Source organism: Orcinus orca, chromosome 16 (genome assembly GCF_937001465.1).
Source record: "Orcinus orca chromosome 16, mOrcOrc1.1, whole genome shotgun sequence".
Taxonomy (NCBI): domain Eukaryota; kingdom Metazoa; phylum Chordata; class Mammalia; order Artiodactyla; family Delphinidae; genus Orcinus; species Orcinus orca.
This window is the reverse complement of record NC_064574.1, coordinates 71601800-71663263: the sequence shown is the minus strand read 5'-3', so window position 1 is coordinate 71663263 and position 61464 is coordinate 71601800. Positions and strand designations below refer to the sequence as shown.

The window sequence follows — 61464 nt, the reverse complement described above, 5'->3', positions numbered from 1 at the left end:
AAATCTTAGTTCCGTTACTCATTAGCCAGAAGAATTTGTGCTAGTGATTTAACTCCTCTGAGCCTCAGGCTACTTATCTATAAAATAGGGACAAGAGCAGTGCCTCTACATAGGACTGTGGGATGACTGAATGAGATGTATGTGAACACAGTTCCTATGTGGCACATTGTAAGTATTCATTGTGACAGTCATTAATAGTTCTTGTTGTTCTATTTTTTATTTTTTTTAAATATTTATTTATTTATTTGTCTGCCCTGGGTCTTAGTTGCAGCTCATGGGATCTTCATTGTGGCATGTGGGTTCTTTAGCTGCAGCATGCAGGATCTTTAGCTGCAGTATGCAAACTCTTAGTTGTGGCATATGGCATCTAGTTCCCTGACCAGGGATCAAACCCGGACCCCCTGCATTGGGAGAGTGGAGTCAGCCACTGGACCACCAGGGACGTCCCATGTTGTTCTATTTTTTAATGACCCCCGTTCTGTGCCAGCAGCTCTGCATACATTTCCTCTAATCATCACAACGAGCCCTGCCAGTCTCTTATGTAATCCCTACTTTCCAGGTGAAGACTGAGGGTCAGGGAGGTCAACTGACTTGCCCAAGGTCACACAGACACATGGTGGCAGAACTAGAATTCAAACCTAGATCTTGCCTGGTTCTAAAATTCCTTCTCAACTAGGTCCTAATTCATTTCTATCTGTAAAGTGAAAATGATGGCTTCTGCCACTGAGGTCTACTGTTAGGATGAAATAAGATAAAGTCTGTGCACTGATGAAAGAAATTAAAGATGATACAAACAAATGGAGAGATATACCATGTTCTTGGATTGGAAGAGTCAACATTGTGAAAATGACTATACTACCCAAAGCAATCTACAGATTCAATGCAATCCTTATCAAACTACCAATGGCATTTTTCACAGAGCTAGAACAAAAAAATTCACAATTTGTATGGAAACACAAAAGACCCCAAATAGCCAAAGCAATCTTGAGAAAGAAAAACGGAGCCGGAGGAATCAGGCTCCCTGACTTCAGACTATACTACAAAGCTACAGTAATCAAGACAGTATGGCACTGGCACAAAAACAGAAATATAGATCAATGGAACAAGATAGAAAGCCCAGAGATAAAGCCATGCACATATGGTCACCTTATCTTTGATAAGGAGGCAAGAATATACAATAGAGAAAAGACAGCCTTTTCAGTAAGTGGTGCTGGGAAAACTGGACAGCTACATGTAAAAGAAGGAAACTAGAACACTCCCTAACACCATACACAAAAATAAACTCAAAATGGATTAAAGACCTAAATGTAAGGCCAGACACTATAAAACCCTTAGAGGAAAACATAGGCAGAACACTCTATGACATAAATCACAGCTAGGCCCTTTTTTGACCCACCTCCTAGAGAAATGGAAATAAAAGCAAAAATAAATGGGACCTAATGAAACTTAAAAGCTTTTGCACAGCAAAGGAAACCATAAGACGAAAAGACAACCCTCAGAATGGGAGAAAATATTTGCAAATGAAGCAACTGACAAAGGATTAATCTCCAAAATATACAAGCAGCTCATGCAGCTCAATATCAAAAAAACAAACTACCCAATCTAAAAATGGGCAGAAGACCTAAATAGACATTGCTCCAAAGAAGATATACAGATTGCCAACAAACACATGAAAGGATGCTCAACATCACTAATCATTAGAGAAATGCAAATCAAAACTACAATGAGGCATCACCTCACACTGGTCAGAATGGCTATCATCAAAAAATCTACAAGCCATAAATGCTGGAGAGGGTGTGGAGAAAAGGGAACCCTCTTACCCTGTTGGTGAGAATGTAAATTGATCCAGCCACTATGGAGAACAGTATGGAGGTTCCTTAAAAAACTAAAAATAGAACTACCATACGACCCAGCAATCCCACTACTGGGCATGTACCCTGAGAAAACCATAACTCAAAAAGAGTCATGTACCACAATGTTCATTGCAGCACTATTTACAATAGCCAGGAAAAGGAAGCAACCTAAGTGTCCATCGACAGATGAATGGATAAAGAAGATGTGGCACATATATACAACGGACTATTACTCAGTCATAAAAGGAAACGAAATTGAGTTATTTGTAGTGAAGTAGATGGACCTAGAGTCTGTCATACAGAGTGAAGTAAGTCAGAAAGAGAAAAACAAATACCGTATGCTAACACATATATATGGAATCCAAAAAAAAAAAAAAAGTTCTGAAGAACCTAGGGGCAGGACAGGAATAAAGATGCAGATGTAGAGAATGGACTTGAGGACACAGCGAGGGGGAAGGGGAAGCTGGGACGAAGTGAGAGAGTGGCATGGACATATACACACTACCAAATGTAAAATAGCTAGCTAGTGGGAAGCAGCTGCATGGCACAGGGAGATCAGCTCGGTGCTTTGTGACCAACTAGAGGGGTGGGATAGGGAGGGTAAGAGGGAGACGCAAGTGGGAGGAGATATGGGGATATATGTATATGTATAGCTGATTCACTTTGTTATAAAGCAAAAGCTAACACAACATTGTAGAGCAATTATAGTCCAATAAAGATGTTTTAAAAAAAAAAAGATAAAGTCTGTGAAGAGGCTTCTACTGATGCTCAGCTCAGCTCAGCTTCTTACTCCCCTGGGGATAAGGAGTAATTATCTAAGCCTAGGCCTTTCATTTTCATAATAAGGAGGCTGGTGAACCCCTCATTGTCTCTGGGAGGCAATATTATCTGATGTCCATAGGAGGGGGTTGAAAGTATCAGATCAAAATCAGAACTGCCAGGTTGCCTTCCCATATGCAAGCCCAGGTCTGCAGAGGTGTCTTTCATCTTCTTGGTTTTCTCTGCGTCTCAGGCCTCCCACCCACCCCATGACGATTAGGACATCATCTTTTACTCTCTGTCCCAGGGGCAGTGTAAAACTACAGGTGAGAATATCTAACATCGCCGGCTTTGAACTTTAGAAAAAGGGAGATCTTATGGCTATTCAGCTATTGTGAAGTCAGTTTCTCCCTGCCTCCAACAATTGGTGCGATGTGGGTAGAAGTGGGGCCCTGGCAAAGTGGGGCGCATACATCACCCCTCCTACTGGCTTGCCTTGCAGTGAGCAGACCTGGTGCCCTGTCCACCCTCCTGCATAATGTATGCACCCGTGGCAGGAACAGAATACCACCCGTGGTGAGTCTGGCCACTGCAGGCCCTGGACGTGTCCAGAGGTCTTGCCAAAGCTGATGTCTCTCCGTTGGCAGGAGCTGAAGAGAGGGAGGGGCCATGTGTCACTTGAAGCCTTTCCTGGGGCTGAGGTGGGAACTGGTTTCATCTTGGGTCTCAGCATTCTGCGAAGATAGGGGCAGACAACAGGACAGCCCTAAGCACGCAGTCTGACCCAGACTTCGACTCAACAGAGGTGTCACTGGGGACAGCTAGACTCCTGTTTTCTGGGCTTGAATCCCCCTCTGAGAGGGCTGGGGTGGCAGAGAAGGTGCCTGGGACCCTCTCAGTGTGGCTGAAGGGGAGAGGAGAGATTTGGGAACCAGGAACACAGACCTTGGCAATTTCTGTGGCTGCCTCGTGGTGCAGAAAATCCCTGGGGCAGCAGCTGTGGCGAGGTACATTGGGGTGGAGAATGTGGACAGAAGCAGGTGCACAGTGCTGCTTTCAGGGGAACATGCCAGAATGCAGAAATCATGGATGAAGTCTGAGGCCTCTGTGGGGGAGGTGTGCTTACCTGAGTGTGCGTGTGCGCGCGCGCGCATGTGCGCGATCTTGTGTACAAGCGTGGGTGTGGAGAACCACACAGGTCAGGAATGAAAGTGGGAGGTAGGAGTGCCGTAAGAGCCAAGGGAACCAGGGGATCTAGATAACATTACTGCATTGGTTGGATTCTATTCATTCACAGAATCAGTAAGTACTTAGTGGAGGCCCCCTCAAGGCCAGGCTAATTGCTAGGGCTTGGGATATGGAGACGATTTAGACGCAGGCACTTGTGGTCTAATTGAGGAGCCAGGCAGTGAAATGGAGAATTTAACTACCTTGTGAGAAGTGCTAGAGCAGCTGTACGTATATGATGACCAAAGCAGTCACCTCTGCCTAAGGCAGGCAGGTGACTGAGCAAAACTAAGCAGTGGCTCAAAGGACGAGGAAGGTGTTGGTTGGGGTGGAGGCAGTGGGGAGAGATAGGGGAAGGGTGTTCTACGCAGAGGGAACAGCAGTTGTGAAACCCTATGCACTGGTTCAGGAACCTTGAACAGATCCTACGGTGGAAACTTGAATGAGTTGATGGGGCACAAAACGATCTTATCTGTATACATATTATCGGATCCTCTTCCCCCAGTGGAATATAAGCAACACGAGGGCAGGAAATTTGTCTGCCTTAGTCTCTGCTAGAGTCCCAGAGCCTAGAGCAGTGCTTGACACGCTGTGGGATACATTGTGAATGAATAAACCGAAGATAGGCCCAGGGTGGATGGTGTGGACAGTCAACTAAAGCATTTGGGCTTTATCCTGGAGTCAGTGGCGAGCCCTTTGGCGTGGGGGTGAAAAATTGAAAGAGCACAAGATCTGGGCTTCCCTGGTGGCGCAGTAGTTAAGAATCCGCCTGCCCATCCTTCTCAAACTCGTCCAAAAAATTGCAGAGGAAGGGGCTTCCCTGGTGGCACAGTGATTGAGAGTCCGCCTGCCGATGCAGGGGACACGGGTTCGTGCCCCGGTCCGGGAGGATCCCACATGCTGCGGAGCGGCTGGGCCCCTGAGCCATGGCCGCTGAGCCTGCGTGTCCGGAGGCTGTGCTCCGCAATGGGAGAGGCCGCGACAGTGAGAGGCCCGCGTACCGCAAGAAAAAGAAAAAAATAATTGCAGAGGAAGAAACACTCCCAAACTCATTCTATGTGAGGCCACCATCACCCCGATACCAAAACCAGACAAAGATACTACAAAAAAAGAAAATTACAGACCAATATCACTGATGAATATAGATGCAAAAATCCTCAACAAAATACTAGCAGACAGAATCCAACAACACAGTAAAAGGATCATACAACATGATCAAGTGGGATTTATCCCAGGGATGCAAGCATTCTTCAATATACGCAAATCAATCAATGTGATACACCATGTTAACAAACTGAAGAATAAAAACCATATGATCATCTCAATAGATGCAGGAAAAGCTTTTGACAAAATTCAACACCCATTTATGATAAAAACTCTCCAGAAAGTGGGCATAGAGGGAACCTACCTCAACATAATAAAGGCCAAATACGACAAACCCACAGCAAACATCATTCTCAATGGTGAAAAACTGAAAGCATTTCCTCTAAGATCAGGAACAAGACAAGGATGTCCACTCTCACCACTATTATTCAACATAGTTTTGGAAGTCCTAGCCACGGCAATCAGAGAAGAAAAAGAAATAAAAGAGTACAAATTGGAAAAGAAGAAGTAAAACTGTCACTCTTTGCAGATGACATGATACTATACATAGAGAATCCTAAAAATGCCACCAGAAAACTACTAGAGCTAATCAATGAATTTGGTAAAGTTGCAGGATACAAAATTAATGCACAGAAATCTCTTGCATTCCTACCTATACACTAACAACAAAAGATCAGAAAGAGAAATAAAGGAAACACTCCCATTTACCATTGCAACAAAAAGAATAAAATACCTAGGAATAAACCTACCTAGGGAGACAAAACAACTGTATGCAGAAAACTATAAGACACTGATGAAAGAAATTAAAGATGATACCAACAGATGGAGAGATATACCATGTTCTTGGATTGGAAGAATCAATATTGTGAAAATGACTATACTACCCAAAGCAATCCACAGATTCAATGCAATCCCTATCAAATTACCAATGGCACTTTTTACAGAACTAGAACAAGAAATTTTAAATTTTGTATGGAGACACAAAAGACCCCGAATAGCCAAAGCAGTCTTGAAGGAAAAAAACGGAGCTGGAGGAATCAGACTCCCTGACTTCAGACTATACTACAAAGCTACAGTAATCAAGACAATATGGTACTGGCACAAAAACAGAAACATAGATCAATGGAACAAGATAGAAAGCCCAGAGATAAACCCACACACCTATGGTCAACTAATCTATGACAAAGGAGGCAAGGATATACAATGGAGAAAAGACAGTCTCTTCAATAAGTGGTGCTGGGAAAACTGGACAGCTACATGTAAAAGAAGGAAATCAGAACACTCCCTAACACCATACATAAAGATAAACTCAAAATGGATTGGAGACCTAGATGTAAGACTGGACACTATAAAACTTTTAGAGGAAAACATAGGAAGAACACTCTTTGACATAAATTGCAGCAAGATCTTTTTTGATCCACCTCCTAGAGTAATGGAAATAAGACCAAAAATAAATAAATGGGACCTAATGAAACTTAAAAGCTTTTGCACAGCAAAGGAAGCCATAAACAAGACGAAAAGACAACCCTCAGAATGGGAGAAAATATTTGCAAACGAATCAACGGACAAAGGATTAATCTCCAAAATATATAAACAATTCACGCAGCTCAATAGTAAAGAAAGAAACAACCCAATCCAAATATGGGCAGAAGACCTAAATAGACATTTCTCCAAAGAAGACATACAGATGGCCAAAAAGCACATGAAAAGCTGCTCAACATCACTATTAGAGAAATGCAAATCAAAACTACAGTGAGGTATCACCTCACACCAGTTAGAATGGGCATCATCAGAAAATCTGCAAACAACAAGGGTGTGGAGAAAAGGGAACCCTCTTGCACTCTTGGTGGGAATGTAAATTGATACAGCCACTATGGAGAACAGTATGGAGGTTCCTTAAAAAACTAAAAATAGAATTACCACATGACTCAGCAATCCCACTACTGGGCATATACCCAGAGAAAACCATAATTCAAAAAGACACACGCACCCCAATGTTCATGGCAGCACTATTTACAATAGCCAGGCCATGGAAGCAGTCTAAATGCCCATCGACAGATGAATGGATAAAGAAGATGTGGTACATGTATACAATGGAATATTACTCAGCCATAAAAAGGAATGAAATTGAGTCATTTGTTGAGACGTGGATGGATCTAGAGACTGTCATACGGAGTGAAGTAAGTCAGAAAGAGAAAAACAAATATCGTATATTAACGCATGTATGTGGAACCTAGAAAAATGGTACAGATGAACCGGTTTGCAGGGCAGAAGTTGAGACACAGATGTAGAGAACAAACGTATGGACACCAAGGCGGGAAAGCCACGGCGGGGGGTGGGGGTGGGGATGATGGTGTGCTGAATTGGGCGATTGGGATTGACATGTATACACTGATGTGTATAAAATTGATGACTGATAAGAACCTGCTGTATAAAAAAATAAATAAAATTAAATTAAAAAAAAAAAAGAATCCGCCTGCCAATGCATGGGACACGGGTTTGAGCCCTGGTCCGGGAAGAACCCACATGCCGCGGAGCAACTAAGCCCGTGAACCACAACTACTGAGCCTGCGCTCTAGAGCCCGCGAGCCACAACTACTGACCCTGGGTGCCACAACTACTGAAGCCTGCGTGTCTAGAGCCCATGCTCCGCAACAAGAGAAGCCACCGCAGTGAGAAGCCCGCGCACCGCAACGAAGAGTAGCCCCCGCTCACTCCAACCAGAGGAAACCCACGCGCATCAACGAAGACCCAATGCAGCCAAAAATAAATAAATTAATAAATTTATTTTTTAAAAAAGAAAAAAGGCACAAGATCTGACGTGGGTGGGAGGAAATCACTTTGATAATGATGTGAAGGTTGAAGAGACCAGATGATGGCTCTTAAATTTGGGTACTGTCAATAAAAATGAGTGGGGGGGTCAGGTTGAAAAATTATTGAGGATAATTCTATACAATTAAGAAGTGTCTCTGAGTTTTACAATATCCCTGGGAGGCAGGCGTTTCCCCGTTTTACAGAGGGGAAAATGGACTCAGTGAGGCGCAGTGATTTGGCCGAAGTCACACAGCCAGTGGGCGGTGTAGCCCGGGGGTTCAGGCTTGCTTTTGCAGCGCCGCAGGACCCAGCACACGATGAGGATCCGAGCCAGGCGGGTAGCGGCGGGAACTCTCGCCATTTCTACTCGGTAACTGCCGCAAAGCCCAGCGGACATCGACTAGAAAGAAGAGCGGGCGTCCACAGACTGGAAAAGGGAAACGAGGGGCGCGTAGAAGGAATTTTGGGTCTGAGCGGCCACCGTAGTAGCGGCGCTCTGATCCCCATGACAACAGGGAGAAGCAGCGGGAGGCTTCTGGGCGGTGCAGTAGCTGCGGCCGATTGGAGCAAACAAGGAGCGGAATCCGTGAACTGCCCGCGGCCCCGAGGGCGCAGGTGATGGGGATAGTCGATGGAGGGAGCCCGGGGTTTGGGGACAACGGTAGGATGTGGCCAGGGTCGGGCTGGGGCCTTCGAAGGAGGCGCTGCCCCGAGTCCCCATCATCGCTGTCCGGACCAGGGACCGTCGTTGGGCCTCAGTTTCCCCAAACGGGAAATGGGAGGAGGAGAATGGGCATCCCAGGCTAATGGCCCCTCTCAGTGTCTGAGGCCCAGGACTTTCTCTCCTCTGCAGCTCCTGGACTGACTGGCGCTGTCCTGCCCAATGGACGTGAGTCCTACCCCTCTCTGGAGCGGCCCCCTCAGCGCCCTCCACTCACCCTGACTTTGCCTGCCTTGGAGCCTGGACTGGAGAGGGGGCTCTTTACCCAACATAGACCCTTCCAGCTCAGGACAAGAGCTGTGAGACAGAAAGAGAGTTGCAGGGACAGCCTTCCCATGGAAGGGCACATCCCACTTTGGCAAGATGAGGAGCTAGCCAAGCAACAGAGAAGAAAAGGCATCCCAGGCAGAAGGAACAGCATGGGCAGAGAGGTGGGCGTGAGAGAGAGGCCAGGGCATTTGGGGAACTGCTAGGACTTCAGTATGGCTGGAGTGTAATGGGGGAGAGGGAGAGGTAGGCAGGGCCAGATTGAGGCCTTTGTCGCTGAGATAAGAAGTTTGGACTGAGTCGGTGGGAGCCATTGATGGACCGCAAGGGAGGGAGGGATACGCAGGACAGCTGGTGTGGAAAGGGTCACAACTGCAGGTTGCAAGACAGTTAGAGGCCAGTACTGTGGGCTGAGGGATGGTAAAGTAGTGCAGTGGAAGCAGAGACAATAGATCTGTTTGGAGAGGCATTCTGAAAGGAAAGGCAATAAATCTTGGAAAAGTCTAGAATGACCAACAGGTCCTCGATGGTGCTGAAATGGGGATGACAAGAGAAAAGGCAGGTTTGGGGACAAGACAGTGTAGTCCTATTCACTCTCTTCCCACCACCTGGTGGCTCTTCCTCCCCTTTTCCCAGCCACCTCCCGTGTCCCTCCTGGTATTTCTGTGTCCCTGCAGCCCCTCCGCATCTCCTCATCACCCCTTCCTCCTGTGCTGTCCAGGCCTCCTCTAGCCCGTGGAATCCAACCCCGGCTCCCGTCAGCAGCCCCTCCCTGCTGCTCCCCATCCCTGCCATTGTCGTCCTCGCTGTGGGCATCTATTTGTTGCTGCTGGGCCTAGTGCTGCTGACTAGGCATTGCCTGCTGGTGAGGGGCCTGGTGAGGGCTGAAGGGTGGGCCTGGGGGAGGAGGAACCTGGTCAATTTTTCCCCTCATTTGTAGGCCCTTACCCTGAGACACCTTTGCCATTTAGTCCCCGCATCTGTCCCTTTCGTGGGACCAGGAGATCCTCTTCTCGTCCTCAGCTGAACCTTCTGCTGCCCCTCTCCCCAAAACTGAGTCTTGGCTGTACCTCCCTACCTGCCGCCTGGCCCAGAGCTTGAGCCCTGCCTTCTCTTAGGCCCAGGGCTGCTGCACAGACTGCAGCTCCCCCTGCAGGAAGCAAGGCGCCTCCAGGCCCCAAGACTGTTGCTGGACCTGCGCAGAAGCCTGTGACTTTCCTCTGCCCAGCCCAGCCCACTACCTGGATGCCTGCTGCCCCCAGCCCGCCGAATCTGTGAGTTCTCGTTCTGGCCCGTGAGTCCTGATCTTGGTACTCTCTGTGCATTCTTTTTTTTTTTTTCGGTACGCGGGCCTCTCACTGCCGTGGCTTCTACTATTGCGGAGCACAGGCTCCGCACGCGCAGGCTTAGCCGCCATGGCTCACGGGCCCAGCCGCTCCGCGGCATGCGGGATCCTCCGGACCGGTGCACGAACCCGCGTCCCCTGCATCGGCAGGCGGACTCTCAATCACTGCACCACCAGGAAAGCCCTGCATTCATTTTTTGGTTCAACAAAATTTATTACTGAGTACCTATTCTAGGCCAGGCACAGTTCCAGGTACTGGGTCAGGTGGAGACAGCCAAAAACAACATATCAGATATTTTCTGGTAATGAAAGCTACTTGGAGAAAGGAAAATAGGGCAGCATCTGGAGAAAGGTAATGTATGTAACATGTAGGGCACATTTCTACTTCTGAAAATGGTAGTTAAAAGAAAAGACAGCCCCTCACAGAGCTCCTTCTGTTTGCAGAGTAAACACGATGTTCTAGATACTGTGCTACCTGATTAACAACCCCGAGAGCTGGATATTTTTAAAAACCTATCTATATGTATTTTTTTAATTACAAAGTGTGCATGTAGAAATACATAGAAAGTACAAGTCACTTTATAAACTAGCTCTCTAACCAAGGTTGCTACATTTGGTGTACGTCCCTCATATACTAATACACATACAGTACTATCACTGTTGTATTTTACTATTGGTAAAAATGTAGTCATACCACATATACCACACAGACTATTTCCTCACATCTGCCACTTGCCCTTTTTAACGTGGCATCACACCTTGGTTACCTATCCATGTTTTTATCCTCCTTTTGCAGGGGAATAAATTGGCTCAGGGAAATTTAGTCACTTTTCCAGCATTCCACAGTAGAGTCTTGCACAGCAAATTGCTCCTTCATGTGTTGAAACAGAACCCTCAGGGAGAAGCCTGGCTCACAGAGGACAGGCCAATTTTGCATTTGTGGCTTTAAAGCCACATGTTAAGTGTAATTGACCACCTTCCTAGGCTCTGATGATTTTGGGCTCAGAGATGTAGACAGCAAAGCTCCTGCCCTTGAAGTGGGGACCTTCCCCAGGGAGGGAAGAGTAAAGGGAAAAGACCAAGCAAATTCATAACTCGGGCAGACTGCAGTTGCAAATCCCTGCAAGATGTTTTGAGTTTCAAAATAAATTATGGGGCAAGGAGTTCTCCTCTTTCAGGTAATCTGCGTCTGGTTTCCCAGGGATAGCCTGGAGATGGGGCCCAGGGCTGGGGCTAGGGGGACAAAGGGGAAAAAGGAGAAGACCCTGGGTCCTCAAACCTCCTATTCTATAAGAAATGCTCAATTGCACAATGATTTCTGGCCCCCTCTCCTGGGGACACCACTCCCTTCACCTTCTGTCCGCGGGGAGGGAAGAGTCAGAGGCCTCTCTTCCTCCTTGAAAGTGAGGTGCGCTGTCAGGAGGGACTGGCTCCTCCCCACTGCCGCCTCCAGGGCTGCAGGGCGTCCAAGCTGGAGACCTCAGGTCCTGATCCTACCCGGCTTCTGCCAGAGCCAGGAAGGATTCTAGAATGACAAATGGTCATTCTTTCCTTGAGCTGTCTTTCCACAAGGCACAGTAAGGCCTCTGTGCTCTTCAGTTTCCTTATGGTAACAATAGCCGCCACAGATATTCCAAAGCTCTTGCTTCTTCACAGCTGTAGAAACTGAGGCTTACAGAGGCCTAAAGCCTGGGTGGAGCCACACCCAGGCTTCTCTTTCTCTCAGGGAGAGACCTGCCTATGTTACTTCTTTCACAGGTATGTCATGAGGACCTAATTCATTCATTCATTTATTTATTCACTTATGGAAGATTTATGGAGTCACTGTTGAGGCACTGTGCTGAGCCTCGGGGGCGCAGTGGGAACAAGGCAGACACGGCCACCACGGGGCTTACATTCCCGCAAAGGACAGAGAAATAAGTAGGCAATGTGAGAAATTGCCTCACATTCTGAATCGAGGGTAAGAAATGATGCAATCCAGGGCAGTGGTTGGTTCTCAGCCCCTTGTGTGATCAGAAGCTGGAACGAGGCTTAAATGGGAAGCCAGGCATCCAGGCCCCATGCCCAGCAGATCTGGAATGGGATCGGAATTTGCGAATCTTTAACAAGTTCTTACACGACTGACACATACCACCAGGGTTAAGAGCTATTGCTGAGGGAAAAGCGCTGTGACAGAGGAGCTCCCTTTTGCTGAGAGCTCCCTCCCTACCAGGCACCGTGCTTTGTGCCTTCCACTGATTCCCCACAGTGACCCTGTGAAGTAGGTGTTATATTTAAAATATATTTCAGAGATGAGGAAACTGAGGCACAAATCATGAATTAGCCACACCTGGGCCTGAACTAGATTCAAACCCTGAGCTCCAAACAGTAACGATGGCTGGCCTTCACAACCTCAAAGTGAAAGAAATCAGAGTGAAAAACTACAGGCCTAGAGAAACACAGGGCTTAACAGTCATGTGGAGCCCTTGTTTAATGTACTTAAAAAGCAGATTCCTTCCAGAAGCCACAAGGCTGCCTGTGAGAATCGAGATATCCATTAGCTAGTTATTAACAACTAGAGCCAAACCCTTCCAGGGGGCAGAGCCAAAAAATGCTTTTAATACCCTCTTCTCTGAAGCGAGAGCAGTGGGACCTCTCTCAGCCCCCAATTCTGCGCACAGAATGACGCTGCAAGTCCTCCAAAAACCCACAGAGTTGACTTCAGCCCAGACTGGGACTCCCCAGAGACACCCCAAACCACACCCCCATCAAACACAAGGAAGCCACCTCGCTCTCTCCCCTCCACCATGATATACTTCTACCTCTTTCTAGAGAGACAATTCTTTTAGCAGGAGCAGATGCCCTCCCCTCACCGGAGCCCCTGGTGATATCTGATCTCACCAGTCATCGGACACTGCACCCCGAAACCTCAGCTCTTCTAAAGGTCATTCCCCTATTCCTGGCTTGGCCCGGTGTCTGATTGAGCTGTGCAACTGTGACTGTCACTAACTCTGCCTTAGGCCTCAAGGAGCCAGCCTTGTCACACATCCTGGGTGGGTCCTATTCCAGCCACTTGGCCTGACTCCAGTCCCTGCCTGCAGCGGTGACAGATCATCTGTGTCCCAGGGCAGAAGAGGAGTGGGTCGGAGTGGACCGGTTCTCCCTTCCTAAGGGCTTGCTGTTCCTATTCCCCAAGAGGCAGACCTTCTGTCTCCCCTGGGAGATGAGAAGCCCTCTTCTTCCTTCTTTGCCTAAAGAGGGAAAAATGATATGCTTTGATTGATCCATTCATTCAACATTCATCTGTATCTCAGACACCTGCTGAGCGTGAGTCCCCTGGTAGCTCAGTGGAGATGGGAGATGAACTGTCCCTGCCTTAGCAGACCCTGAAAGAAGCTGCTATTCATGCCCCTGGGAAGCAGTTGGTCAGGGGGCATCTCAGGACTGGGAGCAGGCAGGCCCAGACCCATCCCAGCCCCACTCCTTCGTTGTATTCCTTTGCACGATCACTCCCCTCTCTGAACCTCCGTTTCCTCTTTTGTAAAGAGGCCCTCTACTCAAGGTTCTGATAAATAAAAGAGATGTAACTCCTTTTAAACATTAAAAAATTAAATCTGCAAATTACCATTTTTAAGGAAAACTAGATTTTAAAAATCATTCATGAACATAGTCTGTGCCTGGCACAGAGTAGGTGCTCAGAAATAGAGGATGAATGAGATCCAGCTTCGTCTCAGGCCAAGGAAGAAATCCACAAAACCAACAAGTTGTTTTCATCATAGACAGTGTGTGTGTGCTTTCCCAGTCTAACGACTTTGAATTGCGTGTTACAAGAGAAACATCTCTGAGCTGAACATTGTGACCTAAGCGTGGGTCCAGGGCCAGCTGTCCTCTGGTCCTCAGTCTCCTAATCCATAAGATGGGAAGAAAGAAAGGACCCCGCACCGCCCACCGAATGATTTCTTCCAGCTCCTGAACCCAGCTGTTAGGAACATTGCCTCCTTGCTGATTTCTCAACAGCAGAAAGAATTGATTTGTTCCCAAGAATGGTGAATGGCACCCTCTGATCCACTGGGCAAATGGGACTTTGCAGGCCACTCTGTTCCCTTCTCCCCTGAGAAGGAAACAGCTTCAGGCTCTGGTCCCCCTTCCTCCTGCCCAACTCCCTCACCCCGTTCTCCTCTCCCTCAGGATTGGGCCCCTCGCTGCCCTCGCTGCTGCCCGCTCTGTGACTGTGCCTGTGCGTGCCAGCTTCCTGACTGCCAGAGCCTCAACTGTCTCTGCTTTGAGATCAAGCTCCGATGACAAGACGCAGGGTCCCTGCCCTTTGGGGAGCGGCCAGCTCCCAGGGCCCACAGGCCCTGTACCCTGAGGGGCCTCAGGACACTTTTCTCCAGGCTATTGGAACCACAAATGGACTACCCAGCTCACCAGCCTGGCAACCAGCAGTGGAGAGCCTGCCTCCCTGCAGAGTGGGACTCAAGGAGCCCTCCGCCAGCTGCATGGCGGCCCCTTTGGAGGGCCAGAAGAGAGAGTGGCTGGTGCTCTGCCAGGTGCCCCTGCCCTCCTCTCCCCCTCCCCAAGTAAATGATCGTATTTGAAGGTGAGGGTGGGGGACACTGCTCACCACAGTGAGCATTATGGGGCAAACTTGGGCCTTGAATATCAGGGTGTAGGGGTACCCCAGGCACACCCTGTCCATGGACTCTTGGTTATTCTGAGGTGTGAGTGTAGTGCCTGCATCTGCTCTCCCTCTAAAGAAACAGGCTCCGGAGAATCACAGCAGCCAGCGAGAGGCCCGGAGTCAGGGGAGCAGAGGAGACAGGGAAGGCCACGGATCTGAGTCCCCTACCCTCCTTTCCTCCGCGCAGATCCCTGTCCAAAGATTTCTCCTGACAACCTTTTGAGGGCATCAGTCTGGATTTCCAAGGAAGAAATTTCCTCTGAAGTACTGGTGAGTGGACAGGGGACCCTCCCCCCACCCCCAAAGAGGCAGGCCCACAGCTTCCTCCCCATCCTTCACTTTAGGCCCCCAGCTGGCATGAATATCAGGAGCTTCAGGTTTCCCTAAATATAGATCCCCTGCCAGGGGATCTGTGGTGAGGAAAGGGCAAGGGTCACCGGAGAAGGTCGGGGACATTGGTTGGGGGTAGGGCAGGAGCTGCCTTATAACCCAGCCCGGGTGTGGCCTGACTCACTCGCTGCTGACCAGGCTCTGCCCGCTCCTTCGGCCTCCTCCTCGCAGGTGGGCGCCAGCAGGACGGAGCGGGGGTGGGGCTGGGCTGAAGGCGTCGGGATTAAGAGGGGAGACCTGGCGGGTAAGATAGGGAGGCTAGAAAAATATCTGGGAGGCTGACAGCGGGCGGACGGATTTTATTTTGGAGAAGGAAGTCAGTGCCAGGGAGAAGTTTCGCAGGGACTCTGGCCCCGCCTCCCCAGACTTGCTTGGGCAGAGCGGTAGCCGGCGGGTTTCCGCTGGGTCTGGCTTTCGGGGGGCGGCCCGGGCGGCGGGAGCCAGACCCGCCGGAATGGGGCGCAGATGTCTCCCCGCGGGACACCCGGAACCGCTGCCGCCTCGCCTCCGCCCCTTGCCAACCCCTGCCGTCTCCTCGCGCTCCCCGTGCGTGCCCTCGCCGCCCTCTCTTCCGCCGGGGCTCGCAGTCGCTTGACCTCTGGATTCGGTTACAACGCGACGCACGCTGCCTCAGCGCAGCCGGAAGCTGGGGCTGCCCCGGGCCGCTGGACTGGGCCCCTGGCGGGGGAAGCTGAGCCTCAGTCTTTTCGGGCTGTGCCACCCGCTTTTCTCCGACCCGACCCCCACCGCATCCCCATCTCTGCCGGTGCCCCAAATCGGCTGAGTCACAGGGCCCCAAAGCACGCCAAGCGGGGGGGGAGTGGGGGGAGGAGAAGGGAGAGGGAGGGGAGGGCCCCCGCGACCCGCGGGATGTGGCCCGAATCACGTCCGAGGGGGACGGGGTGGGGGAAGGGATCGTGTTCTCGCCGCACTGTCCTCGCCCAAGCGCCGCCTCCGGGCTTCGCCTTTCGGGGGGCGGTCTCTCGCACAGTCCCTCGCCTGCAATTGGACGCCGGGGCGCCTCCGGACCCCTGCAAAGGGAAAATCTCCGCGGAGGGTGGAGCGGTGCCTTTATAAGGCGCGGCACCACCTCCTTCCCGCCCGCCCCCGCGCGCCCCCCCCCTCGGGAGCTGAGTAGGCTGCGTTCCCCTTGGAACGCGCCTCAGAACCAGAGTCCCGGTGACGACTGCCGTGTTCGCTCCCTCAGTCCACTCGCCAGCCCGCGGCTCTCCACCGCTGCACCCCACCAGTCCGCCCCTCTCCTGTGCCAGGTGAGCGCCCCTCGCCACGTGCGAAGGTCAGGGAGAGGGTCGTGGGGAAGGATCCGGGATGTAGTGGCGGGTCGGGCGTCCGCGCGGAGCCCCCCCACCCGGGCCCAGCATCTCCCCTCTCCACCACCACCCACACCTGTGCTCCTAGCCCAGACTCCCCAACTCTTCCAGCTTGAGCTCCCGCGGTTTGCTGCGCAGTCCAAGGGCCGCTCCGCGCTGAGTCACGGCAGGGAGGAAGGAAGCAGGGCGAGATGAAGTACCATTTCCCCCTCCCCTTTTCTTGTTAGGACTCTTGGTGCAAGTATTATGGCCCCTTTGCCTCTGCAGGGATCCTAGGAGGCCCCGAGGGGTGGGGGCCAGCTCATATACTGCCTCAGGGTTCCCGAAAGCGGGTGGTTGGTCCCTGTCCTGGGAGACGGGTGCCCCCGCCGAGCAGGGGAAACCCCTCGGCAGCTTCTGATGCCCCATGAACACTTTTCCCTATTTTTCCTTATCGGGTGACCTTGATTCTGAGCCTGGAACAGCTGCAGCCGCAGAGCAGACATGAGCATTTTTCAGGGGAGGGGGTGGGCGCTTGCCTTTCCTCCACATTCTCTCACCCTGTATGACCAGTGAGAGCGACAAACCACCCCTTTCCTCCACCTCGGGCTAGGCTTCCTCTGCGGCCCTTTTCTGGGCTTCTGATGACCCTCCTGCCTTTTTCCTAACACCCTTTTTCTAACAACCTCCCCCCACGGTGGGGGGAGAAGCCTGACCTTGGGGTGTCCTTGAGGCCATGGAGCCTGAGCCAGCCCTGGGATCTCTGCAAGGAACACTCCTGTAACAGTCAGAAGATCTGGGTGCTACGCTCACATCTGGCTCTAGGGTTGCTGTGTGGCTTGAAACACAGACCTTTTCCCTTTTCAGGCTCCTTTCAGATGAGGAGGTTGGGCCTTCTGCCTTCTGCACAACCTCTAATTCTAAAATACTCTGGTTCGGTTTTGCTTCCAGGCAAGGTGACCCCATGGCAGAGCGCAAGCCAGGAGGGTCCGGCTTCCACGTGACTTGCCTGTCCATGGCTCTGGCCTATTCCCTTTACCCCAGATGCCAGTATACAGCCCCACCCTCAGCTGGGCAACACCCAGCAACAGAGTTAGGAAAGGTACAGGAGGCAGGCCTAGTATAGGGAAGTCAGGTGTAGGGGAGAGCTGGGGACAGCAAGTGCCCCAAGTGCTGCCAGTTGTGGGGCAGGGGAGGTAGGGAACCTTTGCCCTGACCTCCAGGCAAGGGGCCTTGCTTGTTGGGAGACCACGGGAAGACCCTGCTAACTAGCCCTCCCTGGTCTGTCTCCTGCCCAGGAACCGACAGGCACCATGCCCCACCAATACCCAGCACTGACCCCGGAGCAGAAGAAGGAGCTCTCTGACATTGCTCACCGGATTGTGGCTCCGGGCAAGGGCATCCTGGCTGCAGATGAGTCCACCGGTGCGGGCAGGACACAGTGGGAGGAGGGCCCCAGGTTGGGGGTGATAGGCTGATCCCCTTATTCCCATGTGATGCTTCCCTCCAGGGAGCATTGCCAAGCGACTGCAGTCCATTGGCACCGAGAACACCGAGGAGAACCGGCGCTTCTACCGCCAACTGCTGCTGACTGCCGACGACCGCGTGAATCCCTGCATTGGGGGCGTCATCCTCTTTCATGAGACACTCTACCAGAAGACAGATGATGGGCGTCCCTTCCCCCAAGTTATCAAAGCCAAGGGCGGTGTTGTGGGCATCAAGGTGAGGGGGCTAGGCCTCAGGGTGTGAGATGTAAGATGGATCTGGGGGAAAGAAATCCAGAGTAGCAGGCTGGGGGATGAACTTCGGGTCGGAAGCCTGGAGACTTGGGTGGAGTCTGCCCCAGATCACCTCCAAATCGCGTGTAAAAAAGCTAGAAACATATGGGACCTGCTTGGCATTTTTAATCCTTGCAATTGTGAGAGGCAGGTGTTACACTTATTATACAATTGAAAAACTAGACGCTCAAGGCCATGAAGCGTTTTGCTCATAGGGTTAGTAAGTGGTAGGAGCCCCGGCTCTCTGTGTGTGTCCTGCTCTATAGGATCAGATAACGTGACTATGTGAAACATTTGCAAATCAGGAAAGATACTTGAGAGAGGAAGTAAAGCTGGGACAGGGCGGGGCTACAGAGGAGAAAAGGGCACTAGAGATCACTTCCCTGTCCTGTGTTGTTGCCCCACTCCAACAGGTAGACAAGGGTGTGGTACCCCTGGCAGGAACAAACGGCGAGACAACCACCCAAGGTGAGAACCGTTTAGCTCCCAGCCCTACCCACCAGCCCACCCAGCTCGGTACCCCTCTGGGTGCCCAGGGTGTGTGGGAGCCACGTGCCCCCTCCTCTGCCATGCTTTGATTCCTCCGTCCCCTCTACAGGGCTGGATGGGCTGTCGGAGCGCTGTGCCCAGTACAAGAAGGACGGAGCTGACTTTGCCAAGTGGCGTTGTGTGCTGAAGATAGGGGAACACACCCCCTCCACCCTCGCCATCATGGAAAACGCCAATGTCCTGGCCCGTTATGCCAGCATCTGCCAGCAGGTGGGCCTGTAGGTCCCCAAGAGGCCACTTCCCACCTCTTTCCATTCCAGCATGTCAGCTAGCCTGCCACCCATGTGCCAGGCTACCTACCTTCCCCAAGGCAACTGCCCCGGATCCTCACCAAGCACGAGGCTTGGGCCCGTGGAGGGCTCTGCAAGCAGAAGAGCAGAATAGGGGTTGTGCAGGTGGATCTGGGGAGATGGCTGATCTCCTGCAATCGGCCAAGGGCTGTGAAGCCAGGGGTCTCTGTCGTCATGGAGATAAGATCTTGGTCAGTGGCTGTGGAGAGCCGTAGGTGGGGCTCTGGGTTAGGAGGCCTGAAGGCTGCCCTGTCCCTCACCCCACAGAATGGCATTGTGCCCATCGTGGAGCCTGAGATCCTCCCTGATGGGGACCATGACTTGAAACGCTGTCAGTATGTAACCGAGAAGGTAGGTTGCCTGCCTGGGCAGTGAGGTGGGCTAGAGAGCTGGGCTGGGGGCCCTGGGGCTGACCCCCGTACCCCTCCCTGCTTCACCCCACCCTACTTTGGTCCCGCCCTGCCGTAGGTGCTGGCTGCTGTCTACAAGGCTCTGAGTGACCACCACATCTACCTGGAAGGCACCTTGCTGAAGCCCAATATGGTAACCCCAGGCCACGCCTGCACCCATAAATATTCTCACGAGGAGATTGCCATGGCAACTGTCACAGCGCTGCGTCGCACAGTGCCCCCCGCTGTCCCTGGTGAGACCCACACCCTCATCTTGACCTCTGGGAGGTAGACAGACTGTACCCATAAACCTTGTGCCCATGTGCTCTAATTTCCAGGTCAGCTTCTAGGGCCTCCTACCAGTCCCCCGGGTCTCTGACTACAGCCCCTACCCCCATTTCACCCCCTTCTTCTACAGGGATCACCTTCCTATCTGGAGGCCAGAGTGAAGAGGAGGCATCCATCAATCTCAGCGCCATCAACAAGTGTCCCCTGCTGAAGCCGTGGGCGCTGACCTTCTCTTACGGCCGAGCCCTGCAGGCCTCTGCCCTGAAGACTTGGGGTGGAAAGAAGGAGAACCTGAAGGCTGCCCAGGAAGAATACGTCAAGCGAGCCCTGGTGAGGATGGGGCAGGAGGTGGGCAGGGTGCTGGGGTGGATGGGATCTGAGAAGGAACCTTCTCACTCTGGCTCCTCTCCCCTTTTAGGCCAACAGCCTTGCCTGCCAAGGAAAGTACACCCCAAGTGGTAAGGCGGGGGCTGCAGCCAGTGAGTCCCTCTTCATCTCTAACCATGCCTACTAAGCGGAGGTGTTCTAAGGCTGCCCCCTCAACACTCCAGGCTCTGCCCCCTCCCACACTCACTCTTGAAGAGAGGGGGCCTCAACCGGGGCTCCAGGCTGCTCTTGCCCGTCACTCTTGCCTCCCTCGTGACATTGATGCCTGGTGTTGTCTGTGTACGCTAACTCCGCCATTTCCAGCCTACTGCCAATAAACAACTATTTAAGGGGGAGTCTGTTGTCCATGTCTGTGGTGTCTAGGGCAGGGGAGGGCTGGGGGAGGTGGCAGAGCCCAGAGGAGAAAGCGCCCTTGCATTATGTTCTTCCTTCTTGAGCAGAAAAATAGGTGAAGGAGGTGGACTAGTTTAATACTTTGTTTAATACTTGCCCAGGGCTTCAAGAGAAGAGCTTGTGAATTTTCTTCCAACCACCCAGTGCTCTGTTCCTTCTACCAGCAGCATCTGATAAGGCTTACAGTGGGGAAGCGCATGTGTAACTGCCGGTCTTAGGAGGCTGCAGCCTCAGCCTCAGTTTTAGGCCCAGAACACACAGGTGTAGAAGGCCCCTGTCAAAAAAAACAGCCACTGACAGAAACTAAGATTTCCTGAATCTATAGACCGTACAACATGATAAGTATTCTACAGGAGTAGGTACTGTTATTCCCAATTTGTCCTTAAGGCGATCTTGCCTCACTGTTTCTTGGTTGAAACAAGATTATTAATGCATGTCTTCTTAATCTGCACTGTTAAGCTTGTTTGTTTTCCCATCTTAAAAGGAGATGGGATTAGAGCTGACTTCTTAGACTCTGGGCTGTGGAACCCCTTGAAGAACCTGGAATCCTCTCTGACATCCACTTCAACAACACAGACACACACACACACAGAACTGTGGAGCTCAGGTTCCAGGTTAAGAACTGAACCTCTGTGGCTTCTGCATTCCATGAAGCCAGAATGAGGGCCCTGCACTTCCCTATACCGTGCTTTGAACCCTTCTCCGTTCACCCAGGCTGGGGTGTAATAGTAACTATATCAGATCTTTTTGGGTATTAAAGATCTTAGTCATAACCAACGACATAGTCCTGCCACTTCCCAAATTTCATGATGTGGACCATTTCCTGTCTGAGCTCTCCTCTAGAGGGGAAAAAAAAACTTCACCTTTCTGATCTCTGGACCTACTGAATCCCTATAGTCACTGCATAGAAACTTAGTACCTTGTAGGAATTTCAGAACTTAGTCCTTTACCTTTCTCTGCACATTTGCATCTGTTGCCTACATCCAAAACAGAACTGGTGTCTAGTGCCCCTTAAAACTGTGGCCTCACTTCTGTGCCTAGCCTCACTCAGCTCTCTGTGAAACAGTCTGAAGTAAAGCAACTAGAAATTGAGGGTCCATAGAAGATAGCAAAAAGGACATTCCAAAAGGGCTCTGACACCAGGAAGTTTGTTTAAAGACCAATCACTTCCTCTGCGTGCAGCAAGAGACTAGGGAAGCAGAGGACATCAAATGTCAGTTTGGGATGTTTTATAAAGTTTCTAATGACAAAGCGCCAGAAAGAGTAAGTGACAGAAGAAGAAACTAGAACTGAGAACACAGCTTTCCTGGGTTCAGATTTCAACTTTGGGGACTTCCCTGGTGGTGCAGTGGTTAAGAATCCACCTGCCAATGCAGGGGACACGGGTTCGAGCCCTGGACCGGGATGATCCCACATGCCACGGAGCAACTAAGCCCGTGCACCACAACTGCTGAGCCTGCATGCACCCTAGAGCCCACGAGCCACAACTACTGAAGCCGGCGTGCTGTGCTCCACAAGAGAAGCCAGCGCAATAAGTCCGCGCACTGCAATGAAGAGTAGCCCCTGCTCACTGCAACTAGAGAAAGCCTGCAGGCAGCAACGAAGACCCAACACAGCCAAACAAACAAAAACTTCAACTTCGATTCAAACCCAAAGTTCTTAGCTATGCAACCATGAACAAGTTACTTAACCTTTTTAAGCCAGTTTCCTCCTCTAAAAAAAAAGTAAAACTGCAGACAATAAGCAGCTGAGGGGTTTCAAAGGGACCATTCTGGAATCGGGGAGGTCATGTTAACTGAGGTATAGACTTGGTGTGGGGAAGGTGGACTCCTCCACTTCTAATTTCGGAGGTCCTCCACAGCAGAGACTTCTCTGGGGCCCTGGAAAGAGATCCGGACTGGAATTCCTTCACCATTGAACGAATACTTCTGTATGCCAACTGTTCCAGGCCTTGTTCAAAGTAAGCACTGGGGCTGCAAGTGTTAACAGGGCAAAGTTCCATCCCTCAGGGATTGTAATGGGGGAGGCCTGCTAAAACAGGTAAACAAAAACGTGTAACTTAAAGTTACAGGGTGGAGTCCCGGCTCAGCTCCAGTTTCCCTCACTGAGATGGGGGGACAGGACTGAGGCTCCCCAACATCCCTCGCAGCGCCAATCGGCTTAGCCCACAATCACTTCCGTCCGCTTGTTGCCGACATCCGGTTCCTTGGGCTCATTTCCATTCCCAGGCTTGAGGGGGTGGGGTAAGGGCGCGGCGTGGGAGGGGGAGTGTGTGTATGACGCCACGTCCGGCACGCGGCGGAACTAGTCTTCCTCTGCTTCCGCGGCGGGGCCGGAAGTGGAAGAGGTGGTGGCGGCGGCCCAAAGCGGAGGGAAGGGGGAAGACAGGGAACCCCGGGAGCCGGAGCCGGAGTTGCCGCGGCGGTAATAGTCTGAGACCCCTCTAGGCCACCGTCCCCCGCGCGGGCCCTTTGGGCTCGACGGGAGTTAGCGGGGGTGCTGCCCGGCCTGTGGGACGCTGGGGGCCCGGGAGCCGATGTGAGGAGAGGCGGGAGTGGGGAGGCCGGGCCAGCTCCAGAATCGAGTTGCCCCCGACCCCGACCCGGCGCCCCCTAGGGACACTCTGATCCGCGGGCTTGTCTTCGCCTTTCCCAGGAGACCCCTGTGCGGTGCGGAGGGGGCGGCGGCCCCGGCTCTGACCCGCGCCGGGGGGTGGGCCATGGCGGAGATCAGCGACCTGGACCGGCAGATCGAGCAGCTGCGGCGCTGCGAGCTCATCAAGGAGAGCGAAGTTAAGGCCCTGTGCGCTAAGGCTAGGTGAGTCCTGTGGCTCCGGGGAAGAGAGGCCTGGGGTTCCGGCCTCGGGCAAATCCAGCTGAGAACTTTGGGCCTGGCTCCTCCTGGAAGCTTTCCTGGAGAGGAGCGGAATAGCGCCTCTTCCCTCGAGGAGCAGCCAGCCTGTTGGGGGAAGACAGACCTGGATGAAGTCACTTGAAGTATTAGATGATGTGTTTTCAGTGGAGTTAGTTACAGAAAGTACTTAGGAAGCTCAGGGAAACAGCCCTGTCTGTCTGGGGGGGAACAGAGAACGTTTCTTGGAGGAACTTTGGGATAGACCTCGAAGAATAAGATGATAAAAGGGAGTGTCAGCAAGAACAGGAGTTCAAGGCAGAAAAACTAAAGACTCTGTGGTTTACAGTGTTCTTTTAATTCCAATAACAACCCTAAAAGGTGGATGGAATTGATCCCATCTTACAGGTGAGGACTCTCATATTCAGCAATTAAGGGATGGATCATGAAGCCAGTTCTCCATGTCCTGTCCCTTTTCGGGCCATAATGCAAGACAGTGGAGTTGGATCACTCTCATATTCATTGTGGGAGCCTAGGAAATAGTAGCCAATAAGCCAGAGTAGAACTAAGCAAGGTGTGGAGGGAGGCCCAACTCAGTTCTGTGGCAAGTAGGGTGACGTAGTGATGAAGAACCAGGTTTTGGAATATGATGGCACTAGGTTGGAATCAGCTCTGCCAACTTCCTCGCTGTGTTGGTGATGTTGAGGTCTCTGAGACTCTGTTTCTTCATGTGGGGATAATAGTACTTAATAAGATGGTTGGTGCTTGGGATGTGCTTAGCATAGGCTTTGGTAAAATGTAAGTGCTAGACAAACGTTGGGTGTTACTGAAATTATTTTGTAGGAAGAGGGCAATGCTGATATGGACAGAAGTTATTAGAGAAGGATTATGAGAGAAGGTGGCCTTGAAAGGTGAAAATAATTTGGATGGCTGATGGGGGCAGGCCCAGTGAGGAAGGGCATTCCTAGCAGGGTGAGAATAGGAGTGGAGCCCTGAGATGTGTGGGCAGCGGTGAGGAGACCAGTTACCTGCCTCCTGAGGAACTTTCCATGGCTTCCACCATGCTGGAGAATTGTGGGGAAAGTGCCAGCAGAACCACCCCACATTGATGGAACGACAGGCCCACTGCCAGCCTGGCCTTGTACTGCCAAAGAACTTGTATCCGTCTCCTTCCCACAGCCATCCAGTGAGGTTGGAATTATTAGGCCCATTTTACAGAACAGGAAGCTGTGACTCCTTGAAGCCTAGTGATTTGACCAAGGCCACCCAGAGAGAAAGTGGCCGTCAGGCTCTTTGCTTGGCTTTGCCCCACACAAACCTGTAACAGCCGGACAGGTCCTGCATGGATTTGGTGAACAGGCAGGGCCTGCTTTTAAATGCTCATCTGTGGCTCGTCATGTATTCAGTCTTCATTGCTCTTTGCAGCCCTGTGGAATAGGCAGGGCATGGGGTGAGTTTTTCACAGAGAGGACACTGAGCCTCAGAGAAGATAATGTCTTGCCCCTGGTCTCACAGCTGATCGGCGGGGAGCCTGGTTTTGGATCCAGGTCTTTGGCCATACTCCACGCTCACTGACAGCCAGGCAGACAGACATTTAGACTCTGTGAGAGGCAGCAGGGGGCTACTGAGGGGTGGAAGGGTCCTGCCCAGCTCCTAAGATGGAGCTTGGAGGTATTAGGCTCAGGCCTGAGGTGGCCATTGTAATCCCAGGCCCAATCTGGAGGAGGACCAACTCTAGCACCTGGCCATGGCCTCCTGAGGACCCACCAGGGGCCCAGGCTGAGGCTGGTCGTGTCAGGAGCTTTTGCTTGCTCAGAGGGTATGGAGGCTCAAAACCTTGGAACTACAGAGGCCTGGGAGCTGAATTTGCTCTTGTGAAAAACATCAGCACATTAGAACGGCCGAGGGTTTTGAATCGGGGGTGGTCTTCGGTAGGAAGTATGGCCTTGTCACCTATAAACAGTGTGACCCTGGTCAAGTCACTCTACATCTCCAAGTCTTTGAAATCCTTACGGAGCCTGCATGAGATTCTTCATATCCAGGGTCAGGGTCTGGCGCTTTGGTCGGCAGTGTTCGTTGTGGAAGTGAAGGTGAGCAGGTGTGAGCCGTGAGAGGGCTGGTGGTGTGCTGCAGGTGACAGAGCTGGGGCCTGGTTCCCACGCTGTGCTGAGGCCTTGCTGGCACTGAGGTAGGTTGCAACCCAGAGTCTGTGGAAGGGGCTGGTATAAAGTCTCAGGAAATTGGGTCCCCGAGGTTCCAATTCAGCCACTCTCCAGCTTTGTGACCTCGATTCTGACCCTTTTTTCTCTAAAGCCTCAGTTCCTTTGTCAGATGAGGATGGAAGGAACCTCCCGAGTCAGTTGGAAAGGTCATTATAAGCAGTCACGTGGCGGATGTTTGGCACAAGACGCAGTACAGGTGGGAGAGCCTTGCTGCTGTTTGGCCACTTGGGCCACCGCCAGCGCCTCCTGCCACTCCTGGAAACCGAGGCACACCTCCCTGGAGCCACCTTAGTCATAGAGAGCACCCTAAGCCCAGGGAACTCCTGGTCTTGTGGGAGGGGACTGGCAGAGAGAGGGCTGAGCAAGTGCCTCCCACATCAGACTAGCTTGGTAAGGGCCACACTCTGGAGCAGGCTGCCTTGGTTCAGTTTCTGCCTGTGTGACTGGCCGCTTTCTTCATCTGAGCCATAGGAATCATCACAGTGCCTGCCTTCGAGGGTGGTGGTTTGATTACCTGCATCATCTGTGCAGAGCTCTTACTACCGTCCTGGCACGTGGTATGAACTGAAGTGTTCACGGCTGCTGTGATCATCAAGGACAAAATCTAGAAACACGGCACTACTTACTATTAGGTGTCTGTAATGGACAAAGCAATGTCATGTCAAGCTCACTCAGGTAGAAGTTGACTGCACTGCAAGGAGAAAGGGAGGACAAAGTCCTCACTTCCTCTAAATAAATAATAGAAAAGCATCAACAGCGTATCACTTTGAAGGTGCCTCCGACGGCCGGCCTGCCCAGGGCACCAGCCCTATTACTTGGGACAGTCCGGGAGGAGGCCCCTGTGGTGGGGAGAGAAGGGCTGTAAGAGCTCAGCCAAGGGCACGGTCTCTGAGCAGAGGGCCCTGTGGAGAGGAGGAGGAGGACATCTCTTTTCTGGGAGTAAGTGCTGGCTGTGTGAAAGGGAGCAGCATGGAGGGTCAAGGTCGGGAAAGTCCCAGACTCCTTGCAAAGGCTGAACGAGAGCTTGGGCTTTGGCCTGTTGGCAGCAGGGAGCCACACACAGAAGGGTCTCGAGCAGTGGGGCTGTGGTCAGGCTATCCTGGGGAAATTGCACACCTCCGACCTGCCCCCTAGAGGTTCAAGGACAGCCTCATATCCTCCCCTACCCCGCAGAAAAGGTCAGGAATAGGGTTGGGCTGGCTCACCTTTGGTGACCCTGGTCTTCTCCTGTCTTCAGAGAGATCTTGGTGGAGGAGAGCAACGTGCAGAGGGTGGACTCGCCAGTCACAGTGAGTACCCGCTGTCCCTCCACAGCCTGGCTTGGTCTTTTAGGCACGTGGTCATTCCCGTTAATCTTGTGGGCTCTGAGGTCTACCCCTCATCCCTGAGAGCCCCATCTTCAGGGGAGCTTTGCTAGAAGAATTGGCTGTTATGGGCAGGGTCTTTGGAGTCGTTGGAGGGATGCTCTTGACCAGGGCAGAAGAACTCAGTTTGGTGAGTGATGACTCCATGTGTTCCTGTGTGTTATTAGTGACTTTATTCTGGGTGCCTGGTGGGGAGTAGGGAGAGGAGGGGGCCAGGTCCTCTGGGAGCTGCAGGTCTAGCTGGAAAGAATTGGCTCTAGCTCTTGCCCCCAGAATAGTTGGCACTCAGTGCGGGATGGGGGGATTGGAGTAGGAGAGTAGATTCTTGGCCCTGAGAAGCAGAGGCTTAGCCGAGAGAGATAAGGATCTTCTCAAGCAGTGGGTGTTTTGAAGGACAGCCACTGGTAGCAGAGGCTTTCGGACTGTTGAGTTCCGACCTGCTTTCTCACTTCCAGGTATGCGGTGACATCCATGGACAATTCTATGACCTCAAGGAGCTGTTCAGAGTGAGTGTGGGGAAACAATGGGAAAGGTGACCTGGGGGATGACTGGAAGACCCCTTTAACTGAGAGTGGAAACTTTCGAGTTAGGTGAGTGGAGTGGAGGCCAGAGGCCCCTAGTCAGGTGGGCCCATTGTGAAAGAAGGGCCTCAACTTGACTGGAAATGGGCCACCACAGTGGGTCGGGGACAGTTTAGGACCAAGCAGAACCTTCTTCCTCCCTCCCCAGGTGGGAGGCGACGTCCCTGAGACTAACTACCTCTTCATGGGGGACTTTGTGGATCGTGGTTTCTACAGCGTCGAAACGTTCCTCCTGCTGCTGGCACTTAAGGTGGGACCCCCCGACTTCTGGACCCCAGACCTGGGCCACCTCAGGCCTGACCTGTCTGCATCCTTTCCGCCCTCATCTCCTGCCCATCCACCCCCAACTCTTGAGCTGTGCTGCTGGTGACGGACACATTCTGCTTGGGTGGTCAGAGAAGCTTTCCTTGACTTGGGGACATCTGATTGGGCCCCTGGAGGATGAGGTCAGAGGGACGGCATTGTAGGGGAGGAAATAGAGGCTCATCCAGTTCAGAAAGTGGCAAGGAGTTGAGTTCAGCTGGGTGCATTATCCATTGCGGGAGAGAGGCTGTAAGGGACCAGATGACAGAGTGCTCTGAGTGTCTCGCTAAGGGCTTGGTCTGTACCTGGTGGATGAAGGAGGGGCCGTTAGGTTTGTAGTTGATGTGAGGGGGGCAGGAGGTGGGAGAGGATTCAGCTTTGCATCCTCTGGAGGAGGGACCGGGAGTGTGTGAGGTGGATGTAACACAGTTCAGGCAGAGGTGACATGAATCTGGGCCACGGCAGTAGTGATGAGGATGGAGCGGGGCTGGCAGATGTGAGGGCATCTAGGAGCACGAGACAGAGCCTCGACCCCAGGCCTGGCATGGTGCCTACCTCCAGGTTCGCTATCCTGACCGCATCACCCTGATCCGGGGCAACCACGAAAGCCGTCAGATCACCCAGGTCTACGGCTTTTATGACGAGTGTCTGCGCAAGTACGGCTCGGTGACCGTGTGGCGCTACTGCACTGAGATCTTTGACTACCTCAGCCTGTCGGCCATCATCGATGGCAAGGTAGGCCCGCCACACAGCTCCCGGGGATGGGAGAGATGGAAGAGGCACCGGGCCTCAGCCTCCCTTCCCACCTGTCTCGCTCTCCCCTGTAGATCTTCTGTGTGCACGGGGGCCTTTCCCCCTCCATCCAGACACTGGACCAGATCCGGACAATTGACCGAAAGCAAGAGGTGCCTCATGACGGGCCCATGTGTGACCTGCTCTGGTCCGACCCTGAAGGTGAGGGCAGGAGCTCTACTCTTAGTTTAGTGGGTGACTCGGGGTCCTGTGGTTAAAGCAGGTGCCTCGAAGGGACAGCCCAAGCCGGTGAGTTTGGGGCAGAGCAGAGCGGGGCTGGTCCTCACTGGCGTCCGTGCTTGACGGCCAACTGGCTGGCACCCTTGAGGAGGAGGAGAGCATGGGGAGCTGGGTGCTTTGAGCTGGGGGATTGGTGGGGATGTATGTCATTGCTCAGGGGCTTGTTGAGGACAAAATCATCGGCTCCCTGAATGTGAAGGGGCTTCTGCAGAGGTCAGACTCCCAGAATGGTAGCCCCCTGAGGACCCCTCACTTTGTGGGCCTCCTCAGCTAGTATGGAGCAGAGCCGGGATGAAAGCCAAGCCTCCTCATCCCCGTCTAGGGCTCTTGTGCTGTAACAGCAGCCTCCACTCCCTCGCTGCCCTGTTACTACCTCCCCGCCGGCTGGGCAGCCCGGGGTCACAGGTGCTGTCCTGGTGTGGTTACTGTCAGCACCTCCTTTCGCTCTTGTGTGTACCTGTTTGGACAGTAAATTACATGGTCACCCTGATGGTGAGGTGGCTCAACTATCAGGAAATTCTTTCTTCTTTGGAGCTTATCTGCTTCAGCATTTGCTGTCCTGCCCCCAGGCTCCCTCAACGCATTCGGGCCCTGTGCTCCTGCTGCACAGGCCTAACTGGGGGAGGGACAGGGCACTCTCCTGCAAAGGGCCGCGGATAGCCACTGATGCCCTGAAGACACCCTCTCGGCATCCCTACCCTCATCTGCCTCAGACACAACAGGCTGGGGCGTGAGCCCCCGTGGGGCTGGCTACCTATTTGGCAGTGACGTGGTGGCCCAGTTCAATGCAGCCAACGACATTGACATGATCTGCCGCGCCCACCAACTAGTGATGGAAGGTTACAAGTGGCACTTCAACGAGACTGTACTCACTGTGTGGTCGGCACCCAACTACTGCTACCGGTGAGCTGCCTGGGCTGGGAGGTTGAGGTGGGGATCTAGGCTGACCCGACCCGCTCCTTTAACACTGCTGCCCTCCGACTTCCAGCTGTGGGAATGTGGCAGCCATCTTGGAGCTGGACGAGCATCTCCAGAAAGATTTCATCATCTTTGAGGCCGCTCCCCAAGAGACACGGGGCATCCCCTCCAAAAAGCCCGTGGCTGACTACTTCCTGTGACCCCTCTGGCCCCTGCCCCCTCCAGCCCCTCTGGCCCCTGGACCACTGTGACTCTGCCCTCTTCAGACGAAGGCTGGGGGGCTGTCCCCGGCTATGCTGTCCCCCCAAAAGAGGGCACTTCGCGGGTGAGGACTTTTCTGGAGAGGCTTGGAGCCTTGGCTCCATGTTCCTCCTCCCGTGTCTCCCCACTTGAACCGTGAAGTTTCCAATAATTTTGTTTTTCTTTTTTTTTCTTTTTTTTTTGTTTGTTTTTAGATAAAAATTTTGAGAAGAAAAAAAAAAAAGAAAAAAATCTAATAAAAGAAGAAAAATGGTCTTTGGGTTTGTGTCGGAATTGATTGGGGATGAGCAGTGGTGCCAGCGCAGCCTGGTAGACGTCAGGACATTGACTGCCCTGGAACCCCAGTCCTGCCAGCAAGGTGCGGCTCAGGCGTCAACTTGCCCAGAGCCTCCTGGTCCCCATCCAGTGACAGTGACCGCTCCCGAGGGCTTCCTGAGTGCTAGGTAGAGGGGCGGCTTCTCAGGCAGCCCTATTTAATTCTCAGAACATTGAGTGTCAAGACACTGATTCCCCCGTTTTCCTGAAGAGGAAACAGGCCCAGAGTGTTGATTTACACGCACAAGGTCAAGCAGCTGGAAATGACAAGTCTAGACTGGGGCCTGGGTCTCCTCACAGAACCTGTGCTCACACAGCCCCGCTCCGGGCCGAACACCATTAGCTCAATGTTTCCAGAACACTGATGTCTTCCGAGTTTTATTAACAAAAGATACTCTAGTCCTGAGAAGAGACCGGCGTGGCTTGCACTGGGGCGAGGGGGTAGAACTTGCCGGGCCCAAGGGTGAGGCTGGGAGGTGGGAGTGCTGGTCCCAGGTCCCATTTGGCCAGGCAAAGCCTCCCTCCATTCACACTGAGGTGAGAGCCGGGAAGGGGAAGCTGGCCCCAGCTGGACTCCCAGCGGCTTAGCCAGAGCTTTGAAGCCAGAGGGGGGTAGGAGTGAAATCAAAGTGTGAAGTGGGGTGGGGGAGGCCCGAGGCAGCCATTTGGCGTGGGGGATGGGGCCAGTGGAAGTGAGGGGGCAACAGGCCTGGGGGAGGGGAACTGGAGGTTTGTGATGGAAGATGGGGAGGGAGGCAGAGGGGCTTAGCAAAGGCTCAGTACATTGGTTTGGAGCCCACATCCAGGTAAGCCCCAGGCCCAGGGTAGGGCAGAGGGAAGGGGCCCCCTTGGAGGAAGTGCGAGGCAAAGGACGCTGGGGGTGCCGCTGCTGGGTATCCTGAGCCTGGTGGCCCGGGTTGGAGCTCCAGGAAGGCAGCTGAGTAGGGGGCTGGGCGCCCAGAGTCTGGAGCCTCAGGGAAGCTGGGGTTCCTGAAGTGCAGAGAGGAATCAGAACAGGGGAGAGGGATCCCCAGCCTGGAAGAGCCCAGCCCTGTGCCCTTGCCCCACTCACCTGGTCGGAAGGTGACCAGGGGCCCCGTGGAAAGCTGCAGGGTGCAGAAGGTAGGCCTCAGCACTGGGGCCACCACAGGGAGGAGCTGGGGCCGGGGCAGCTTCCCCGGGCGCTGGGGCCTGCTCTGGATCTGACTCACGAGCGTCCCCGCCCAGGGTGGAATCACAGGGACCACCCGGTGCATCTGGGGAGACAGAAGGGACAGTGTGGGCTAAGGAGGATCAGCATCTCAGGCCTGGCCCCATCACCACTGGGCCTACACTCACCTCCACTCCCATAGGTCGCTGTGGCTACTGGCTCTGGGCCCCGCAGTTTCCTCTTCACACGGGCGTCTCGCTCCCTGGGGAACAGTGATGATGATGATGATGATGATGATGATGATTGATGATGATGATGATGACGATGATGATAATGGTGATGGTGATGATGGTAATAAGAGCACTTACCAGGTGCCAGGCATTTCACCCAGGGACCCTATCAGGTAGGTGCCACTTTATACCCATTTTACAGAAGAAGAAATGGAAGGCCAGAGAATTAAATGACTAGGAAATAGCAGAGCTGGGATTTATTCTCCACTTAACAACTTTCTAATGGTTTCCTATTGCATTTAGAATCCGTGGAGACTCCTTCCCAAGCAACAAGGCCAGGGCGTGGTCTGGTCCCAGCTCATGCCACCTTGTTCACTCTGCCCATCTCCACCAGCTGCCTTTCAGCCACACTCTGGAATCCCCGTCTGTCCCCTCTTCACCTGCTTTACTCCTCCTTCTTGTCTCAGTTCAAGCATAACTTCCTCAGAGGAGGCCTCCTGACTTCCCACAGCACCACACGCCCTCCCTGATAACCTTTGTCGAGAGTGATACTGTTACATTAGTTAGGGTGATCCTTGAATGAATATCTATCTCTTCTGCCTGACTCAAAGTGTCTTGAGGGCAAGGGCCAGCTCTGAAGGGGTTAGTTAGAAGCCAGTGTGCTAACGAATGAAACCTTTACAGCCCACCATAACCTGGCTACCCATCACCTCTCTCACTCCACACCCGCCATACCGCAGGCATGCTCCCACCTCAGGGCCCTGGCATGTTCCCAGGTATCCACCTGGCTCCCTCCCATACTTCCTCCGAGTCTTTTCTCAAATGTCCGCTTAGTGAGGCATTTCCAGGCCTCTTATCTAATAAATACCTCTCTCCATTCCTTCTGATCCTCGCTTGCTTTCTTTTCTCCTTAGAACTTACCCCTAACATATTATATATTTATTTCTCTTGTCTACTCCGCCCACTAGAGTATCACCAGTTCCATGAGGGCAGGGGCTTTGGTTTGTTCACTGTTGTATCCTCACTGCCTAGAACTGTGCCTGGCACATAAGCTGGTGCTAAATAAGTATTTGTCAAATCAGTGAGTGAATACATGCTTTTACTTACATTGTGTTCCTGGCATCCAGCACAGTGCCTGGCACACAGTGGACGATTAATAAACATTTGATGAATGAACGAGTGAATGAATGAATGAATGATGCCCACCTCTTACAGTTTCTGCCATTCTCCCGGAAGCCCTTGGCAAAGGGGTTGGCTGCGATCTTCAGTTGTGTGATCTGGGGGTGCACATCCAGAGTCAAAACTCCCACAGCCTGGGCAGGGCACGGCCACCCCCTCAAGCAGGGTCACTCACCCGTGGGTTCTGGTAGGCTGTCACGGAGATGAACATGGTCTCGGAGAAGCGGAAGGAGGCAACGCCCCCCCAGTGTTGGCTGCAAAGCTGGGCGGCCCGCACCAGGTGTATGCGGGGCTGATACTTATGCATGGAGTGCAAGATCAGCTGGGAGGGAAGAAACAGGCGTGACCCCCTACCCTGGTCCCACCCCCAACCCTTATCCGGGGGTCCCAGCCTGGGCCTCACGTGGCCATGGGGGTCCAGTGTGCTGTTGGTGAGCTTGACACGATGGAAAGACACAGGCTGCCGCATCCAGTGGGCACCGGTGGCAGGAGAGTCAGGATGAATGTAAACGCGGTCAGGCAGGCGGGGCTCTGCCTTGCCGCTGGGCTCCCAGCGCCGGCCCTGCCAGCGGTAGCGAGCCCCGTCCACTGGAACCACATCCAGAAGAAACAGGTAGCGGGCCTCGGGGTCCAGGCCAGTGACTGATACTCGGCAAGCAGGGAACATGCGCCTGCACAGGGGAAGGGACGGGAGAGGCCTGGAGCTACTCAGTGGCCGGCGGTGGGCACAGCACTCGCAAGAAGGCATAGCCACTGGCTCACGCAGTTGTCACAGAAAATCGAGGGATGCGGAATCAGAACTTAGAGGGCAGGATCTTAGAGCTATAAGCTTGTCTCATCCCATTTTACAGACGAGAAACAGGACCAACGGGGTCAGGTGATCTGACCAGAGTCACACAGCAGGTTAGGAGCAGAGTCCGGACTCCTGACCCCTGGCCCCTCAAACTCCATTTGCAGAAGCAGGAGTGACACACTTTTCTTCTGGAAATCTTGCCAGGAGCCTTCTGCTCCCCACCCTGGTCTCCTCACTTGATCTCCAGCACCAGAATCTACAGCTGCTGGACAAACTTGCTTCAGAGAAAATAAAAAGGGGACTCACCACGCTAGTGCCTGAGCTCCTGGCCTAGATAAAGACTGCACACTGACCATATCCCTGCCTCCAAGGTGACCCCTGATCCTGGCCAGACTTCCCTGATGCTGGTCAGTGGCTGGCCCTTGACCCCAGTCATAGTCTGAATGCTGACTCTAGGCACAGACTGACCCCTGATCTAGGCCACATACTAACTCATAACCCAGCCCGACCTTCTGCCCCCAGCCCAGACTGACCTAGGACCCTTGCCATAGGTTAGTCCCCAAACCAGCCACAGACTCCACAGACTGACCCTTGACACTTGCCACAGAATGACCCCTGGTCCAGCCACAGAAGAACCCCTGACCCAGGCCACAGTCACACTCTGAACTCAGGCAGAGCTCTAGCCTCCCTAGGAATCCCCACACGTAGCCCCATCACCGGGGACTCTGCCTTTCCCAAGAGACCCCCACCAGGAACACACTGGGTCTTCAGACCCTGGCCCAGACCCCTCACCTCCCAGCTTTGGTGATGATCATCTCTGTTCCCACGGAGTTGAACTCTTTCCACAACTCCCGGTTGTCCAGGCTCAGGCTGACTCCGGGGAGTGGATGAAGGCTCTCTGGGGCTGGAGGGGGCGCCTCAGTGCCCAGGGTTGGGGGCAGCGGGGGTAGAGGTGGGGGAGCGGCCAGAGTTCGGGGAGCAGCCTCAATCCCGGAGAGGAAGCAATCCAGTTTGGGAGCGTCCAGATCTGGAGATGGGAGGAGAATGAGCCAGCCGAGGGCCACAGCCTCCACCCCAGTTCCTACCCAGGAGCTGCTCCCACTGCTCACCGGGGTAGCGGTAGCCCTCTGCCAGGGCAGGCGGGAAGCTGGAATCTGCTCCGGGCTGGGGGGCCCCTAGGCGGTAGCCGGTCCCCAGGGAGGGGTACAACTCTCGTGGATGGTACATGGAGTAGTCCTGTCTGGCCTCAGGTCACGCTGCCTAGAGTGCCCCAGTGCTGAGAGATGCCCCCTTTATAGCTCACAGCTCAGCCCCTTCCAGACCCAGGATCACAGCCCCTCCCCTCTTTGGGGCCCTGGAGTTAGGCTGGGGTGGAGACCCCTGGGGCCTGGAAGGGGTCCGAGAGCGGGCCGGATACCTGGGTACCCTCCCCTCCCCCCCAGGCTTCATTAGCCCCGACCCCCTGCCCCCTCATTACATAATTAACTCCTCGGCCTGATTGATCCCCGGGGCTCGACAGGGACGCAGTTTGGCGCTTCCGGCCAGCTGGTCCCCGTTCCCACGGGGGGAGCCCCGGCTAGGGATAAGCTACTGAGGGGCGGGGCCTGGACCCTGGGATGGAGCCTGGAGTCCTGGGGCAGCCCCTGGCGCCCCAGACTTTTCTGGCAGGTGACCCCCCCCCCCCCCTTCACTTGGAGGATGAGACTTGGAGGGACGAAGCATGACTGGAGGGAAGGAGCAGGGCTGGAGGGACGCGACCAGAGCTTGTTGTTAATGCGGGGCACCGGGGACCTCGAGGAGTCCGCAGACGAGGCCTGAACTCTGGAGTCCTTCCCAGTTCCCATTCTGAAAAACCTCCAGCCTCGGCCAAGTCTCAAAAGTTTAGAGACGCCGACAGCTCGACGATCTCTGACCGCTGACGCCCGGGTTTCCCAGAAGGTCCCGCGTTGGGGAACCCTCAGAACTACACTTCCCAGCAGGCCCAGGGCCGAGGTTTGGCGCGAAGGAAACAGGCAGGTGCCGCTGGGGCCGCTGGAAGTTGTAGTTGGGACGAGGCGGGGCGGTGAAACCCGCGGAGCAGTTGCCTCTCAGGAGAGCTGCCCCTAGGCGACGTCAAAACGTTTAGGCTGAGAAGATGCACATCAGCTGAGGTCAAGGCCTAGCGAGCTAGAGTGGGCGCGGGAATCTCCACCTGCAGTGAGATCCGCCCCCGGTGCTAGAGAAGGTAGCTGAGCCCCAGGAGCGAAGGCTCCCAGCTTTGACCGCCGTGCCTACCACCCCATGTTTCTGGGACTCAAAAGGGAACAGCTCTATAGAGGCAGGCATCTGCATTTAAGTCCCCCCCTTCCCGGATTCCACGTGAGCCTGGGGCTGTCTCCACTCCATGGTTTTATTATGTACAAACGCTACAGAACAAGGGGAGCAGACACGTGTGGGGTAAGAGGTGCCCGGTGGGAGGAGAATTTCACAGGGCTGATGGTGCACTGGGGCCAAGAGAGAAGCACACAGGCCATATCTATAGGGCAGGCGGGGCAGGAAGGGGTTAAAAATGAGATCCAAGCCAGCCAGATCGCAGGGAGGTGCGGGGGTGTCGTCCACCTTGTCCACCTTCTGATCTCCCCCCAAGGTCACAGTGCATGCAATAAAATATATGTACAGGAGCTGGATCCTTCCTCTGCAGAGGCCCTGATGGTCCAGAGCTCCGTTCGGGTGAAAGGAAGCCAGTGGCGCCCCCTGGCGGCCAGACAGGGCTGGAGCCACATGCATCAGGAGCAGGGGTCAGTCCCAGCCATTGTCTTTGATCATGTGGTTGAGTTCAATGATGTACTTCCCCTCTTTGTACTTCTGGCTGCTCTCGAAGGCCTGTTCCTGAAAGGAGGGGAGAGGCTGTCATCCCTGGAGCTAGGGCCTTACCAAAAGGAATAGGGGTTGGGGAGTGGATATGATTGGCCTCATTTTACATATGAAGAAACTGTCAACCAGAGAAACCGAGCCACCTGCCCACAGACACAAAGCTGGTAAATGGCAGGGCCAGGTTTCTCACTAACAGGGGACAGACAGAACTCTCTGAATCCTAGGTACTTTTTAAGTACTAATGTTGGCTCCAACAGAGAGGATATGGAAGGTTCTAAAAGATCCAGGGATGGACTTCCCTGGTGGCACAGTGGTTAAGAATCCGCCCGCCAATGCAGGGGACACGGGTTCGAGCTCTGGTCCAGGAAGATCCCACATGCCACGGAGCAACTAAGCCCGTGTGCCACAACTACTGAGCCTGCGCTCTAGAGCCCGCGAGCCTAGAGCCCTTGCTCCGCAACAAGTGAAGCCACTGCAACGAGAAGCCCACGCACTGCAACAAAGATTAGCCCGCCCTCGCCGCAACTAGAGAAAAGCCCATGCACAGCAACGAAGACCCAATGCAGCCAAAAGTTAATTAATCAATTTTAAAAATAATAATAGATAAATAAAAGATCTAGGGATTACAAACTCGTAGCCTGAGGGCCAATTTTGGCCTATACATGTGTTTTGTTTGGCCAACAGAGAGTTTAATAAAAATAACTTTCAAACAGTAAAATACGGGGCAGGCCATGCTCATTCCAGTTTGCCAGACTGACCCCCTCTCCAGATCTATGTTGCCCCTTTTGCAGATCCACAGCATCTGCTTGGCCCTGCAAGCACTTGAGTTTTTGATCTCTGGATCAGGCTACTTCTTTATTTCACTGAGGTCCAGAGAGGCCAAACCACCTGTCCAGGGACACAAAGCAAATCTGTGGCAGGGCCAGGGGTGAACTCAGGTCACGGTTCTGTCTCTGCCTGGGGCATCCACCTCACAGAGGCACCACAGCTCCAAGAGATGCCTGAGGATTCCTGTCACTTGCAGTTTCCCAAGAGCATCTTCTTTTGCTGCATCTAATCTCATCCCCGTAACAATTTTGGGTGCCAGGTGGTGGCTTTATCCTCCACTGCCAGATAAGGAAATGATGCTCAGGGTGGTGAAATCAGACCCTGAACAACAGCAGTGGCAATGAGGGCAGTGGAAAAGGAGGCTCATGGACCCAAGCTCCATGTTGCTGTGGGGTCTTGGGCAACTTCTCTGATCCTCTGAATGGCAACAGAAGCTGGGGGTCAACGGTTTGGAGTTTAAAAAAAAAAGACAAAACGAGGATTCTGGTCCCTATTCTGTTACTTACCAGCTGTGTGACCTTGGGGAAGTTACCTAACATCTCTGGGCCTTCCTTTCTTCTTCTGTAAAGTGGAGATAATAAGAGACTACCTACAGGATTGCTGTAATGAGTGAATGAGATAAGATATGCCAAGTACATAACAGTGCCTGGCACATAAGCATTCAATAAATGGTAATTCTCATTATATATTCTCATCTCTAAAATGGGAATGTTTGTGCCTGTGAGGAGAAGGATGAGTTAAGAGAAAAATTCTAAAAGCCCTTGCAGGATGTGAGAGAAGAGAACATGGTCTGGGGATGAAAAGACAGTTTGACTTGGGTGAACTGGGCCTATACACCCTGAAACACTACCAGATGACTGCTGTGAGGAGGAAGTGATATGAGGTCAGGTCAAAGGCTACCCTGGGGTCTGAGGTCACTGACTCACATATTTCCAGCCCAAAGTGGTCTTGCAGTTTTCGCAGTGGATGTCAGCAACAGCATGGAGGCCTGTCAGCAGCACCCGCTCCTCGGCTGGCCCGCAGCCCACGTTCACCCTGTGGGGACACGGGGGCAGTCCCAGGGAGGGTCCCCACCATCACAAAGCCCGCCTCTAGCTTGTATCCTACTGTGTCTGTCCTTAGCATCCAAAAGAAAGGCGATCAAAGCTTCCTGCCCAAACCAGGGGACTCTGAGAGTCTCAGTATGATGCCAGGGGTCACAAGTCACAACAGAGGTCAGGGAAAGAAAGGGAGATTGAATACTCACACAGAGTTGAAGAGGTAGGCACGCCCCTGACTACCCTGGAAGGACTAAAGGGTGGGAGGGACAAAGGAGAGGATGTCAGGGATCTTGATGGGGAGCTGCCAGGCAGCCCCTCTAGCCTCCCAGTCCAGCCCCAGCTGTGACCTGGTTACCTTGGAGATGAGGTCGTCGTGGTTGGCCAGGTGAGCACGGCAGTGGGCACAGCTATACCTCCGGTGACAATCATCCAAGTAGGCCTGAAACGTCTTGGGCTTTGAAATCCGCACCATGGCGGGGGCCGGGGGCAGTGGCCCCACGCGGGGAGCGGCCCACGGGGAGCAGAGGGAGCCCAGTGCCTGCAGCGGAGGGAGTGGGCTGTCAGGACCCGGGCCACACACATGCAGGCATGCCCTGGACCACGGGGACTCTCTCTGTCACACTTGGCTGCTTTCTCCTCTCCCCAGAGCCAGCAGCCTCTCCAGGGGCCAGAGCGATCTGAGTTTTGACTCACTGAGGAGTGCTCAGGTTGCATCAATGGGGAAACTGAGGCTAGGAGGAGCCCAAGATGAGTCACCCACCTACTTTCAGCCTCACCCCCGCTGACCTGGCAACTGAAGCTGGAGGAAGGGGCTCTAGAGTGGATGAGCTGTCAGTTCTTCGTTTAGGGGGAACATGGAGGGGGTTAGGAATTGTATGGTCCTTAAGACCTCAGCTGAACTGCCGGAGGTGGGGACGACTTCACTTGAGGCACAGGGAGTTCACCTGGGGAGAGGATGCCTCACCCTCCTGGAGAAGGCAGGAGGCCTCAGTGAAGGTGGAGGGTCACCTGGGAGGGGACGGGCTCTTACCTGGGGGCGCTGAGGCCTTGTTTATGCCGAGGGGATCTTACCTGCATCGCGGAGCCTTACCTGAGACCCTCGGGCTCACCTGGGGCGCGGGGACGAGGGGCGGGCGCCGGGGGAGGGGGGGAAAGGGGCAGTGCTCGCCGCGGGGGCGCGGGGCGACGCGCAACCCTGACTTTGCGGGCCTCACCTCGCCTGGGCGCGCGGGGGTCCAGTCCGCCGGGGTGGCCTGGCCTGCGAGTGGGGGGCGCTCCTGGTGGGCGCCGTCCCCCCCACCCCGGCCCGGGTTCGCAGCCTCCGCGACTTGTTTACACCGAGACCAGCTGCTGCCGCCGCTGCGGCGGGAGGGGGAGGGGGACAGCCTCTGGTCCCGGCGGCCGCTGTGGCCAATCGGCGTGCAGTATGCAAATGAGGGGGCGCGTCACACAGCGGCCAGCGCAGGCCTGGGCTTCCCTTCCCCCCCCTGCTCCTGGCTCAGGCCGGCCCGGAAATGCGGCTGCGGCCCGAAACCCAGGCGGCCGGCCCCACGGCCGGGGCCTCGTAGGCCCCTTTTCCTCCCGCGGTCCTCGAAGGAACGAGAATCTGAGGTACCTGACCTGACGTAGGGTTAGGAAGGAGATGGTGTCTGGACGCACGACCCCGGTAAATAATAGTCATAATTATCTGCGTTTACCCACCGCCCGTGCCCCACTCCCTTAATCCCCACAGCAATCCTAGGAGGCAGCTTCTGCTATTGTTCCCATTTTACCGGGAAACTGAGGTCCACAGAGGTCTAGCAGCTCTCCAAAGCTTATCCAGCTGATAAGAGGTAAAGCTGAGGTTCTCACTTTGGCCCGATTCCATGGTTCTTGCCACAGCATCAGGGCCAGGTTCTTGGATGGGAAGAGCTAAAGGTATCCATTCGTGTTAGAACCCTGGGAGCCAGAGCCTCAGAACAAGCCGATTCCTACTGTTGTGCATCACCTCCTCCTGGCAGTCTCCTGATGTCCTGCCCATCCAGGCTGGGTTAGGTGTCTTTCCCTCTCACCTCTGAACTGGGTTGAAAATGACAATGTCCATTTAAACACGTGCCTGCCATGCTAGGCTTGTCTTGTTCCCTGCACTGGCCCCAGTACCCAGCCTGGCCTATAGTTAATAACTTCTTTGTGAAATATGTGATTCATTAAATGAATAAGGTAGGAGGGCTAATGAGGGTTGAGGAATTCGAGAAGCTTCTGGAGTGGGACACCTGGTAATGGAAGGTTGGAATGGCTGAGGTAGCAGATGGGCCAGCCATGCCCATCCTCTGAAGCCAGGTGATGCGGCTTACAGGGGAAGGCAAGTCTCTTGCTGTGTGCTTGGGGCTCTTAATGTCCTCAGGAGAATGGAACCATTGTCTGTGGCTCTGAAGGGGCAGGGGGCCTTGCAAGGGACATTCCTGAGGAGAGTGGAGGCCAGGTTGGCACAGGGTGTGGCATTACTCTGGGTCTGGAATGTGGTAGAACCAGTGGGTCAGGGTGGTTAGGGCCTCAGACTCTAGCCCTCAGCTGGCCTCTTCTGCCACAAGCTGCCATCTTTGTAGTCAGGATATAACCCCTCACACCTTCCCCGACTCCCCAAGCACAAAGACGTGACTGAAAAGAATACATTTATTGGGGAAGAGAAATAGAGGAGAGGGTGAGCACCTCTGGGTTAGGAGGCCGGGGCAGGTGGTCCATGGTTGTCCAGGTAGCGCCTCAGGGCTGTCGGGTAATCAGTTATGACGCCGGTGGCCCCCAGGCGGAAGGCCACTTCAAAATCTGACTCTTCATTAAGGCACCAAAATACCACCTAGTGGGGAGGGAGGGGCTTGTAGTTTCCCAACAACTTTACCTAGCGCTTCCCCTTGTATCCAGATGCTGGGAGCTCTCCTCCTCTGTGGAGACCTCCCAGCAGTGCTATGCTGGAGCTGACGGTCACATTTTCAGGAATTTTGAAAACTGGTTATTAAATACAGCCATTATTAAGTATTACATTACATAAACATACAATTCAATAAATTATATTAAAAACAAAGGTAATAAATACTCAAAACTCATCACTTCCTAATTATTTTACCACATTTTACTGTTAGCCATGTTCTGGAGGTTATCTACATCTATCGAATGTATAAGACGGAAATAGTATATAATGGTGTGCTACCACACCACACATCTCTTCCCAACTCTGTTCTGTGAATTCATGTTGGTAGCCTGAAATTGGCCAAGGTGGGAGTATATACAGCAGGGAAATTACCTAATGTTCAAATCAAGGGGTTTCTTTCCCCCTGGGACAGCTGGTAGTGGAATGTTTGCCAGCCTGCCTCCCAGCCTGCCTCCCAGCCTGCCCATATCCTGCTGCTCTACATCTTCCCTGCCTTCTGAGTCCTCTCCTGTGGGCACTGAAGTAGGCTGAGCTGGTATTTGTACCCTGGGCTAAGTCACTGGATGGACATCTCAGTTTCTTAATTTCACAAATGAGAGTGATGGTCTATCCTCCCAGTGTTACGAGGAAGACCGTGGAGCAGGAGGCCTGACCTGAAAGAGCTATGTCATCCCCATGCCTTGTTCACCCCAACATCCAATCAGTGGCCGAGTCCGGCCTGTCTGTGACTTAACCCTTCCATCCATCCCTGCTGCTGCCACCTAAGCCTCAGTCCTGTCAGTGGCAGCATCAGGCGCCTAGTGAGACTCTGCTTCCACACTGGCCCCCACAGTCCCTTCTCCACGTGGTGGCCAGAGTGACCCTCACTCGACAAGGCTTAATTGAATCAGGTCTCTCGCCTGCTTAAGGCCCTCAAAAGCTTCCCTCTCCTTTGGGCTGAAGTCCAGGTTCCTTACTGAGGTTCACAGGCTGCCTGCCGCAGCCTCTCCTGCCTTCTCCAGCTCCCCTGGTGCCACTTCCTCCAAACTGCAGCCTGGTGGGACCCCTCTCAGTTCCTCTGCTGGCCTCTTGCTTCTCATGACCTTCCCACATGCTGAGCCTCCTGCTGAGATGCTCTCCCTTTCCCCTCCCTGCCAGCCGGCTCCTCACTGCTTCTAGAAGGCCTTCTCTGACCCCACAGACCACAGCACTCTTCTTCCTTTCTGTCCACTGGCTGCCCCTGCGATGCCTGCTTTTCCCCATCCTCTGCCCCTGATGGTAAGCTCCCTGCTCCTTCCCCGGGACCACAGTGCCTGGAACTGTGTTCTCAACACAGTCAGTTCCCAACAAAGGTTTGCTAATTAAATGACCTGGTCAGAGCTGATGCTCGGTAGGTTGGAGTGGGGTGGGGGTGGCCTGGGCTGGTCTTCCCCTTTTCTGGTCTCTTCCCAGCCCCTCTCATCAGGGATCAGGACAGTTCAATATATCATCATTATCGTAACGGCTAGCCTTTATCAAGCCCTTACTAAGTATCGGCTACATATCCAGAAGAATTAAGTATATCATTATCCCCATTTTACAGATGAAGAAACTGAGACTCAGAAGGTGATCTGTCCAAGTGACCCAGCCAGTTAATAAAAGGGCTGTGACTGGAATGTCGTGCTGGGCCCACACTGTGAACAACCCACTTGCTCACCTGCACCCCTCGCTGCTCCAGGTGTTGGATCAGACTTTTCCTCATGATGAGCCTGGTGGGGGGCGGGGTAGCAAAGGCTGTGATGAGAGGGGACTAAGGAGAAGGGCGGGTCTCTGTGGGATCCCTCCACCTAGCCTTCTCGCCCATCTCACCATTTGGAAACCACAGCCGCCAGCTGATTCAGCCCAGAGCAGGAAAATGGGAAGTAGGTCCTGTGGAGAGGTGGTGTCGTGGTCAGCCCCTTGGGTCTCTCTCTGTCACAGGTGGGGTGGGGGTGGTAGTGACCGCCCCCCAACCCGTATAACCCTACTCCCTCCAGAAGAACCTTTGCGGCTGCCCAGAGGAACAAGTCACCCATTGCTCAGTGACTTCCTACTCCGGTATCCTTGACTCCATGCTTTGAGGGTGTGCCCCTCCCCTCACCGTTTTACAGAAGAAGAAACTGAGTCTTGGAGAACTAAAGTGACTTGCCCGAGGTCACACAGCAAATCCATGGTGGGGCCAGGGCCAGGACCCAGCTTGATTCCCAAACTGTATACGCAGCTGGAGGTCCTCCTGGTTAGGCCTGACCAACTTCCTGAGACCAGACAGCATTTTATTCGGTCGGCTACTTGTCCCTAATTGTTCCACTCCAGAGTGACTTTATTTATGTTTTTTTAATGATGAATTTTTTGTTGTTATTGTCGTTTTTTGTTTTGTTTCGTTTTTTTTGGCTGCGCTGTGAGGCCTGCGGCATCTTAGTTCCCTGACCAGGGACTGAACCTGTGCCCCCTGCAGTGGAAGAGTGGAGTCCTAACCACTGGACCTCCAGGGAAGTCCCGGGGTGACCTTAGAGGCTTTCACAGTGTCCCAGGGCAGGCTCTGCTGTGTGACCTTGGGCAAATTACAGAACCTCTCTGAGCCTCAGATTCTCCATGGGGGTCATGATTCCTGTTATCTCCTGAGGGTGCTGCAAGGTAAGGCTCAAATAAACTAAAGGATGTGAAAACACCTTGCAAACCCCGTAAAAAAAGTTAGGTACACCAAGTTTGTAGTATAATGATCTCTTTGTGGCAAGGGATGATGGGGGTTGGCTGGGAGCTTCCCTCAGGACGACAGAGGGGAGCAGAAAGCACTGGGGCCGCCACAGAGGAGGTCTCAGAAGGCAAAGGGAGGGTCCCGGCCTGAGAGCTGGTGAAGTATCCAAATTCCTGATACTTTGCCCAGCTGTTACTTTGTTAATCCTTGTCCCCAAGCAGGAAAATGCTTGCCTTTCTGTTTGAGAATGAGAGTGATGCTGTAATTAATAAATATTTGTCTTCCCACCCAGACTGTAAGCTCGTGAAGGGCCTCTCCCCACCCACATTGGTCTTATTTACTAGTGTAAGTGCACCTGAAACAGCGTAGGCATTCAATAACTCTTTGTTGGATGACTAGATGAACAAATGAAACCTTGTCCTAAAACTCCACCCACATCAACGCACATTTGCATAGGATTTCAGGGGGTTCGTGTCCCCCTTAGTATTCATGAATGCTTGGTGAGACCACTGTCTTCAAAGGACCCCGGATGGGAGATTATCCTTGAGGGTAGCCAGGGAGCTGGGGACATTGGATCTCCTGCTCCACACGGGACCCTGCACAAGGGGGTTTGAAGTGGGGGGTGTTTTTTTTTTTAAACTTTTAATTTTATGTTGCAACATAATTGATTAACAATGTTGTTTTAGTTTCCGGTGTAAGGTGGAGGGGGCTGTTTTTGAGGACAGAAGTCTGGGGGAGAATGAGGAAGGGAGACGGGGACCCTGTAGGTACCTGTTGATGATGGTGGGCAGGAAAGAGATGAGGAACCTCTCAGGGATCGAGATGAAGGGCAGCAGCCCCAGGTAATAGAGCAGCAGCACCCAGAATCCTCGGCTTATTGTGAAGGCGGTGGGCATCTCAGGGTTCTGGAAGCCAAGGGGAAGTGAGAAAGGGGATCAGTCTGCTCCTGTGGGAGCGGAGAGGAGGCTTGGGCTGCAGTTTTCAACATTCAGGAAACCCTACTACCTGCAGGATCAAAGCCACATCTTGGCCCAGCGTTCCAAGCCCAGAGCCCGCTTCTGTCCCTCTGGCATGCCTTTGCTCACACACCTTCCCCACCTCCCCCGCTCTCCAAATCCCACCCCTGGAAACCCTGCTCAGGGCTCCTGCAGAACCCCCAGACCCCTCTGGCCTAAGCCCGTTTGGGAGGGGCAGTGGGCGCAGGAAGGGGTAAGGGACTCACAGCGGCCTTGCACTTCTTCATGACTGAGCTCTTCTCCGAGGCCCAGATGGTGATTTCATCGCGTTCATAGTGCCTCACCAGGCCCGCTATCTGGGAGGGGGAGGAGGTGATGGGGAGTCAGGCCTCCATCCAGCCCTGGGCCCTCGCCCACCCCTACCCACAGCACCACCTTGCGAATGAGCTCTTCATTTTGCTCTTTGACCTCCACGCTTATGGGCATCCGCGGAAACCTCCGGAACACGTCCTCCAGACGCACCATGTGCCTGTCTGACCCGTGTGCAAAGTGGCCTGAGGGGTTGTGGGAAGAAGGATCAAAGAAGGATTGCTGGGGTGGGGGGCTGCAAGCCCGGGGGGAGGGCATGGGTCCCAAAGGGGAAAAGAGGGCAGGAGGTTGAGGCCGTGACCCCACTCCAGCTGGCTCAGCCCGGCGCTGACAGCCCACACGCTCACCCGGCGAGAAGTAAACCTCCAGCTCTTCCTTGTAGAGGGGCAGCTCCTATAGGGAGAGCAGGGAGCATGTCACCAGGAGTCACGCGTGGAGGCACGGTGGTTCTCTGGGCACGGTTGGGGTGCTGGGGCAAGGCCCACCTCAAAGTCCAGGCTGCCCACATCCCTATTCACGCCTGACTGGCGGGACAGGTCCTTGTCGTGTGACACCACCACCACGCCATCCCGAGTCAGCTGGCAGTCGAGCTCCAGGAGGTCGGCTCTCTGGGCCACGGCGCTATGGGAGCGAAGGTCAGTGAGTGGCCGAGGGATGGGGGATGCGCCAGACAGCAGGGCGGTGGGGATGTTTAGGGGAACGTGAGGCAGTTCTGGCCGGATGTGCAGGCTGTGCCCTGCACGACTCCAGGGGGCTCCAGTCACCCAGAGCAGGAAGTGAACGGCGCCCCTTAGCGTCACGCCTCGCATAGCTGGCACAACCTTACCCGGCAGCTTGGCCAGGCAGGTGGACTCACTTTTCCATGGCCTCCATGGTGTTCTCCAGGCGCTCTCCAGATCCTGTGTGGGGCATCCAGGGTGGGTTCCTGCAGCCCGGCCCCGCCCCCTGCCTCATCAGCCCCAGGCAGGCCGGGTTGAGCAGCCTCTTCTTCCCTGTTCCACATCCTGCCCTGCCACCCGGCTCTCCGCCCACCTCGAACTCTGCCCTCCTTTAACATCCTGCCCTTTGGACCTACCCCTCTCTGCTGTCCACCCTGGCACCTGCCTTGCTATCCTCACTCCATCCTCAGAAGCTCCCACCCCGTCTACCCCAGCCCAGCTCACCTCCCCGGTGGGCCCCCAGGCGGGGACAGAAGGCTGAAACCCACGGTGTATGCAGCAGGCGAGGTCGGCGCAGGAAGAAGATGGAGAGCATGACATAGCTGCTCAGGGCGGGCAGGGTGTAGTACAGCAGAGAGCTCATGGCCGCGCCGTTGCTTCAGGCCCTGGCTGCCGCAAGCTGAGCCATTCCCGATGGGCTGTGTTGCCTCGCTGACTGCCTGGCTGATGTAGGCTGGCTCCGCCACCGGCTGCCACCACACCCCTTGGGACCTGCTGAGCCTGCTTCTGGCCTGAGGCCAGACTGCAGGGCTCAGCTGGGGTTGGGGTAGAGGCAGGAGTAGAGGCCAGGCAGCTCTGGCCCGCGTACCCCCAGGCCCTTCACACACCCCAGAATCCCTCTCTCCGTGGCCACACTGGGGAATCAAGTCCCCCCCCCCGCCCCCCACCAGCTCTGCTACAACACTCCCCCTTCCCACTGGTATGTGCGCCCAGGGTATGTAACATGCCACCCCTTGCCATTTCCAGAGAAGCCGGGGGTGTATAGTGTGTCCCTGAGTCACTCCAGAATCACCCCCAGCCAGATAAGACAGGAAGCCATTAGGGTGGGGACAGAATAGTGACTAAGGGGGAGACTGACCCCACTCCGTCTAGGAGTCTGGAACTCCTTACACTCCCAGCCTCAACCCTGGCCAGCGGGGGAGCCAAAGGCCGCCGCTCCAGGTAAAGCCACAGGTGGGAAGCAGCGGGGCTGGAGACTCAGTCCTCAAAGCAGCAAGGATTATGGTCGGGGCATCGGCGAACACAGACAGAGCCAGGGCCATCCATAGACACACCTCTATATTTATATATTAGATACAGGCACGGGGTGGGCAGGGGCACTGGGCTCTCCACGTGCCCCCGCCTCCACTTCTGTTCACCCACACACAGAAGCAGCGGGGACGTTAGATGTGGCAGCTTTGTGGGGAAGGGTTTAGGTCTGCTCCTCAGGGACACTAGTCCTTGAGCCTTAGGAATGTTCCTTCAGGGAAAATGGGGTGGGGTTTTAATGGGCTGAGTGGGGCAGGGCTGGCCCTGAGTCCCCACTCAAGTGTCCTCCATGTCCCTCCCCCACTGCCCCTCAGTAGGTCCCGGGGCAGCCAGAGCCCTTGAATTCCAGAACTACCAGAGACTGGGAGAGCCGGGCAGACGGTGGCAGAACAGCAGAGGGGAATTTGCTTTGGGGCCACCTGAGCCCCTCGGGTCCTCAGGTGAGGGGGGAGGGCGCGTTGGCCTGCCTGAAGCAGGATGCCTGAGCAAAGCAAAGGGAGGTGGCCAGGCCTGCCCTCTGCCTCGACCTGGGCTGTTGGGGTCTGGGCTGGGCACAGAGTCCATTTTCTAACAGTCCGGCAGGGGAGGGGCAGGCAGGAGGCAGGGCCTAAACAAAAAGGCAGGCAGGAAAGGAACCATTAGCACACGTGAGCGGACCTGCCAGAGCCCCGACCTCCACTTCCCTCATTTCGTCCTCACAGCCTGGCCTCTACTCCTGCCTTATGGTGAGTGTGATGCGGCTGGGTTTCCTTATCTGTGAATGCGGATGACATTAGTACCCATTTCAAGGTACTGCTATAAGGACTAACTGAGTTAATCCATGCAAATCTCTTACAACAATGCTGGGTGCTCGGGAGGTGTTCGCTCTCATTATCAGGACTGTGTCCAGGAAACTGAGCTGCAGAAAGGTGAGGTGTCTTGCACAATATCACACAGCCCTTATGGAGTATCAGAGGCGGGCTTTGAACCCAGGTGTGTCTGCCTTGCTGCTATCAGGCCACAGCTGGCCAGAGACAGAGAGGAAACTAGAGGAGGAACAGAGAGCAGTGTGGGTGGCGGTAGCCCCAGCCGGGTCCCCCAAAGGTATGGGAACTGCTGACCTGGACACCAGGTGTGAAAAAGCCTGGCATGTGGGTCAGGCCGGATGCTGCCAGCTCCTCCCAAAGCAATTACTGCCCCACCTGCCTCTCTGCCCATCCTGGGGGAGCCAAAGCCTGGCTCTGTTCCTCACATGGGTGAGAGGGGGCCCTCAGTGACCTGGGGCTGGAGTGTGCAGGGTGTTGACAGGTGGGAGACATGTGGGGCTGGGCGACCACGGGTCTGCGGCTGAGGCAGGCTCTGGCCCTTCTGTTGCCACCGTACACGTGGCTCAGGGACGTGAGCAAGCTTGTGACTGCGTGGAGGCACGCTGGGCACCCTGGTCTCAGGGGGAATCTGTGCGTGGGTGGTGGGGAGCACTCACCAGGCCCCAGGGAGCAGAGGCATCTGTCCAGGTTAGGGGGCCTCCAGCACCCCAGGCTGGAAACGGGCTGTCTCCTGGAAGATGAGCTCCTTCAGCCGCTCCTTGGGTAGATCATCCAGCTCCATGTCGAAGGTGAAAGGTTCCTCGGCCACTGGCTGGGTGGCAAAGAAGTGGGGAGGCTCAGGACAGGGGCTGAGGGATGCCCACCCATCCACCTACCTGCCAGCCCTGCTGCTGGTGGCTGGCCCACCTCATCTGTTGGGTCGTAGTACTGCTCCAGGTAGGGGTGAGCCAGTGCTTCTTCCACTGTGATCCGTTTGTTAGGGTTAAAGGTCAACATCCGGTCCAGCAGGTCAAGAGCTAGGGAAGCGCAGGTGTCAGGGGTCAAAGGGAAGGTCAGAGGAGCTCCCAGAAGCATTGCTTTTCTTCTCTGTGTCCAGAGGCCCAGGTAGCTACTGGGCCCATGTACCTTCTTCTACACCCGGTTTTTATCACACACCAGCCCCCAAGTCTCTCTCACCTTTGGGGTCCGACTTGGGAAAAAGCTTGGCCCAGGCCACCTTGGTCTTGGAGGGTAGAGACTGTAGGTAGTTTCGGGCCTTCATGTTGATGATACAATTCAGGTCCTCCTGGGAGGGGGAGCCCAGGATACCTGTAGGTAAAGCAGGTGACTTGGTGAGCAATCTCTCCCTTCTGGGAACAGAAGGCGCCAGGAACAAGAGCCTCCACCAACCTGCTCCAGGCCACCAGCCAGTACTATGGTGGTGAAGAGCAAGGGGTCTGGATTCGGGCAGCCCTAGGTTCAAATCCAGGCCCTAGCACTTCCTAAGCATGGGGTGTATGCAGCCTTACAGTTCCCATCTACCAAATGGGGACAGTATCTATACCTCAGTGAACTACTGTGAAATGCTGTAGGGGCCCCACACATGGTCGTCCCCCTGACCTGACTCCCACAGACTCACTGACCCTGACCCTAAAGAAATCTCACCTCCAATAAGTGAAATCTCCCTCCCACTCAGCTGTCCAGTCCCCCCTCACCCAGAATGTGGTTGAGCTGGTCCAGGTAGTGCTTGCCCGGGAAGATGGGCCGGTTGGAGAGCATCTCAGCCAGAATGCAGCCCACAGACCAGATGTCGATGGACTTGGTGTAGCCCTGGGGAGGAGGAGAAAGTGGTGGGCTCCTGGGCCAGCCTCAACCTGTTGTTGAGCCAACCCTGATGTTTGCGCCTGCCCACAACCCCCGACCTAGGTTCAACACCAGCCAGGGAGGCAGAGGGCAGAGGCCCAGAGGAGCTAATCCACAGTGTCTTTCCAGAGCCCAAGGACCAGCATAATGTGACAAGGCCTGGGGGGAGACTTCCTGCATCACGGGGATCACTGCCTGGCTTAGAGGAGGCTCCAGGGCTTTGTGGGACACAGCCCCTTCCCTTCACGGGTGGGTGGCCCCCCTACCTTGGAGTTAAGCATGATCTCTGGGGCCCGGTACCAGCGTGTAGCCACGTATTCCGTCAGAAAGCCAGTGTGGTCGTGCTCAGGATCGGCAATCCGGGCAAGACCAAAATCACAGATCTGGAATGCAAGCCAGGCTACTGAGCTCGGTGCTCAAGGCCTCCTGGGCCCAAGTAATCATATCACCGCGTCTCTGCCCATGCTGTTCCCTTTGCTTGCGATACTCTCCTACCTATGGGGTGGGGGGGTGGGTACTGGGCACCTGCAAGCCTGAGACCCCAGGGGTAGGAGGAGACCGGCCCTCAACTCTCTGACCTTAAGGTCGCAGGTGGTGTTAATGAGCAGGTTGGAGGGCTTTAAATCCCGGTGGAGCACGTTGGCGGAATGGATATACTTGAGGCCCCGCAGGATTTGGTAGAGGAAGTAGCAGATGTGGTCGTTGCTCAGCTGCTGGCTTTTAAGCAACTTGTACAGGTCTGTCTCCATCAGGTCTTGCACAATGTAGCTGAGGTTGGTGCCAGAGACCCCCCAGATGGGGGCAGCGAGAGGCACTTGGTTAAGAAGAAGAGCCTTTGGTCAACAGGCTTCATATCCCTCCAGCTGATGCCCCTGGGACTCAACAGATCTGCCAACTCATATCATGAGCTGGGCAAGGCCCATACTTAGCAGTCGGGCTCAAGGCCTCTGCCGGATCTCAGCCAGGGACCCTGACCAAAGCACTTCAGTTCTGTGGCCTCAGTTTCCCTACTGGGAGAATAGGGCTACTCAACTGTGGGAAGCAGGAGAATGTCCCATTTAAGAGCAGTAACTCTGGAGTTCACCTGCCAGTGTCTGAATCCCCACTGCCCTGCTCATTGGCTTTGTGGCCTCAACCTGTCTGCACCTCTACTTCCTCATCTGTAAAGTAAGGGGAAAAAATTGTTCTCTAGAAAGTGGTTGTGAAGATTAGCAGAGAGATGACCCATGCAGAGCAGCCAGCCCAGTGCCTGGCATGTTGTAAGTGCTCGGCGAACATGAACTAGTACTGCTGTTATAAAAGCCTGAGCCGCATGGCTCTTGAGAAGGTTAAATGAGATAATGTATGAACACCATCTGGCATGCAATAAATGTTTGCTTAAAAATAAATGCCTGCGTTATGGGAATGGTTTGTGCAAGACGATGAGGAGAAACTCCCCATTGCACGCTCCCACTCAGGGTGCTTGGCCATACATCCAAAGCAGAGGAGTAAATGTCCTTTTATATTCTAAGATAAAAAGACTACACATAAATAAACAAATAAATGTCATGTGCTTTGTTTCTAGAAGACTAAATTAGGGCTGTCTTTCAGAATCAGCCTCCAAAGGGCCTTCTGAGAACACCTGGACCAACCCTGCTGTTTTAAAGATGAGGAGGCCCGACACGATGCAGTGACCTGGTTAAGGTCACACGGCAAGCTGGGGGTGAGTGTGGAGATTTCCTGCCCTCGGTTTGTGGTGGAAGCTGCAAACGGTGCGATACTAATCCTCACTCCTGGGTGGAGGACTGGAACTGGCTGGGGTGGGTGGGGCAGGGGAGAGGTGATGGGCGTTATAAGCTGCTCACTGAGCCAGGCAGGAAGTGGACAACAAACTAGGAAAGCAATATGGGGGGAGGGCAGCAAAGGCAAGGCTGTCCCTCCCGGGGCAAGGTGCAAGTCCACAGGGGATTGGGGTGGGGCTCTGAGTGGGAAGTCCCAGAGAGAGGACAGGTTCTCATCTGGGGGAGAGGAGGAGGTAGCAACAGAAGCACTTGATTTTATTGAGGCTTTCTGAGTCTCAGTTGCTTCATCTTTGAAATGGAGCTGATGAGACCCATCTTATAGGGCAGTTGGGAGTTAGAATAAGAAATGTCAAAGCACTCGGCTTGCACTGCACCAGACTCATAGTAGCCCCTCCAAAAAGGGCAGTTTTCTTCCTTCCTGCCTTCCTTCCAGTCTGAGGACCCAGAGGAGAAAGAATCACCGTCTGTTAAACAAAAAAACTGACTGTGGGCAGAGGCTGGATCTCATCAGAGAACTGCAGATGTCAGAAGACAAAGCTCCCATAGAGACCATCTTGCCCAGCCCCCTACTGAGGCAGAACTCAGAGAACAGACTTGCCCAGGGCCATACTGCCTGGTTGCAGCAGGCCAGGACTCATCTGAGGCCTCCCCGTCGTCCTCTTACACTCTGTGGCCTCTTTACTGCTGGAAAGTTTCTTTTACTGGGTTTGTTTTGGAGGGTGGTAGGGAAGAAGGAAACAGAAAACAAGCCAACAGTCACCCAGCCCAGCTCTGAGGCTGTGCCTGGCCAGCCATCTGGCCAAGGTGAAGGATACACATCCCTCATGGCTTCCAGGGTGGGTGCCCGCAGAATGTCTCGGATGCCGATGACGTTCTCGTGGCGGAAGCGCAGCAAGATCTGGATCTCTCGCAACGTACGCTGGCAGTAGGTCTGATGCTCAAAGGGGCTGATTTTCTTGATGGCCACTCGAGTCTTACGCACGTGGTCGTAAGCTGAGCTGAGAGGGCCAGAGATGTTGTTGGCATGGCCTTACGAAAGGGGGAGTCCAGGCCCGGTGGCCCCACCCAGGTCTTGGCAGGGAGGGGAGGGAGCAGGAGAGGCTCTGGCCAGTCATAAACAATGCTGGTTCCTTCCTGCTGTGAAGGCCTGGGATCTCCAGGGAGAAAGCTGGGGACCAGCCAGGCAGCCCTTCAGTGACTTCACAAACAGAGGAAGAGACTGACCGATCACTGACTTCCCCTCTCCTCAACCCTTTCCATTCTAGTTGCCCTGACCCCTCATCCTCCCCTTCCCAGGATGGGCTCCCTCAACCCAAGGCAGGTCCAGGGGTTGGGAGGTGTGGAGGACGTACAGTGAGGTAAATACAGTGAGAAGGAGGGAATCAGAGGAGGGACTGGAGAGAAGGGGTAGGCAGGGCAGGGGTGGGTGTCAGGGGGAGGTTCCTGGGCAGCAGAGTTATTCCCAGATGAACAAAGGCCCAGAGCACCCAGTGGGGCTGGGAGAACTCACAGACCCCTCCCAAAAGTTGCAGGAAGGCATTCCTGGACCCCTCATTGCTCACTGGGTCCCTGGCCCCAGGCCCAAAGCCCCACCCCACCCTGCCTAGCCCTGAGCTCTGCTCTTTTCTCCCAAACTCCTTGACCAGCCTCACTGAGGGGGGGTTCCAAGGCATCCTCTACCCAGTGAAGGGTCCTTCACTCCTTCTTCACTAAGGATATTACCTCCCCAAGAAGACTTATTCTCTTCTCCTCACCCCGTGTCTATAGGGTCCCCAAGGCCCCCACAGCTCCCCCACATATACTCAGATGCCCCTCCCTTTATTACAGAATGGTGGGTTCAAAGCTCCCAAGCCCCCTCTCCTTAGATTTTACGCAGCGCCCCCTCCCCCAGAAAGCACTCAAAGGCCCTCTCCCTGGGACGCTCCCCAGCCTCCTGAAGCCTCAGCTTCTTCAGGATGCTAAGAGTCCCCAAGGCCCAGAGAGCTCTCAGCAACCCTCCCTGCCCCCTCCCTCGGAGCCCCCTCCCCAAAGACGCCCCCGCCCCCAGAACGCCCCTCACCTGACCATGCCATACGCGCCCTCGCCGATGTACTGCAGCTGCGTGTAGCGCGGGCCCACGTCGAACGGCTGCCCCTTTACTATCTCTACTTCCCCCGGGACCCCCGGGCCGACCCCGTCAGTTCCCCGGGGCTCCCCGCCCCCGCCCCCCTGAGCCGCCGCCGCCGCCGCCGCCGCCGCCATCTCCACTCCTCCCCTCCCGCCCGCCCGCCCGCCTGCCCGCCTGCCTCCCCCCGGCGGCCCCGCCCGAGGCCCCGCCCCTTCCCGCCCGCCCTGTCACCCGCGGAGCCTTGCGCTCCAGGCCCCGCCCCTGCCCGTCCCCGTCACGTGACCCACCACCCCGCGCCCAGCTTAAGGAACCTGGTCCTTGGCACCTGTCGGCTCCGTCTACTCCAGTCAACCTTAGAAGCTCCCCAGGACCATCTTGAGACTGTCCAGACCCTCCCCCCGAATGCAGACCAGTAGGGCCGCCCGATGACCTCACCCAGAGCCACCCAGCAAATGAGTGCTGGACCGGGGACCAAGACCGGGCCACGTGGCCCCGCTGCCCCCGCCAGCCCCACTCAGCCGGAGGAGTGGCCCGGGCCTCGAGATGGAACCTTAAGGGAACCCTCACCAGCCCTCTGGAGTTTGGCCTCCCGGAGCCAGGCCCGGTGCTAAGTGATCCAATGCGTATTTCACAGTGGCGGTGGGAGATGGATGCCTCACAGATGTGGCGTGCTTTTCACAGATGAGGAAACTGAAACCTGAGCTGGACAAGGTGACTTGAGAGCTGGAAAACCCAGGCTTCCAGACTCCCAGCGTAATGGCTTTCAGAAGGAGGCCTATCTGAGTGGGCTAGGGACCTGGCCTCAGCAACCAGGCTGTGCCTGTATCCTGAGGACAGATACTCCCAGCCTATCCTTACATGGAGAGCAGGGGAGAGGTGAGAGAGCTGCGTTGACTGGGTTTGGTGAAAATATACTATTAGGTTTTTCTGAAAAACAGCAAGATAGCTAACGTTTTTGTTGTAGTTGGGTTTGGCAATCCTGTCAAGATCGTCATCTTTTGATTCTGTACTAGACTTTACACAGTACTTGGTCCACTTCAGTTTCTTCATTAGGACAACCCCACAATGCAGATGTCATCTGCTTTTCTGAGCTGGATGAGCAGGAGCCATGTCTGTCTTGTTCATCGCTGTATCCCCCACCCCTACACTCAAACTCAGACCCTCAGAAATTTTTTTTTTTTTTTTTTTCAATACGCGGGCCTCTCACTGTTGTGGCCTCTTCCGTTGCAGAGTACAGGCTCCCGATGCGCAGGCTCAGCGGCCATGGCTCACGGGCCCAGCCACTCCGCGGCATGTGGGATCTTCCCGGACCGGGGCACGAACCACTGCGCCACCGGGGAAGCCCCTCCTCAGAAATTTTTGAATGGATGAATCGACTCTTACAGAATGGGAAACCTGAGAGTTGGGGAGCTGAGACTCAACATGGTATCTTCTGACACATAAGTAGATGCTCTTTTTCATTTCATTCTGTCTCCTGGAATCATAGTCCGTTAAAACTGAAGAGAGGGCCCTCAGAGACCATCCAGTCCATCTCCCTCACTTCACAGTGAAAATGTGAGCTGGGACCTTCACAGAAACACACCTCCTAGGCTTAAGTAATGTTCTTGTCTTCCTTAGAAGCTGGGAGTAGGTCCTTGTATGCATTAAAGATCAAGAGACAAAATGGAACTGTAATTATGGTTCTGAAATTACTCATAATTAGATCTATGGTGAGGCTCTAATTCAGATTGAGACCAAGTTGCTGGTTCCCAATAACCCACAAGTCAGTGAAGGTTCAAGAGGTGCTAATTAGGACTTCCCTGGTGGCGCAGTGGTTAAGAATCTGCCTGCCAATGCAGGGGACACTGTTCAAGCCCTGATCTGGGAAGATCCCACATGCCGCGGAGCAACTAAGTCCATGTACCACAGCAACTGAAGTCCGTGCGCCACAGCTACTGAAGCCTGCACGCCTAGAGCACATGATCCGCAACAGGAGAACCACCGCAATGAGACGCCCGCGCACCGCAACGAAGAATAGCCCCCGCTCGCCGCACGGAGAGAAAGCCTGCGCGCAGCAACGAAGACCCAACACAGCCAAAAATAAATAAATAATTAATTTTAAAAACAAGAGGTGCTAATTAGATCCTTTTTTTTTTTTTTTTAGTTATTCATTTGATAAGCTATTGAATGGTACTGTGTGCAAAGCTCTGAGCTAGGCACTAGGGCTGATAAAAGATTACTGTATAGTGTGAATTAGTGGTGAAGAGCAAGAGCTCTCTGGTGTCAGATTGCCTGGATTAGAATCCCATTTTTGCCACTTGCTGTGTTATCCTGGACAGATTACACACTGGCCTCTCTACTCATCGAATGTCTAATCTTAAAAAGAAATGATAGGACTTCCCTAGTGGCACAGTGGTTAAGAATCCTCCTGCCAAAAGCAATTATACTCCAATAAAGATTTAAGAAAAAAAGAAAAGAATCCGCCTGCCAATGCAGGGGACGTGGGTTCGAGCCCTGGTCCTCCAGGAAGATCCCACATGCCATGGAGCAACTAAGCCCATGCGCCAAAACTACTGAGCCTGCGCTCTAGGGCCCTCGAGCCGCAACTACTGAGCCTGTGTGCCACAACTACTGAAGCCAGCACGCCTAGAGCCCGTGCTCCGCAACAAGAGAAGCCACTGCAATGAGAACCCCGCGCACTGCAACGAAGAGGAGCCCCGTGGCAACTAGAGAAAACCCATGCGCAGCAACAAAGAACCAACGCAGCCAAAAAAATAAATAAATAAAATTAATTAATTAATTAAAAAAAAGATGCACATACAGAAATCAATTTAATACAGGATAGATGGATGTAATATATGTGATATATAGATGTAAGATCACTCTAGAGAAGTGAGGAGGGAATAATGGAGGAGGTAGCATCTGCCTCTCTGAAAAAGAAGTAGGGTTTCAGAAGGACAGTATGGAGGAAAGGCATCAAGAATAAGGAGCAGCATGAACCACCCATAGAGGCAGGAGCATGATTTGTCCCGTGTGGCTGCAGTTAAGGGGAGTTTAGGCTGGAGAGGTAGGTTGGGGCCAGGTTGAGGAAGGCCTCCGATTCCGGCAAGGAGTTTGGATATTACTCAGTAAGCAGTAAAAGCCTTTCAGGGACTTTTGCCAGATCATTTTGCAACTATGGGAGAATATAGTGACTCAGGGAAAACACCATGGAGTTGAGCGTGGAGCCAGGTTTCCTGAGTAGGAGTGAGTTTCCCGGCATGGGAAAGGCTGGTGTATCCGGAGGGGTGCCTGCCACCTCAGCTGTATCTGAGCCTCATTTGAAGGCGTGTGACTGAGAGCCCCCTCTAGTGGCTGGGGTTGGTACTTCCTTCCTTCTAGATTGGATTGGGATTTCTTAGTCTATTTCATAAATTCATATTCAACTAATAGAGACTGAACATCTATTCTGTGCCAGACACTTAATTTTTAATAGTTGGAGACTTCAGTACTCCACTTTTTTTTCTTTTTGTTTTTATTTTTTGGCTTGCTGCACAGCTTGCAGGATCTTAGTTCCCCGACCATGGATCCAACCCGGGTTCCCGGCAGTGAGATCACCAAGTCCTACCCGCTGAACGGCCAGGGAATTCCCTGTGCCAGGCACTTTTATGCACTTTATCTCCTGTCATCCTCATAGCAGCCATGTGAAGTAGATACTATAAACATTTAACAGAAAAAAAATAAGCAGCAGCTCACTGAACTACGGAGTTGGAAGGAACTTTAGAACAATTTCCTCTGTCAGGTAGTGCAGTACCTCCACAGCCTCTGCATCTACCCAGACTAAGTCTTTTTAAGTCTTTTTTTTCTTTTTGACCACACCACACAGCATGCAGAATCTTAGTTTCCCGACCAGGGATCGAACCCTCGCCCCCTGCAGTAGAAGCATGGAGCCTTAACCACTGGACCACCAGGGAAGTCCCAACCCAGACTAAGTCTTAAACCAGCTCTTATCTCTTTGTGATGTCAAAGTCACAAGAGAGGCCAGTTGGTGATTTGCTCAGGGTAATACAAACGAGTAACATTGGAAGAACACAAATGAACAATCCCCTTTCAGCTAACTCAGCTCGCCAGCACAAACCGAGAAAGGAGCAAATGTACAGGAATAGGGGTCAGAACACAATGAATAATTTATGAAGATTTAAATACTGATCTCTTTTTTAAATCCAAAAAAAACCTCATTATAATTTTCTTGTGACACTTCTTCATATATGAGAGATTAGCTGGGTCTAAACATCTCTCCCCTGGTATAAGCATTCTTCAGCTGATCCCTTCTCTGAAATCTTGGTGGTCAGCTCTGCCTGCCCCCACTGGGCTCCTTGCCTGGGCTGTCCTCACCGGCCTTCTTTCTTGATGTCTCTCTCTTAGTCATATCATACTCCTGTGATGTCAAGTTTTTCCTTTATGTTAAATCTCTCCTTAGCCATTGCCTTTCATCCAAGTTCCAGTTCCAAAATTTCAGTGTTTGATAGACATATTCACCTGGAGACAAGCTGATATAGAAAATTTAGGATGCCCAATGAAAGTCATCCGTTTTACTCCCAAACCTGCTTCTCATACAGACTCTGTTTCAGGACACTCACCATTCTTTCAGAGTTGAACCCTGTTATTTTCTCATTTTCCATTTCTCTCCACGTCTAGCCAACTCCTTGTCATTTTATTATCACAATATTTCCCAAAGCCATCTCTTCTACCATTGATCAAACCCTAATTTCAGGGACTTCCCTGGTGGTCCAGTGGCTAAGACTCCACGCTCCCAATACAGTGGGCCAAGTTTCCATTCCTGGTCAGGGAACCAGATCCCACATGCCACAACTAAGACCCGGCACAGCCAAATAAATATTTTTAAAAACCCTCATTTCATGGTTTTATTCTTTTACCTTCTAACTCTTTAACTAACTTCAGCACTTACCAAAAAGTTGCAGAAATAGTTCAAAAAATTTCTGTATACCCTTCATCAACACTCCCTAAATGTTAACATTTTAAATAAACACAGTACAATAATTAAAATCAAGACATTAACATGAACAGAGTTAATCTACAGGTCTTTTTCAGCCACCTGTCCCCATAATGTCCATTTTCTAGTTCAGGATCACAGGTTGCATTTAGTTGTTATCACTCAATTTCCTTTAATCTGGAATAGTTCCTTAGTCTTTTTTTTTTTTTTTGTCCTTCTTGACCTTGACACTTTTGGAGAGTGTGTCTGATGTGTCCTTGTGGTTCCTCCTTTCACTTTGCCTCTACTATTGTGTGATGCTACTACTATTGTACTAACTAGCCTCCTTTTCTTCAGTCTTCTTCCTCCTCAGATATGCCTAAAACACAAGCGCTTATAAGGTGTGTATGAAGCAGGAATCTTTCAGTAACAAGTGGCTAAAGATCAGCTCAAACCCACTTAAACAAGAAAGGAAATTTATGGGTTTACTTACTGAAAAATTTAGAGGTAGATGTTAAGGCACCGTTGGCTCCAGGGACTTAAACAACGTCATCAGTACTTTGGTCCCACCTCTGACCTCTGCTTTCTTCTGAATTGTTTCCATTCTCTGGTGATTCCTTTCATGGTGGCAAGATGGCTGCCAGCAGGTCCAGATTCATATCTGATGTTTTTTCCAGTAACTCCAGCAAGGGAGAGGCTCATCTCTGTCTTTCTGTCTCCTTGTAACAAAAATGCCAGATTTGACTCCCATTGGTTATTGGCTCTGTTTGGAGCCTGTGCAAATCCTGAACCAATCAATGTAGAACTGGGGATTTAGTTATCTCTACTTGCATGACATGAACTGGTCTGGGGGAGGGATGGTTTTCCCAATGAAAATTGGTGTGCTATCCTCAGAGAGTGCTGGACAGGCAAAATAACAGTGTCATTACAATGTTTCTCTTTAGAGATTCTTCATTCCTCCCTTAACTACCAAATTAAGTCCAAATTCCTTACCAACATCCAAGGCCCTACTTCCTTTGATCCAAATCTTACCTTTCTCAGGCTCATTTCCTAGATGAACATTTCTCTCTAGGAAAACTGAATTTCTCAATGGCTTGCATGCCATACACATTCCTGCTTCTGTACCTTTGCTCATGCAATTTCTGTTATTTGGGTTGCCCGTTATGCAGGTTTTTCAATAAAAGGAATCCTTTCCATTTCCAGGATGAAGTGTTTCCTGGTATCCTCTGGCTACGTGTGCCACATCTGCAGCTCTTATGTCTTAGAGCAAATGTCAAATGTGTATTATATTTATTTATGTGCTCATCTTGCCCTTCCTCCTAGATGGTAGAATTTCTTGAAGGCTGTAATGATGGTGTCTTTACTTTGCAACCCTCTTCAGTACCAAGATGTGTTTTGCACTCAATAAATATTTGTTGAAAGAGAGAATTGCGTATTTATGGAATGGTCTCCACACCCTTTGTCAGCTGGGATGATGCACTTTTCTGTATGAGCTCAGGGTTGACTGTGTTCCTGTTAAAAATGCAAAACCCAAAATAGAATACCATTTTCTATATGTAGTCTGACCAGTGGGAGTATAGTAGGAGTATTGCTTCCCTTGTATTGGTCCAATATTTTATTCTCTTCCACACAGAGACTTTCCCTGAACCTCATATGCCTCCTCACAGTGTTCTTTTCTTTAATGGGATTTAGCTCAGTTTGTCAGAGATTCACTTGTGAAGTGGTAGAACACAATAATTAGAAGTGTGGGGACTGCAAGTTCCCTTCTCTTTCTGCCTCCGTGAATTCACTTTCCAGAACTGCAGAGAGATGAGCTATAATCCTATTAACTGCAGAGGCTTGGGTTATTTTATTTCAACACACAATGAAATTGAGTACCTTAGGGCCAGGTAGGCAATGGCTACACTGAAGGGGAAAACTGAGTGCCTCCCAAGTGCTAGATTTTTGAGGGCACATGATCTTATTTGATATTCACACAAGCCTTGTGAAACAGATGTCATCTTCTTTTCACACATGGGAAAGCTGGGGCGGAAAGCTTGGGTGACTCGCTGGAGACCATACCTGTGATAAGTGTCAGGCCTGGGACTCAAACACCTGTCTATCTGATTCTTCACTGGAGGCTGTAAACAGGTAACTCAAGGCCATATTCAGCCTGCAGATGTATATTACTTGACTCGTGTCATTTTGCTTTCCTTTAATTTAAAAAAAATCAAAAAACAATGCAAAACAAAAATTCAGGTCCTGGAATCAAACTGCTGGAGTTTGAATCCTGTCACCGCTAATCAGTTGTTTAACTTCTTCCTCAGTTTTCTCATCTGAAAAAGAGGATATAGTACTTACTTCATAGGAAGGCTGAGATTTAAATGCTTTTAATATGTGAACCTGGGTGGGTGGCATAACTTTTCTAAACTTTAGTTTTATCAAATCCAAATATGGGATCATAAATTGATTCTGTCTACTTCACAAAGTTAGGTACAGTAAAGTTTTAGAGATTTTTTTTTAAATAAATTTTATTTATTTATTTTTGTCTGTGTTGGGTCTTCGTTGCTGCACGTGGGCTTTCTCTAGTTGTGGTGAGCAGGGGCTACTCTTTGTTGCAGCGTGCGGGCTTCTCATTGTGGTGGCTTCTCTTGTTGCAGAGCACG

General features: G+C 53.1%; 7 protein-coding genes across 14 annotated transcripts; 3 read left to right on the top strand and 4 right to left on the bottom strand.

Annotated features, from left to right (window-relative positions):
- Window positions 1–8200: 8200 nt before the first annotated feature.
- Window positions 8201–15075, top strand: LOC117200908 (keratin-associated protein 10-10). Of its 4 annotated transcripts, none has more exons than XM_049699390.1 (6): window positions 8202–8372; window positions 8611–8909; window positions 9467–9610; window positions 9864–10019; window positions 14258–14619; window positions 14938–15075. In XM_049699390.1, the coding sequence occupies exons 2-5, from the start codon at window positions 8814–8816 to the stop codon at window positions 14369–14371; spliced, it is 510 nt and encodes a 169-aa protein (XP_049555347.1). In that variant the 5' UTR covers window positions 8202–8372; window positions 8611–8813; the 3' UTR covers window positions 14372–14619; window positions 14938–15075. The 4 variants fall into 4 exon arrangements, with proteins under 4 accessions (XP_049555348.1, XP_049555347.1, XP_033282027.1 ...); XM_033426134.2 differs by having other exon boundaries at window positions 8204–8372; window positions 8611–8646; XM_049699391.1 differs by lacking the exon at window positions 9467–9610 and having other exon boundaries at window positions 8201–8372.
- A 102-nt stretch (window positions 15076–15177) lies between these two features.
- ALDOA (aldolase, fructose-bisphosphate A) lies at window positions 15178–20466 on the top strand. 2 transcript variants are annotated; one of them, XM_004268648.4, is made up of 10 exons: window positions 15243–15311; window positions 16348–16411; window positions 17749–17875; window positions 17961–18172; window positions 18642–18696; window positions 18827–18987; window positions 19335–19418; window positions 19536–19710; window positions 19875–20074; window positions 20163–20466. In XM_004268648.4, the coding sequence occupies exons 3-10, from the start codon at window positions 17764–17766 to the stop codon at window positions 20256–20258; spliced, it is 1095 nt and encodes a 364-aa protein (XP_004268696.1). In that variant the 5' UTR covers window positions 15243–15311; window positions 16348–16411; window positions 17749–17763; the 3' UTR covers window positions 20259–20466. The 2 variants fall into 2 exon arrangements, with proteins under 2 accessions (XP_049555339.1, XP_004268696.1); XM_049699382.1 differs by lacking the exon at window positions 16348–16411 and having other exon boundaries at window positions 15178–15311.
- A 2325-nt stretch (window positions 20467–22791) lies between these two features.
- PPP4C (protein phosphatase 4 catalytic subunit) lies at window positions 22792–30309 on the top strand. Of its 2 annotated transcripts, XM_004268646.4 has the most exons (9): window positions 22792–22948; window positions 23180–23341; window positions 26834–26885; window positions 27416–27466; window positions 27690–27791; window positions 28406–28579; window positions 28672–28798; window positions 29590–29779; window positions 29865–30309. In XM_004268646.4, the coding sequence occupies exons 2-9, from the start codon at window positions 23244–23246 to the stop codon at window positions 29992–29994; spliced, it is 924 nt and encodes a 307-aa protein (XP_004268694.1). In that variant the 5' UTR covers window positions 22792–22948; window positions 23180–23243; the 3' UTR covers window positions 29995–30309. The 2 variants fall into 2 exon arrangements, with proteins under 2 accessions (XP_004268694.1, XP_033282024.1); XM_033426133.2 differs by lacking the exon at window positions 22792–22948 and having other exon boundaries at window positions 23244–23341; window positions 26834–27090.
- A 411-nt stretch (window positions 30310–30720) lies between these two features.
- Window positions 30721–35939, bottom strand: TBX6 (T-box transcription factor 6). Its single transcript, XM_004268645.4, has 8 exons — window positions 34832–35939; window positions 34515–34749; window positions 33333–33600; window positions 33105–33251; window positions 32957–33027; window positions 31709–31782; window positions 31443–31626; window positions 30721–31360 (listed from the first exon to the last, which is right to left on the bottom strand). Exons 1-8 carry the CDS (start codon window positions 34947–34949, stop codon window positions 31147–31149), a joined length of 1311 nt encoding a protein of 436 aa, XP_004268693.1. The 5' UTR covers window positions 34950–35939; the 3' UTR covers window positions 30721–31146.
- A 153-nt stretch (window positions 35940–36092) lies between these two features.
- Window positions 36093–39817, bottom strand: YPEL3 (yippee like 3). The gene is made up of 5 exons (XM_004268644.4): window positions 39658–39817; window positions 38799–38981; window positions 38650–38693; window positions 38330–38438; window positions 36093–36590 (listed from the first exon to the last, which is right to left on the bottom strand). The coding sequence occupies exons 2-5, from the start codon at window positions 38913–38915 to the stop codon at window positions 36501–36503; spliced, it is 360 nt and encodes a 119-aa protein (XP_004268692.1). The 5' UTR covers window positions 38916–38981; window positions 39658–39817; the 3' UTR covers window positions 36093–36500.
- A 1264-nt stretch (window positions 39818–41081) lies between these two features.
- On the bottom strand, window positions 41082–47084 carry GDPD3 (glycerophosphodiester phosphodiesterase domain containing 3). Of its 3 annotated transcripts, none has more exons than XM_049699383.1 (10): window positions 46529–47084; window positions 46222–46264; window positions 45851–45986; window positions 45713–45758; window positions 45432–45550; window positions 45263–45352; window positions 44812–44945; window positions 43176–43235; window positions 43024–43100; window positions 41082–41276 (listed from the first exon to the last, which is right to left on the bottom strand). In XM_049699383.1, exons 1-10 carry the CDS (start codon window positions 46665–46667, stop codon window positions 41257–41259), a joined length of 864 nt encoding a protein of 287 aa, XP_049555340.1. In that variant the 5' UTR covers window positions 46668–47084; the 3' UTR covers window positions 41082–41256. The 3 variants fall into 3 exon arrangements, with proteins under 3 accessions (XP_049555340.1, XP_004268691.1, XP_049555341.1); XM_004268643.4 differs by having other exon boundaries at window positions 43024–43075; XM_049699384.1 differs by having other exon boundaries at window positions 43024–43075; window positions 46222–46290; window positions 46529–46661.
- A 261-nt stretch (window positions 47085–47345) lies between these two features.
- On the bottom strand, window positions 47346–54019 carry MAPK3 (mitogen-activated protein kinase 3). The gene is made up of 9 exons (XM_004268640.4): window positions 53821–54019; window positions 52577–52759; window positions 50559–50748; window positions 50247–50363; window positions 49833–49947; window positions 49315–49446; window positions 49045–49154; window positions 48795–48949; window positions 47346–47939 (listed from the first exon to the last, which is right to left on the bottom strand). The coding sequence occupies exons 1-8, from the start codon at window positions 54000–54002 to the stop codon at window positions 48827–48829; spliced, it is 1152 nt and encodes a 383-aa protein (XP_004268688.3). The 5' UTR covers window positions 54003–54019; the 3' UTR covers window positions 47346–47939; window positions 48795–48826.
- Between the last annotated feature and the right edge of the window lie 7445 nt (window positions 54020–61464).

Excerpts from the sequence above, each read along its gene's own strand:
- LOC117200908 (XM_049699390.1), top strand. The coding sequence starts at position 8,814 with ATGGAAGGGCACATCCCACTTTGGCAAGATGAGGAGCTAGCCAAGCAA. Across the intron at positions 8,910-9,466 it reads GGAACAGCATGGGCAGAGAG|GCCTCCTCTAGCCCGTGGAA; the intron begins GTGGGCGTGAGA and ends TGTGCTGTCCAG. Across the intron at positions 9,611-9,863 it reads TGACTAGGCATTGCCTGCTG|GCCCAGGGCTGCTGCACAGA; the intron begins GTGAGGGGCCTG and ends GCCTTCTCTTAG.
- ALDOA (XM_049699382.1), top strand. The coding sequence starts at position 17,764 with ATGCCCCACCAATACCCAGCACTGACCCCGGAGCAGAAGAAGGAGCTC. Across the intron at positions 18,697-18,826 it reads CGGCGAGACAACCACCCAAG|GGCTGGATGGGCTGTCGGAG; the intron begins GTGAGAACCGTT and ends TCCCCTCTACAG. Across the intron at positions 19,419-19,535 it reads GTCAGTATGTAACCGAGAAG|GTGCTGGCTGCTGTCTACAA; the intron begins GTAGGTTGCCTG and ends GCCCTGCCGTAG.
- PPP4C (XM_004268646.4), top strand. The coding sequence starts at position 23,244 with ATGGCGGAGATCAGCGACCTGGACCGGCAGATCGAGCAGCTGCGGCGC. Across the intron at positions 27,467-27,689 it reads ACCTCAAGGAGCTGTTCAGA|GTGGGAGGCGACGTCCCTGA; the intron begins GTGAGTGTGGGG and ends CTCCCTCCCCAG. Across the intron at positions 27,792-28,405 it reads TCCTGCTGCTGGCACTTAAG|GTTCGCTATCCTGACCGCAT; the intron begins GTGGGACCCCCC and ends GCCTACCTCCAG.
- TBX6 (XM_004268645.4), bottom strand. The coding sequence starts at position 34,949 with ATGTACCATCCACGAGAGTTGTACCCCTCCCTGGGGACCGGCTACCGC. Across the intron at positions 34,750-34,831 it reads AGAGGGCTACCGCTACCCCG|ATCTGGACGCTCCCAAACTG; the intron begins GTGAGCAGTGGG and ends TCCCATCTCCAG. Across the intron at positions 31,783-32,956 it reads AATGGCAGAAACTGTAAGAG|GGAGCGAGACGCCCGTGTGA; the intron begins GTGGGCATCATT and ends ACTGTTCCCCAG.
- YPEL3 (XM_004268644.4), bottom strand. The coding sequence starts at position 38,915 with ATGGTGCGGATTTCAAAGCCCAAGACGTTTCAGGCCTACTTGGATGAT. Across the intron at positions 38,439-38,649 it reads GCCTACCTCTTCAACTCTGT|GGTGAACGTGGGCTGCGGGC; the intron begins GTGAGTATTCAA and ends GTGTCCCCACAG. Across the intron at positions 36,591-38,329 it reads CCACTTTGGGCTGGAAATAT|GAACAGGCCTTCGAGAGCAG; the intron begins GTGAGTCAGTGA and ends CCCTCCTTTCAG.
- GDPD3 (XM_004268643.4), bottom strand. The coding sequence starts at position 46,667 with ATGAGCTCTCTGCTGTACTACACCCTGCCCGCCCTGAGCAGCTATGTC. Across the intron at positions 45,353-45,431 it reads ATGAAGAGCTCATTCGCAAG|ATAGCGGGCCTGGTGAGGCA; the intron begins GTGGTGCTGTGG and ends TCCCCCTCCCAG. Across the intron at positions 41,277-43,023 it reads TGGAGCAGCGAGGGGTGCAG|GTGGTATTTTGGTGCCTTAA; the intron begins GTGAGCAAGTGG and ends CCTCCCCACTAG.
- MAPK3 (XM_004268640.4), bottom strand. The coding sequence starts at position 54,002 with ATGGCGGCGGCGGCGGCGGCGGCGGCGGCTCAGGGGGGCGGGGGCGGG. Across the intron at positions 52,760-53,820 it reads GGCGCGTATGGCATGGTCAG|CTCAGCTTACGACCACGTGC; the intron begins GTGAGGGGCGTT and ends TGGCCCTCTCAG. Across the intron at positions 49,155-49,314 it reads TCCCAAGTCGGACCCCAAAG|CTCTTGACCTGCTGGACCGG; the intron begins GTGAGAGAGACT and ends GCGCTTCCCTAG.